This window comes from Zingiber officinale, chromosome 2A (assembly GCF_018446385.1).
Source record: "Zingiber officinale cultivar Zhangliang chromosome 2A, Zo_v1.1, whole genome shotgun sequence".
Classification (NCBI taxonomy): Eukaryota; Viridiplantae; Streptophyta; class Magnoliopsida; order Zingiberales; family Zingiberaceae; genus Zingiber; species Zingiber officinale.
The window spans coordinates 74,498,585-74,570,673 of NC_055988.1; the positions used below are offsets into that span (position 1 = coordinate 74,498,585).

General features: G+C 40.9%; 2 protein-coding genes and 1 long non-coding RNA gene across 4 annotated transcripts; 1 reads left to right on the top strand and 2 right to left on the bottom strand.

The window, feature by feature from the left end:
* Positions 1 to 7,284: 7,284 nt before the first annotated feature.
* LOC122041208 (auxin response factor 9-like) lies at positions 7,285 to 10,730 on the bottom strand. The gene is made up of 14 exons (XM_042600819.1): positions 10,463 to 10,730; positions 10,272 to 10,390; positions 10,062 to 10,157; positions 9,900 to 9,956; positions 9,628 to 9,777; positions 9,449 to 9,533; positions 9,260 to 9,350; positions 9,019 to 9,183; positions 8,784 to 8,897; positions 8,615 to 8,687; positions 8,371 to 8,536; positions 7,763 to 8,286; positions 7,475 to 7,662; positions 7,285 to 7,394 (listed from the first exon to the last, which is right to left on the bottom strand). The coding sequence occupies exons 1-14, from the start codon at positions 10,488 to 10,490 to the stop codon at positions 7,289 to 7,291; spliced, it is 1,962 nt and encodes a 653-aa protein (XP_042456753.1). The 5' UTR covers positions 10,491 to 10,730; the 3' UTR covers positions 7,285 to 7,288.
* Positions 10,731 to 15,248: 4,518 nt separating this feature from the next.
* On the bottom strand, positions 15,249 to 42,555 carry LOC122041210 (protein TSS-like). Its single transcript, XM_042600820.1, has 24 exons — positions 42,228 to 42,555; positions 42,050 to 42,111; positions 41,710 to 41,802; positions 40,251 to 40,323; positions 38,300 to 38,653; positions 38,139 to 38,206; positions 37,930 to 38,061; positions 37,666 to 37,707; positions 36,610 to 37,134; positions 36,345 to 36,502; positions 35,708 to 36,248; positions 31,557 to 31,619; positions 31,353 to 31,454; positions 30,929 to 31,246; positions 30,759 to 30,851; positions 30,578 to 30,679; positions 30,380 to 30,484; positions 29,074 to 29,207; positions 27,477 to 27,660; positions 21,424 to 21,555; positions 21,206 to 21,318; positions 20,377 to 20,467; positions 17,003 to 19,498; positions 15,249 to 15,472 (listed from the first exon to the last, which is right to left on the bottom strand). The coding sequence occupies exons 1-23, from the start codon at positions 42,286 to 42,288 to the stop codon at positions 17,204 to 17,206; spliced, it is 5,841 nt and encodes a 1,946-aa protein (XP_042456754.1). The 5' UTR covers positions 42,289 to 42,555; the 3' UTR covers positions 15,249 to 15,472; positions 17,003 to 17,203.
* A 15,197-nt stretch (positions 42,556 to 57,752) lies between these two features.
* Positions 57,753 to 61,085, top strand: LOC122041211. 2 transcript variants are annotated; one of them, XR_006128897.1, is made up of 4 exons: positions 57,753 to 60,218; positions 60,322 to 60,422; positions 60,786 to 60,862; positions 60,956 to 61,085. It is a non-coding gene; the product is annotated as an uncharacterized LOC122041211 (long non-coding RNA). The 2 variants fall into 2 exon arrangements; XR_006128896.1 differs by having other exon boundaries at positions 57,753 to 60,422.
* The last annotated feature ends 11,004 nt before the right edge of the window (positions 61,086 to 72,089 follow it).

The window sequence follows — 72,089 nt, forward strand, 5'->3', positions numbered from 1 at the left end:
TATCACAATTTTCTCAGGTATATATACATCTTAGAACTATAATTAGTTTGGTCTGATAGTTAAATATCTAGTTGGGTTGAACCCTATCCAATTAAAAATTTGATAAACGGTTGTTCAAGTTACCTCTGAAGTTGCAATCTATCCTTTCAGTCTTTTTCATTTTGCTCAGAAGTTTTTGGACTGATGTTTCTCTGCCAAAAATATCCATAATAATGATTTATGTTCAGTCACAATGTTATCGAAGATTGATACTGTCACATGCTATCAACCACTTGTATTTCATATTTGTTTTTAGGGTTTCAAAACTGAATTTAGCAATCCAAACAAATTAGATTCTAGTAGTGTTATGTCGATGAAATTTGTTACTGAGTTCAATTGCTATTTTGTTGTCTTTGGTACTATTTGTTTGTGCTTGTTTGGTGCTTCATATTTGATTTTAGCTTTTAATTGTTTACTTTGAAGGGTTTTCTACCAGTGTTTTGGTTTGTTGCTTTTCACCTATTAAAATTCCAACAATGATTCAGTTTTTGTACAGTTTTATCCAGTATTTCAGGATATTGATCTGTAACTATAGTGTTTGGTTGCATAATATATTTTGTTACTTCTCATCTAAAATTACCAAATAACATCAAGATGTTTGTTCATACGTTAAGGATAAAAAAATGAATCCATAGGGGGAAACTAATATATTGCACCAGTCAATACTTTTAATTCTAAAAAATGCATATGTTGAAATAGTTGTGCATGCCAATTTTTAGTTGTAACACATGTTGAGCAGCTAAGACAATTCAAGATATATTGAAAACTGGTAATGTAAGTGCAACTGTATATAATACGAAACCTGAGAATGTAACTAAATTCATTCATTGGATTTTGTTGTTGAACTTTTCTGCTTCATCTTTAATGCTTTCTCCCTACAACAAAAGTATAGTTCATATTCCAGTAGTTGTTTTAAGAAAGGTTTGTTATTATAACAATTTCTTGTGAACGATTTATCCAAAATATGACATTCCCAATGTGCTGGGTTTGTTTTTGTAAATATGATATCAGTATCATTATAGTAATAGACTTAAATGGTTAATGTTGCTTGTGAAGTAGTGTATTTATGGAGTTCCCAAACTGAATTCATTCTTTGTTAAACTACATGTAAATTCTTTGTTCCCAAACTGAATTCATTAATAGTTTACAGTTGTTTACTGTGATAGGTGCAATTCCTATTTGTACAATTTGCTGGACCACCTCCTGCGGTCTCCTCCCCTTAGACATCAACGATCTCGTATTTGTCTATCTATTTATATGTGCACTTGAAATGTTAGGTAATCTATTGATATGATTTCCTTTTTTGACAGGTTCCAAATGTTTTGGGAGTCATTTTGGTTTTTGCCCAACGGGTCCTCATGCTTGTTAATATAGATCCAGACCGAAAAAGGAAGACAACGATGAGATTGAATCTATTTAACATTTTAAGCTTTCACAAATTTTCTGAAAACTCTTACATAACTTTATAAATTGTTGCATCCCTCCTTTGGTAATGGAGATGTGTTTACTATTAATTTGAAAAATGTTGTTAGTTTGTGAAGATTGAAAAATGTTGTTTGTTTGAAAAATTTTGTTAATTTTCTGAAGATTGAAAAATTGTTGCTTGTCGAATTCATAGTTTCTGGTAATCTTCTATCGTATAGGATTATTCTGCTGGAGAATTGATGAGAGAAGATTTAGCATGCAATGACTTAACAACTTAACGAACAAATACAAACATAGAGTGATACATAGAGAATACTTGTTGAACACATTTCTTGCTCCTGTAAATGCCTTAGAGTGCATGTTTAAGGTAATAAAACAACTCGACTACACCATTGGGATATCTTTGGTATAGTTTAAGCTTGCATGTCATTTAGATCAATTGTAGCATGATACTTGTAGCCAAATTCCAATCCGCCAAATTATAGTTATCGAACTGTTTGGTGAAAACACAATCCAGAAAATTCAAAACCATGTCAAAATCAACTAGGAAAATGAATATCAAACTTTTTTAAATAAATAGTATATCGCATCCTAAGACTTTAACAAGAACACACTAGGCAGAACAATAGAAGTCAAAAGGAAGCTATAACACACTAAAGAAACTCAATAAATTCATAAAGAAGAACAAAAGAGACATATGACCAACCTCATTGACACCTCAAATTTGTTAACATAGCACACATTCCTTTCAATATAAGTCCCGAAAGAAGAATAACACAGAATAAATCATTACAAAATTTTCAAACCATTATATAACATATTCCGCAACATCCATCTTAACAAAAAAATTAATTATCCTATCATAACATCCATTATATAACATGTTCCACAACACCAACATTAGTCAACACTAATTAACCACCTAAACTAACAAAGTAATAAGGTATACGGCTAAAAGAGTCAGATTCACTATAACTAATATCCAGACTACTGATGGTACATCTGATTTTCCTAGATTATGTCAACGAGAAGTAATGAGTTCACTTCCTAACCTTGACTCTATCCTTCCTAATCTTCCACTACTGTCTTCATCAGACAAAGTATCGGCTACCACCCACTTTTGTCAGCCATGTTGCCCACATCGATAATACCTCCTTCTGGGATTTTTGGTTGATCTAGAAACGCATACGAATGTTCTTCGTCCACGGTCTCTGCATGGTACATCTTCAAATTTCGTATTGTCGATGGAGCTGTAACTTGATGATACAATGAAATACCAACCTATTAATTAAACGAGAATTACTTAGATTCAAATATTTTTTAATGTTCATAGATTGTATGCTAAATAAAAACAAAAATAGAAAATAAGCAATAAGTATCACATAACTTATCTCATTTTGGTAATAAGCAACAAATAAAACATAAACTTAGTGCTTTAAGCTATCTCACGACTTAATTAATTTTGCTTTTGAATCATCCTCTACCAAGAAAAATAATTGGAGGAGTTTGAAATGAAATTGTCTGATGAAGAGCAATACATAAAGGTTTTTCTAAAGGTTTTACAATAAGTACATTTGATAGCAAACCTAAACTATACAAATTCTTAAACTCAGTTAGCAACTTACAAATGAAACAAAATCGACAAAAATATACTTTTAAACAGATATTGTAAAGATCCTCATGCTGTTGTAAATCTGGAAATCATACTTTTAAATAGGAAGAAACTGGTCAGAAAACTCAAACTTGCTAGAACCAACAGTGGAGGGCAGGGCTGGGCGTCGCCGGAGGTCAAGGGCAGGGCTAGGCGTCGACAGAGGTCGAGGGCAGGGCTGGGTGTCGTCGGAGGTCAGAGGGGTGAAGCTCGGAGTTATAATAATCTGCCTTTTAGTTTCAGTTTAAGAGGAACAAGAGGGAGAGTTTCAGTTTTAGGAGAAATCGGACTTAAAGGAAAGCTCAAAGTTGAATGAAACCAAAAGTTGAACTCACGCAGAAACGGTGGCAGAGCTTGGGCCGTCACCGGTCGCGGGCAAGGTTGGGCCTCGGAGGAGAAATTTGTCGACGAGGTGGAAGACGACGCCGACGGACAGCGGAGGTGGAAGATGGCGAGAGGTTAAGGCTTGGGCGAGGTGGAAGATGGCACCGGTGTGGAAGATGGCGAGAGGTTAGGGCTTGGGCGGATCGCGGAGGTGACCGAAGGTTAGAGGTTAGGGCTTCGCATGAGATTGGCTTCTGCGTGAGTTGTGTTTCCACGTACACATGCAATGCACATGCTAATCTTTTAAATAGTTGTTTGTGGTCCAGGGATGGTCCAGAAGAAATTGGTCCAGAGGATCCGAACTAGGGGGAAATGATGGCAGCCGCCCTTTCTTAATTTGTAAGTATAAAAAATTAAAAAACATAAGAATAGATAATCGTCTTTCTTCAATATAAATATATATATTTTGCTCCCTAATATAAAATTTATAACTCCGTCCCTACTCCGGTGGACGAATCATATAGAAGGCCGTTCATGACTAAAGGCGAAACGATCCTAAGATTTCGTATGAAGCTTCAGTTCTTAATTAAGCGGTGGTAGTGGCAGTGGTGGCCTCTTCCCACTAAAACAAACCCACTAAAGGGCTGTTCATACACGCTTTAAAAAGTCAACAAACTACGACCATCAACCTGTGACCGGCGATAACATCCAAGTTTGAAATCCCATTTTGAGTTGGACTATTGATCCTTTATCGAAATAAGAGTTATATTTTAAGGAGCCGAAAAGAAAAAAGAAAAAAGAAAAAAGAAAAAAGAAAATCTCGACCAATATGATACTTAACGCTGATTGTATTCACATACGAGTTTATTAAGTGGAGTATAATCTGAGCCTTAATTTTACACTTTTTTTGTTAGTGAGCTTCTCATCTATATAATAACAACAATAAAATTTTATCATATTAAGTAGAATGGATTATATAAATCTTTCTACGAATTATCCTTTATTATATTATTATTCATTGACCTCTCATTTATACATATTTAAATATTTATAATTGTAATTCAATATAAATTAGTAGTGTTTGTCTTAAAACTCCTAATATTAGATTATTCTCCTAATCAATTTCATTCATTATTCCTTTTAATATAGGACTATTCTTACATGAAAATTAATTTCCATTCATTTTTTTCATTCACTTTTTGAATAATCTCCCACATTAGTGAAAATGAGAATGTAGGTGATAGTATTCTATAGTTGAATCATGTATAATGTATTCAATTGTTGAATCAAGTATATAATAGATAGGTCCCCATGAACTGGCAGTACTTGCTTGTGATAGGTTAGAGGATTGATTCTCAATATATGTAAAATATATCGTGGGTCATCTAATCCATTTTACCTCCTCATGCAAAATGTCTCTATGCTAAACGAAGTACCTTTACGATTTACATCTCTTTCATATTGCATGAAATAGTCCTGGAGTAGTCCCGGGATGAGGATTACTATATTTTATATATATGTGATAGGTAAGTTTTACCTAATTTTTTCTTGTGAAGATATGCTTACTTTATTGACCATCCAATAAATATAATGTTTTTGAACTATTTTACTTACCTTGAGTAATTATGATTGTCTTTGTTTGTACCATGAACCCTCGCCTAGTTAGAAGTTTTAAAAATTACATATGATAATTTTCTTAAAAGAGGTTTTATTTTTCTCTCACATAGGTGATGTCTTAATTAAAAGTAAACTTGTATTAATCTACTCGAAAGCATAAGGATTATTAAAAGTCACGTGTTTTACCTTAATTTTTGATAGGTACCACTGGTTTATTGGGTCGTGCCTCAAATCTAAGCAGACATATTAATATTAATGACCGTGACTTGCAACCACCGACCAATATATCTTGGAAAAGAGATGTCTCTGAGCCTTAGCACCGGATTGACATTCAATGTATGTAGATCACATAAGTTAATTGAGTTAGTGTAATTTAGGTATTAGATTTACACCCTCTACCTGATAATAATTGACTGCAATCTCCCCAATATGTCCGTTTGGGAGTTCAAACTTGTGATTTGCTCCCAACTTTAATACTTCACAACTGCTTTCAGGATCATCCTCTGTTAAATGTGAACTCGATAAATAGTGGATGATAGAAATCATCTTTGACTTTGGGATGGCACGCCTAATTCCCATGTCAACAACCCATACCTTTACTCCAAAAGTCAACGAATCGTTTCTCGGAAAACCCAGACGCCGAATTCCAAAGCACATCCACATTTATGTTCACGGAAGTAAGAGCATGCATTCGTTCTCCCCTTAGCCTTCATGTTTAAGATTAGAATCAGAATGCAAAACGAGACATAATATTTCTGTAAAAAGTTGAACCACAGTTGACTTTGTACACTTGAGGAGGGTTGATGGGTATCAGTTGACCTTCCAAGTTTGCCATATGCTCCTCTATATATAAAAGAAGAGCTCTTCACCTTCCTTCCTCTCATCAAATCCACTGAACAAATACTCAAGTCTTGACAAAATCCACAATGGCGAAAGCATCCTCATGCCTCCTCCTCCTCCTCCTCCTCATCTTCATCAGTGCTCCATCCAATGCCATTCGAGATGAGAACGAACACAGAGATTTAGCAAAGAAGGTGAAGCCAATGCTACTTAGCTTGGTTACTGATCCAAACTAGTTATTCGATTATAAGTAGGGGAGCCAGAAATTTTATAGCCTTCGGACTTATCCCGGGCTACCTTCCTCTCTCTCTCTCACACACTCTTCCCGGACTACCTTCCTCTCTCTCACACACACTCTTTCACACATTTCCCGAGCTATCTTCCTCTCTCTCTCTCGCAGTTCTTCCTTTCTCCCGTGGCAAATCTGAGTTGCAGCTCCTCCTCAATGTCATTAAGCCCCCGAGCTAAAACCTGAGGAAGCTAACATGTGGCTTCATCCTTGTGTAATTAGTCCTTATATCTTATCAGCCTCTTACAAAATATAAAATAAAGTTACATACATAGGTCCAATATGATACAATCATCTTTCTTCGAGATCTTGTACTAGTGAAACTAAGGTTTATGTATCGGACTGTCTTTTATTGATGCATCGGAATTTTCACATTTCTATTAGGAATTTGGTGTTTTTGTTTAACTATGATGTATATTTTTTTTCTAATTGATCAATAAAAGATTTATTCTTAGTTAAGGGTCGCGCAGTCAATTTAATTGGTTTTTCATTTCAAACTGGTGTTTAGGTGCAACCGAGGAAGCTGATGGTGGACACACAGGATTACGAGACAGGGCCCAACCCTAGGCATGACCCAAGGAAAGGGAAGCCTGGAAATGGAGGAAGGAAGACTTGATTCACTGAGACTTTTTGCTCATGATCACTTTTAATTAGTTGAATATTTACTACTTCACTATGTACATACTTAGTATGTTTAACTGCATTCATCCACTTTAGAACGTAGATTGAAGTTCAAATTTTGATAGAAAAATCATTCATGAATGACTCAGCATTCGATGAATCTGTTTCGGTCATGCCTCGAAAGCTGACTGAGCTTCAAAGAACAGCACTAGCTACAAATGCTAACTGAGAAAAAATTCATACCATATTTTTACAAGCCAAATGCATCAAGCTCAATACAAAGCACTCAACTACTTCAGCAAAACAAGCAACACAAACTATAGATTATATACACAGATACATATATATATATGATACTAAGCGGTAGTGATCAACATTGATGGCAATGTTCGTGCAACTGTCGTGATTTCGATGTCAACTGCATTGTTGAGTAAACAAATGAGGTTAGCACTCATCCTTCAGTTCAGGATCCTCTTTCGCCGTCATCCACTGTTTAAGTAAGATTGCCTAAGACTGCCCATAGGCTTCATTTTCTTCACCTCTTCAGTAGGGTAGATGTAAATCTTCCTAACCATGTTGCAGAATTCCCTGTTTCATTCACATAATGCGATTTTAGATAACAGTGACAAATTATACATGTTAACTATAACAAGATTTGAGGGAAATACATCCAAGGGTCATCTCCGACTAGCATCATGTCACCCTCATCGTCAGCGAAGACGATTTCCCATTTATTCTGGTGATGAAGTTCTCCTTTGATATCGAACATCTCTTCCAGTTCTGTTATCAGTTGATCGTATCCTTCTAACATGGTGAGATCCACAGCTCGGCCTACTGCAGTGCCTTGCATGTGAACCTATTCACGATACTAAATTGTTTTAGCAACTTAACAATAGTGTGTTTAAACAAAGCTAATTCTGAATAAATTAGATAGCATCAACCGAAGAAGTATTCACCTTGATGCGGCTTCTGGCTAGACAATTCAGTTGACCATGAATTTCCTTTGGACCATCTTGGGGGAATTGTTTTTGTTCTTTTGGAGTTTTGGAAAGTCCCAACTTCTGTTCGGAGTCTTCCGAAGGAGTAGATAGCTTCGAGTGATTGGATAGATCAATGCCAAATAGGCGGTAATTAGCAGCACTACTTTCAGGTTTCTTCGAGTCCTCTATGGCATTACCTAACTTAAGGGCAGTCATACTGCAAATAGTGTACTTGGTCTCTTCACTTGCTTCTTGGGATAGTTTCAGTGAAGTTAGTGAGGAAGCTGAGCTCTTCACTGGAGATCGGGCTTCCTTCAACCAGCCATCAAACATTAAAGGATCCTGTGGACTTGTCATGCGTAAGAGACTGTTTCTCTGGTGTTCTTTTTGTATCAATAGCCATGTATCTCCTGTTTCGTCAATTTCTGCATTTCTACCAATTAATGCCGCTAAATCTTGTGGCTCAGACACTTCGGAGTACCAGAATGAAGCATTAGATTCTGCAATAATAAACAACTGAAAATATAAGATAGAGTAACAGACGGAAGAAATAAGTTGATAAAAGTGAACTAATCTTTCTCTACCATAGACTGAGATATCATCAATATCACTGGGCTGCCTCGATCTTTTGCTCTTGGCAATCACCGGTATTGGGACATTTTCAGCGGGAACATTGGCATTGAAAGGTTCAATCTCCCAAGGAGAGACTCTCTTCGGTCGCTCAATATTAGTTGCCTCGTCCCATTGAACCTGAAAAATATGTACATTATAGATGAAAATTCAAATCATGAGAAACAACTTATTACGGTAAGATTAAATCAAATCAACCTTCAAGGATCTCCATTTAGAATCTTTCCACTGAGAAGAAAGATCTTCAATCCCAACAATGGTCCCCAAAAACCTTAAGGTTAAACATTATATCCATCAGAGTGATGACAAACGACTAGCAAATACATCGGAGGATGCAAAATGAGATATATTTTCTGTTCCGAATCACCTTTTTTCAGGAACATCTTCACCCTCAAATCTCATCTTAAATCTAGTCCCTACCATGTATCCAACTTTCAAAGATTCCAAGTACTTGTTGACATTTATGATATACTGGCACATCCTGTTGTATGGACCACAAACCGCAATCATAAGAATACAACAACCAAAGTAATAGAAGAAAAGAGTTTCTCCATTCATCAGTGCAACCTAAAATGGAAAAGAAAAGAAAACACCGTGCTTACCTTGGCTTGTAGTAAACGGTAAAGAGAGTATGAGTTGTGAAAGCATGCGAGGCAGTCGCAAGCACACCAAGGTGCATACTCTGGCTGGATATGACTGATGCTGGAATTGTCGTCGGTTGCCTAGCAAGGCGTCTTACCCCAACATGTAGCTCTCCATCCTCCCCTCTGATGAATAAAAAACCTCAATACTCGAGACCCTTGCAATTCCTCAAACTCTTGTTTTTGGAAGTACATGTAATACCTTGAGAAAATAAATGCATCTCCGGCAACTAATCTCTTACTTGTGACGAAGGTACTCCACCCAGTGGTGAGCAAGTGCCTCCGCGGTTGACCTGTATAGCTCAAGTGAAGATGGCCACAAAAGAATTGAAGGAAACTAGTGATTTCAATGAGAAATAGAGTGCTTGAGAAGAAGTGGAATGCTTTTTACCTCTGAAGATGTGCTTGAATCTCCATTCAAAGTTGTGGAGATCCTTAGCCACAAGTTCCTGAGTCGGAATTTGTTGTGACATGTCCTGCAGTAGTAAGAGTATCTCGCGATCGACAAAATGATCTTTAAAAGCCCCTAAACAGGCTAAATAGAGAAGGCATAAAAGAAATGGAACTCACAAGCGGAGGAAGACATTCAGTAGCATGCCTTCTAAGAACAGAGAATCCGCCATGAGTGCTTGTGTCTGAGGCTGTCAAAATCTTACAGAAAGAGTGCACTTTAGGTCTGGCCTCCACGGGACATTCATTAGGACTTGGAACTTCATGTTGCTATCAGAGCCCCATCCAAAAAAAAATGAGTACTCATTAAAATTGTATGGATAGAGTAACTTTTGCTTAATAATCAATCTCAAAAACTCAAAGTGAGAACAAGAACTAATTCGAGTCCTTACATCAACTTCCGGAAGAAGAACTATTTGAGCAAACACTTCATCTGTTTCAGTATCAGCCTAACATGTATGGTAATCGAAGAGTAGCAAGAGCAGAAACTTGATGAGTTCAAGGAAAAAAATTCATTGTAACTAAAACAATAGACAAAAAATATATGAACTCGCTTTCAGTCGAACATCCACAACGCTGCAGAGAATCTTGGGAGGGAGATTGAAGAGAGGAATCTGCTGATTTAGCTCCTGATTCATCGATGCTTCCAACTATAATTACATCCAGACACCACACCATCAAGAATAACAACCATAAACAAAAGAACTCTATTTCTTTTTTGCTTTTGTAGCTTTTTTTTTTTTTTGGTGAGTTCGTGCGTTCACCTGTTCCATATGGCCCTGTGGGAAGTAGAAGACCTTCTCCTTGGCCCTCGGTACTTCCACCAGAGGACCAGCGCAAGCCCTCCACAGCTCCTCGTAGAGCGGATCCCCTGCATATAGACCTTAACAAGAGCGCTCCACGGTTAGAAACAATCGAGAGAGAGAGAGACCCAAACAAGCCCCAAAGGAAGCACCTTTCTTGCTCTCGCGCCCTTCCGCCATCGCCGTCAGCAGCAGAAGAAGAAGCTAATAACCAGCCGATGGGATCCCAATTTCCTCCTCCTCCTCCTCCTCCCTTCTCCTACGCGAGGTCCTATTGCACGAGCAGCAGCAACGGCAGTTATCTTATTATTACTCCATTAAAGCAGCGGCGCTACCATATTCGCCAAAACAACGCCTCCTTTATTAAGCATAAAAAAACTCATTTTTTTAACTCCTCCGTCATCACTCTCCCTCCCTCCCACCCACCATTGCTCTTCCTATCTTCTTCCCTCTAGAGTCTAGACTCTAGTTCAGTAGTTTGGTCCCCCGCTGGACATGCTTTCGGGGTCAGTTTTGTCCTGGCCAGTGACGCTGCAGAACTGTGAGCTCAATAAAGCGAGCAGCTTGCGCCTCCTTCTCACTCTCGTCGCCTTTCGCCCGCCACGCACTACAATGTTTGGTTTAGATTATCGATTATAGATTACTCTACCAAAACACCATTCTTATCCGTACGCGTACGCAGCTACGCAATGGGTTCGCTGTGCCACCCAATAACAAACAGGTGGTGGGCGGCCAGGCGGATGGATTGTTAAGGCAAGGTCTTGGTTGGACAAGCCGACGCGAGGGAGAAAAGGAAGAAGGTAGAGAGGGAAGCATAGTCGAGGAACTAAATTACTTGGAGCGGAACGGAAAAGGGGAACGCCGTCGCCGGACCGCCCCCATTTCCTTCTTCGGCTCCCCCTCTCTCACGTCGCCTCCGATGACGGGCGGGGTCGCCCGGACAGCATCTGACGGCGTCAGTCATCCCATTCCATCTCATCGCCACCGTCCATCTTCCCATCTGCGAGCGCACTTCGCCCTCAGAAGAAGGCCATAATGACGGTCTTGCCACTGACTCCCTGGTTTCAGGAATTGGACCGTGGATACTGATCCGACGGCCTTCGCTTCACCACGTGTCAGATTTGCATTTCCACGAATCTTGATGCTTGATTTTTAGGCTATTGTTTTTATAATTTTAAAAATATATTTATAAAAAAAACTAAGACAAAATAGAAAGGCATTGTTTTTCCAAGCCCATTTTCCTTTTAGCCATTCTCACGGTCAGTTCAGTCGTATATATTTACCCCATATCCTTAGTACTATTTTTATTATCGCCTAAATTTTTTATTTAAATTCTGAATGGATCGAACAATTTATAATAATTATAATTTTGTAGTGATTATAAAATAAATATTATATGAGCAAATTATATGTATATTATAGTAACTACTAAACTGTAGTTGATAATAGGACGGTACTTGAATCAAGTGTTTATAGATAAGTTTAGTATTCGGTTTAATAAGAATTTATTTATATTCATTCAATATACACAAAATTAATTAAGCAAACAAATTTGAACAACTCGTTAAGCTAAACAAAAAAATTTGAACACATATATGTTCAACTTGTTAATATTCATAGGGTTGTAAATGAACCAAGTGTTCGTGAACAAACTTAGTGTTCGGCTTGGTAAGAATTTGTTTATGTTCGTTCAATATACATAAGATTAATTAAACAAACAAGCTTGAACAGCTCGTTAAGCTAAACAAACAAACTTGAACACATATGTGTTCAGTTTGTTAACGTTCGTAACAATGTTCACGAACCATATTTATTAATAAAACTCTTTTCAATATGCTAAATAAACAATAAAATAAATAAATAAATTTAAATTATCAAACTTAATAACCAATCAAACAATTAAAAGTTTCAAACAATCAAACAAGCTTGAATTGAGAGCTTGATAACATCTAAACGAATCAAGCTCAAACCAAGCTCAAGCAAAGCTCGAACCAAACTCAAGCCAAGCTTGAATTGAGAGTTTAATAACATCTAAATGAACCAAGCTCAAGCCAAGCTTCAAACAAACTTAAGCTCATAAAAAATAAACCAAACCAAGCTTGAACACTCATTTCAAAAGCTTGGTTCATTTTAAGCTCGGCTCGGCTCGGTTATCTTATCAAACAAGCTTGAACACCCCAAAGTTCGGTTCGGCTCGGCTCGTTAACAGCATGAACAACGTTCATAAACAATGTTCACAAATCATATTCATTAATAAAATTCTTTTTAATATGCTAAATAAATAATAAAATAAAATAAATTTAAATTATCAAGCTCAATAACTAATCAAATAATTAAAAGTTCTAAACAATCAAAAAGCTTGAATTGAGAACTTAATAATATCTAAACAAACCAAGCTCGAACCAAGCTCAAGTCAAGCTTGTTGAGAGTTCGATAACATTTAAACAAACCAAGCTTAAGCCAAGTTTCAAACAAGCTCAAACTCATCAAAAATAAACCAAGTAAAGCTTGAACAATTATTTCAAAAGTTTGATTCATTTTAAATTCGGCTTGGCTCGGCTTGTTTACAGTCGTCCTAGATGTTATAACGTGAATGATAGATAAATAGAGTTGAATCCGCATTATAGCAAATATACAATTAAAGCTACTATAGCATAAATATTTTTAAACAATTAAGTATGTGTTGCAGTAGCTATAAAATTGTAATTATTATAATATATATAACAATTAAAAAATTGTAGCTACTATACTAACTCAAAATTTAGATTAAGAAGAAGAAGAAGAAGAAGGAGGAGGAGGAGGAGGAGGAGTGACATGGGGTAAATGATAATGAGAACATTACTAAGGCTAGGGGGTAAACGTACGACTAAAAAGTGACATGAGGCATTTTTTTTATTAAAAAGTAAAATAGCACACCCATTTAAATAATGATTCGAAAAAAATTAGGAGGCGTTTTAATTTTTGTCAAAAATCTATACCTTTCATTAACTCAAATGAGCTCATACTCTAAAATATGTATGATTTAGCATGAGAATTGTGTTGCTAAAACCTCAAATTATCATTATTGCTGTTTTAAAAATTCACATTATCATTGTGTCAATTTTTATTTATTTTTATTTTTTTGATGAATTAAGTGATCTCCATCTTTAATGTTGGATGAGCTCCGCACATTTATATCACTCTTATATTATCAAAGTGACTTGGATTGTGATTGCAAAGTCAACATTCACTTGCTCGCCAACGAGACATTATTATAGTAGATTCATCGTCCATGAAGCTCGACTTGCAAATGTAATTTTATGTGTTCAACCTTCACCGACTAATTTTAGAAATAGGCGATCTTCCTCATTGATTCACATATCAAATAAATTCAGAACATAATTTATCACCTCAATGGGAGAAAGTAAGCTCTTTTAAAAATTTTAAAATTAGTTATGTCAATTAAAATAATTATCAACTTTAGAGTGCTCTTTCAGAAAATTTAACTTATGGGTCACTAGATACCTAATTGACATAGGTTGGACATCTAATGGCACTCTCATGCAACTAACCGTATACGACAAGCGCTAATCATATTCTAATTATTTGTTTAACAAAGGCATGTGCGCTCAACGAAGACATCTTGCACTTAGTCGCTTCGATTCCTTGTAGGGCCCAAGAATCTCGTCTAAAATATTCGATATGGACTTAACTTGGCCTGTATATGAATATATATATTATGGTAATTAATTTTGGCACACTCATAATGTTGGCCAGTGAGTCATTCTTATCGAGTAGTATATTTGTACAAGCACGCGCATTAGGCTTTAATTGGATGGCATCTATATCTATCTTGAATAAAGTTACAAGATATTGAAATCAAATCCTTCTACGATCAAGGTTGAAGAGATAAATTAATAACACTTTGTGATTAAGAGGGAATAAAATATTATGCCTTAATGATTTGTTCTTTGGTTAATTATCTTTGGAAACTAAAAGTTGCTATATATAATTCTTCTATGGATGTCATAATCTAAATGGCATTGAATGTCTAATAATTAGCATTTAGAATTTTATGATGTAATAATAAAAGACGATATCACACGACATTCATTTGTTTCATACTTTCATATTACGACTAGTGACCTTCTTCCTCAATCTCACCACCAAAGCTCTATATCGACTACCATCATATGTCGTACTTTATCTCACTTGCTCTCTCGTGATCATAACTTGTAGTTCCTCGTAGAAAGATATAACATGCATGAAAGCGATATAGTTGAGAGCTTGATCATGATTAGGAGAAATCAAATAAGTAGTTGCGATAAGAGTCAACTTGATTGAAGCATGCACTTTGCTTTCTTAGAGTTGGACCAAAGAAATTAGGAGGCCACATTGAGAGGCTCTTAATCTTCTCAAACCTACATTAGGGCAGCCTTTCCACATGTAACTCACTATCTAGTCTAGTGCACCAATATGCTCCTCTTTTCGACATGTTTAATTATTGAGTCTTCTATGAGAAGGGTTGTGAGATAATGATGGAATCGAGCATATATTTGGGGGCATATCTAGACCTAATCCTAACTATGTTTTTATTATTTCTTGTCGAACGAATATATGGTCCGTTGTTCATCTTTTTCTTTCACGAGTAAATTATGTTGAGAGGCATATATATCACATATAGCATGATATTTAATTCCACTTCTTTTTGACCTAGACTTAAGTCTTAACATAAGCTCAAGATGCTAACCTTGTTAGGGTTAAGCAGGCTAGTCGGGTGGGTGAGATAGTCGAGCTAAGTAGGGCGATCAAGCCAAGTGAGTCGGTTGGGTCGAGCTAATCAAATAATTCAATCTAGTTGAATTGGTCGATCTAAACAAGTCTATCAGTTCTACTTAGAAAGACAAATTCAATTTAAAATCAAAATCAAATTATTTATCATTACATTGACTAATGAAATAAAAACATTAAAGGAACATTTTATTGTGATGTGAAAAAATCAGTTTAACAAAATACTCTAATTTAAAAAATAAGTTCCAGAGTGATATGAAGTTCTACCTAACAATAAACAGCAGATCTTCAATAGAATTAGTGCATGAATGGAAACTCAAGTAACTTTTGCCACATCTCGTCATTGTCTTGTTCGCTTTGTTGCCAGTGTACGAGGAAATTTTCAGCATCCCCTGTAGATTTTCATGAAAATAAAACTTCAGCATTTTTTTTTTCGGTTCGGATTAGAATCTCCAGAATGCCCTAAATGTTGTTCAGTGCTAAGTAATCAAAGAAGAGATTCCAAAAACTTGCAAATAAAAAAACACAATGTTGTAGTGAGTAGTTCCCTGTGAAGTTTGCTGGAATTCTAGTCTGGCAGGAAACCAAACAAGCATAATGAAGGAAGAAACAAAACAACACGAGTACTTAGGTGGTTTTGAGCAATTAGAGTAAAACCATATTTTCAGATCAGTGTTTCAGAACTCCCATAGGGATCGACTATAAGTGTTCTATCTTTCGTTTAATTAACTTCCTAACCATTGTGCTTTTGCTAATGTACATAATTGTTCATCTCTGATACTGCTACTATCCCACCTAATATTTCTTAGGTAAGCTTTTAGCTTTCCATTCTCACTAGAACAATTTAAACGCAACCAGAAAGGAATGCAAAATCTTCTGACCTTAAAACAAATGATGAAAACTTTTCCCTTAATCAGTATGATTCCTTTACTAACTTGGCACTAAAATCTTGGACAATTTTGCAAATACATGAAAATGATAATTTATAGGAGGTTACAATGAACTACCCTTGGAGCAGTGCAGAAGCAAAGCGTATTTGGAAGTGTGACAAGAAGTCATGTGTTCCTAGAGTTTGAAAATGAAGTCGAGTTTCTAGATCTAACTCTGGAATATAACTTAGCCACAGGTATTACAAAACTTTGAAGAATACAAAATATTTGAAAAAGGAAAAGTTGAAACATCATGCACGTACCATTATATGGACAGAAACCTAAATAGAAGATGTAGATTAATCAAATGGAAATTACTATAATTTTGATCCGAGTTTACAGAAACTTGACTTGGATATTACAAGAACAGAATTAGAGTTGATATCTTCACTGAGACAATTAGGAGAGAAAATAACCAGAATTAGAATACAAAATGGTAACATTACAGAAATCAGTCATTTGCAACAGGAAAGTTTGTGAATTAATCCTACATGTCAGACAACCAGACAATTGTTTAATAACCACAAGCCAAGAAGGAAAAAAGAAGAATCTGAAACATGAGGCAACCATAAAAATGTGGTAATTTCATTCAGTGAAATAAGGTGAAAGTGCCATTTCATGATGAATTGACTAAGAAAATTTGTCCTAAATAATGAAATAATTTTCACTAATAATAGCCAAATAATCAAGTCTATTGATGCTTTCAACTATTTGCCAAGTTGGCTGAACATTGGACAACTTACAATATACAGAACCAAGGTGTATGCATCTCCTGAAAAAATGAGCAGGCTACTCTTAGTTTAAGATAAATTTTAAATTTTTAAATCTTAGTCTCATGTCCTAATAGAATAGTGAACCAGGGTATAATAACCATTGGTTAATATCAAAGAGACTTCTAGGTTTCTGATTTAAGTTAATGCAATGAAACAAAAAGCGCATTATTGCTTTATGCACGATTATGAAGATAAGTAACATCATTAACAGATAAATTACCTGCCTCAGACAATGAGATGATACAACCCTTCTTATCTCAATATCTCATCTACCAAAATTGGTCCAACTTCTTTATCAAAAGCAGTGACAGAAGAATTCCAATAAACTGTAAGATAACATATTCCTTTTGTTGATTGAAGAATAAGAAAATCTTTTGAGCCAGTTAGCATATGAAGTCATGATGGATTTTCTTTCGTGTGACTAACTGGCATTAGTATTTTCGCTGGAAGACATAATTTCTGGCCTTGCCACATCACTTACTCTTACTACTCTGCTACAAATAACTTTGAAGGACTGAGATTCATAAGGCCTATTGAGCAAACTTATGGGAAGCCTTAATGTCAGTTTACGTCGACGTCGACCCTTGATGTATAAGCTAAACCTCCCCTGGTTCTCATTCTTTCTGCTACTTCCATTGACACTTGTTGTGCTGTCATCCTGTGTGTCTTCTCTTAAAACAGTCTCAGAATTCAGTTGACCAGCCTTTATGTTACTTTGGGACTCTTCTGATTCTTGTTTCTCTATCCAGCTTACGTCCAGTGATTTGCTAGCATTTATTAACTCAGTAATTCCATCATTCTCTTCAGTCCTTTTTCCTTCTTCATTATTGTTATCCGACTGAGACCTTGTGCTGATGCCAGTCCTTATTTCAGATCCTATCGCTGGTGCCAATATAGATTCAGCAATAGAACTTACAACAGGTGGCCAAATATCCACTGGATGGATTCCAGACCATGATCCTGGTACAAAATCAGGTACATTTTGACCAGCATTGCACTGCCATGGATAACAGTCTCCATGAAACATATTGCTATTCATACCAAAAGTGGAATTGGGAATGACTGGAGGTTGGGTGTATGGTGGATACATTATTGGGAAGGTATGAAGAATGTTAAGAGGCCTAGGAGAAGGAGGATAAGGAAGATGAGGTGAGCTACATATGGGAGACCTTGATGAGATCACAGTTGTCTGTGTAGCATGAAGGCTAGTACTCAAAGGCCACGAGGCAACTGCAGGAATTGTACCACTAGGAGGAAGACCAATACTTACAGGAATGGGACCAAGTACTGGGGCAGGAGATGGATTAAATGGCATAGCAAAGGCAGACAGCTTTTTGGAGGGGATTTCTCTCCCGTCGGTGATACTAATTTGTGATTGTATTATTGAATCAGTGGCACAAACTTTGTCAGAGGTGTCATTGTCAACCTTTTTGAAATCTTGCTGGACACTAGAGTATGAAGTGGTTTGAGCAATGCTACATGAGGCTTCCTCATTATTTCCCTCACTTTCAGCAGCGATAAAACACTGTAATGCTTCCGCAGATATATTTCTAGGTGAATTCAGGCTGCAATCGACATTTTCTTGAACTTCTTGAATCTCATGATCAAGCACATTAGTCACAGCGTTATTATTGGTAGGCAAGCTCCCACTAGAGGCCACCTCCAAAACAGAAGATAAAAGTTCTAGAGGACTATAAATTTCACAATCTTGCTTTCTTCCTTCTTCCTTCTCAATTTCAGCATTTCCAACTGTGTCTAAAACCTCTTCCATTTTAGCCAAGTCCTCCTTAGCGACGCTAGATATCTCAGGTAGCGTAGTAGAATTTTCATGTTCCACAAATGGAAGTGAGTCCTTTACTTCTGGTACATTGCTTCCAACAAATTCCTCTTGTTTTGATGACATATCCTCCAGGGATTTCCTATTCTGTATCTTGGCAATGGTTCCTGGAGGCGCCAATGCTACATCTTTGTATGATGGAGAGTTACATAGACCAAGAAGCAATTGATTGTGAGGCTCAGAGATACTATTTTCCTGGTTATCATTGTGAACAGAGAATGACTGTGAATCTATGACTGCCATGCTTTCAGAAGCATTCCCAGGTTTACTCGAGTTCTCCTGGTTGGTGGATGAAGGCAATGACTTGACCCTGTAAGTGACAGCCCTGTATACCTTCTGACTAAACTTGGTTCCAGGTGACTGAACTTTCATGTTAACATCCTCATTGACGTTTCCAGGAACCACAGTTCTTTTTCTCAGCAAGTAATACCCTTTGCTCAAATAAGAAGATTGCATCTGTGATTGCACCATCTCGTTAGGAACATTATTCATCTGGTAATTGTAGGATTTCCTAATATTTGTATATTGATGTTTGATTCGGTGGAATGACCCTCCAGTGGACCTTGGCCTTTGAACAGATTGCCAACCATTTTCTACCTCTGTATTTGCCTCCCTTACACCTTCACTAAATAAATTGAGATTCTGTTCTCTCTCCATAAATTGTTGAGGACCTGCTAATGATTTTCTGCTAACTTCTTCATATTTAGCCTGTTGAGAAACTGCTTCAATGACAGCTTGTTCACTACCTGCATTGACGATTTCATTATCGACAATGCGAATGCCATCTTTCACCAGTTTCACATCATATGCAAGATTTTGTTTTTGTTGTTGGCATGACGAATCAGCGACATTCAAGTTTTGAGAAGATAGCACTTTGACCTGAATAGTAGGAAATTGAATTGCTAGAATTGAAACAAATTACAAACAAGGTAAAGTCAAATTTCATGAAATATAAATTCCAGGGTAAATTGGCCGTTTACCATAAAATTTGAGAATATTCATCACAGTATTTATCCAAGATTATTTACAAAAAAATTGAGGATATTCTGGAATAAAGAACTAAAATAAGCATCGACCTAAATGAATGATGTATTTATCATATATTATTCAAAGAACACTCGCAAGTCAAAATTTTGTAGGTCTGAAGGTTACTTTCATTGAACATTTATCCAAACTTTTTTATAAGAGTTTATTCTGGAACAAAGAAATAAAATAAGTATCTGACCAAAATTAATAAATAATAATGATACTTTCATCTACGAACACTTATTAAGTCGTAATTTTGTAGTATTTTAAGGTCATTTTCATTGAATATGGCTGAATATATGTTGTTTCTCAAGAATTATTTTTGGAAAACTGTAATATTACTTTATAGGTACAACACTAGGGATCTAGGTTATTGAAAGTTCAAACACAGGAAAATCCAACTGTCATGAGCCAATTATACTCCTATGTTGGACTGTCATTGTTATGGATAAAATGTTGCAAAGAACCATGCTGCTATGCGACAAGCTTATCTTCTTGATGCTCATCAGAAAGGCAGGCATGGTAAAGAAGATGCATGTTCATGTTATCAATAACTAGATGAGTGTGAATACCAAACAAATATCCATTATTTTACAAAAGCATATTGAAACCAGTACTAAAACAAACCAACACAGTTTTGGCAAGCCATCGTTTGAATTATGCAGAGATTAAGCATTATAATAATAACCATTCTTCATTGAAGAATGAAAACAAGATGACTTTCAACAGACCTTCAAACCCACGTTTTTCCTCTTCAATAATTCAGCCTCCTTTGCTCTATCATCTTGATTGGGATCAATATAATCAAGAAGATCAGACACACTGCCCAACAGAATACATAACCAGTCAAGTTTTCTGAGATAAACAAAAATTGAAGGAATTTTTTGTTGCATATCTCTCGAATTAAAAAAAGTACATTTGTCTCAGGAGCGCTCTCTATTTTATCTGAGACATATTGGGGGCACCCCCTTCTTATTTCTTTAATAAAAAATGTGCATCTCTTGATTATCCCTCTTATGTAGAATTAGATTTCTTTTTCCAAAAAAATATAATTGTTTAACAAAACATCCAAACCAGCTTTATATAATCAAATTCATCAAAATATTTCATCGAAATTAGTTTAATCTTGGTTTAATTTTTTAGCTTAACCTGGCAAATTAAATAGTTTTTCATAAAACCACTAATTTGCCTTCGTTCAAAATGTAAAATGAACCATTTTTATGGATCGATGGATAATGAACGTGAGTTCTACAGAATTTTTGTCAAGTTTCAAGATGAGTTAGAACTTGAAAGAAATTAGATAATTTCTGATAAAAATAAAATAAAATTTTGGCATAAAAGAAATAAGGTAAAAAGCAGGGAGCGATTTTAATTTTTTTTAAAAGAAACATAGGTGACCCCCCTTCAGGAAAGCCTAGAGATAAATGCCCAAATATTAAATCAGGATAAGCAAATGCTACAAGACAGGACCTACGATTGGCAGTGCATTCTTATATCTGAGAATATTCGTGTTCAATGACTACAATAGAGTTGGAACAATTATTCCATCTGTTGTAGTACCTTAGGTGGCCTTTGCTGGCAATAGATGCATCCGGCTTTCGCATACCATTCCGAGAAGCTTCTTGCTGCTCAATAGCCTTTGATTCAAAGTACTCAAGCCAGGCAGCAGCATCCTGCAAAACCAAACAACAGTTTCCACAAAGCAGACATCGATGATGTACACGATCCTAAAGAAAATAAGCTTTACAACATATCACCTCATAAAGACACCTAATTACCTGAGTACGCAAGTCATCTGGACCAAGCTTTGCTCTAAGTATTTGAAGTGTTGTTTGCTCATGTTGAACGCTCAAAGGATATGCTTCCATTAAGGATAGTGCAATAGCTATGGCATGGTAGCTTGCTGCAGTCTGATGATAATTAATGCAATAGCAAAACTTGTTATACGGAATAATGATGATAGCATTTAAATTTATCAAGCTTTCAGGTGAAAGGGAGCAGCAGAATCTAACTGTTTTTTTATGGCAAACTAAATCTACTTTTGTTACAACAGATGGACTGGAAAGTGATTTTGGTTAGTAAGAGTTCATTTGAAAGATCTTCATAGTAGATCAAACAAAAGTACAATAACAATGGAGACCCCAAAAAACCCACTTAATTTAGGCTATCATGCTTTACCATATCCACATTCAGGACGGCAATGTAAAGGACAAGTAGAAAAAGCAACCAAGGAGAGGTGAGAGGAAGATATGAGATGGGTTGAGGATTTTACATCCCATCTCACCCACACAATTTTTGCCCAATACTTCTATGTTCTGCCACCATCAAACTGATAACCACACACCCAAATAGAGTGCCTTAAAAAGAGGAATGCCTAAGCAGGCTCTTATATTCTAAAATGCCCAAATACAGCCCTTCTCATTTCATTATACCAAAAGACCCTCTACTTTTGAAAATAATTTGACTTCTTTGAATCAAGCTATTTTAGTGAAATAGCTTGAGTAAATAGAAAGAAAAAAATAAAATAAAATAAAATAAAAAAGAGGTAAATGTCTATTCAACTTTTATAAGTAAATATATTTTTTAATTTAAAATATTAATTAATTAATTAATGAGTTGACTTGTTGAATGCTAAAAAGACAAACTGTTTAAAAAATTATTTTAAAAAAATGAAAGTAAATATTGATTTAATTATATAGGCAAATCTATTTTGAAAATTTCTAAAAATGCAAAATAAATTAATTCAAATGATCAAATAGTTTGATGGAACAACTTGAGTAACTGAAATCAATTTTTTTTTAAAAAAAAAAAATTACATTTAAATTAAATTTATCCTTTCTTGATATTTTTAAAAAAACTATTTTAATTAGATGACACATCCTTTTTTCGAAAAAAAATATATATAATTTTTCAAAATTCAGTCCAGCAACTTTTTTAATCAAGAGCTTGATAAAATAAATGTGATTAAGTTTAATCATGTTTAATTTAAACAATAGAAATAGATTTCCTTATAGAATTAGATAAACAATTATTTTAAACAAATGAATTATTTTAGCCCAGCAATTTTATAGATTTCCTTATAGAATTAGATAAACAATTATTTTAAACAAATGAATTATTTTAGCCTAGCAATTTTATAAAATGTGTCAACTTTCACAGCTTGTACAGAAATAGATAGTTGTGTTGAACATCTATGAACAATTTTCCCAGCTTGTACAGAAATAAACAGTGTGAACACGGTAGGAAATCAAGGGATTTAGTTAGAAAGATAGCTTTAGGAATAATTAGTTTTCTATTCTCTATTAGTTTCCTATTCTCTCTTCTATTGTAATTTTTGTATACAATAATGGGTATTTCCATTTTGAATGGGATAGAATTTTCTACATCAATTCTTTCCGCATGGTATCAGAGCTTTAGCCTTCATTGCTAATTCTCTCTTCTTTTTTCTACTTATGCATTTCTTCATCATGACCAATTCTCAAATAACCATCTTCAACAATCCTAGCCAATCCATTGTGTATTCGGGCTTCCAATTGACTCAACGGGAAGAACTACTTGCAATGATCTCAGGTTGTTCGTACATACCTCAAGGACAAAGGAAAATTTAGCCATATCCTTGGGACAAGACCGGCCACAACTAATCCAATTTTTTAGGCATGAGATGAAGAAGACTCTATGATTATGTCTTGGTTATGGGATTTGATAGAACCAAATACATGTATGTTTCTCTCTACTGCTAATGAAATTTGGGACTACATTATCCGCACTTACTCAAAAGCCCGTAATGCTGCCCAAGCTTATGAACTCAAAGTCAAAGCCGGTGCTACTAAGCAGGGAGATAAATCAGTCACTAAATATGCCATATTTTAATAAAATATGTGGCAAGAACTTAATTACTACCAAGTAATTGAAATGCAATGTATTGCAGATGCTACTGTTTTAAAGAATTTTATTGAAAAGGTGTGTGTATATAATTTTCTGGTCGGCTTAAATCCGGGTCCGGATCCAAATCATTGTCAAAGACTACATATTGTCCCTAGACCCTAGTAGAGGCGACTTCTCTACTTCGGAAAGTCATGAAGTGTGATGCTTGAGACCCAACCCATGGCTGGACCAACCCTTGCTGCCAAAACGGATTCGCAGGAGAAAGATAAGTGTGGTGTGATTCCGATTAAAGATAATAAAGCTCATCTTTAGTGCAACTACAATAAGAAATCGTGCCACACCAAAGAGACATGTTGGAACTACTTGGTAAACCACCAAGTCGAGAATGGGGAAGTCGTGATGGGCAACACAAACCTTAAGTACACCTAATCAAGCAATCCCATACTAAAGACAGCTCAATCCTGGGCGGATTCAACAATGTAGAAGTTGAGAAACTTTGAGGATTATTGGGTTCTCTTGATAAACCATCTGGCGTGTGCTCTTTGACTCTCTTAGGTATCCCCTCACTCCCTTTTTATATGAATACCTCAAGCAATTTTTTTTTATAACTCGGATAATATACTCCAATGCCACAGACCACAAGACTCTCAATTCTCAAATTTTCCACACTTATAACCTCAGCCGAAGTAATAGAAAAATTATAATAGCTAATGGATCTTCAGCTACTATTGCTGGTTTTGGAAATGTTCACCTTATCTGTAGCCTTATCTTTAAAATCGTCCTCCATGTGCCAAAACTATTTGCCAACCTTGTTTCCGTTCAAAAATTAACTACTCACTGTCATGTCATTTTTTCCCCCTTCTTATTGTGCTTTTCAGGATCAGGACTTGAGGAGGAGGATTGAACTTGCTAAAGAACATAGTGGTCTTTACTACCTTGAATCCCCTGAGAAGAATAATTTGTCTTTGTCCTTTCACAATTCTTTCAATAAAGATAACATTTGGTTGTATCATAAACATCTTGATCATCCCTCTTTTAGAGTTTTAAAAGTCATGTTTCCTCATCTTTTTCAAGAATTGGATGTTTCTAAATTTCAATGTGATGTTTGCGAATTGGCAAAACATTCTATGTACCCTTTCCTATTAGCAATAAAAGAAATTCTACACTCTTTCATTTAATTCATAGTGACATATGAGGTCCTTCTAATATTCCCAATGTTTTTGGGGCTCGATGGTTTGTCTCCTTAATTGATGATTGCACTCGGGTTACATGGGTGTTTCTCCTCAAACAAAAAATATGATGTCAGTATTATTATTCCTAATTTCTACTCAATGATTCAAAATCAATTTGGAGTGAAAATCAAAAACATTAAACTGATAATGCTAGAATTACTTTAACCAAACATTGCCCTTCTATTTCCAATGCTAGGGGATTATTCATGATTTGTCTTGTGTTTATACACCCCAACAAAATGGAATAATAGAAAGGAAAATTGGGCATTTACTCAACACTACTCGTGCTATTCTTTTCCACGACAATGTCCCTAAATCATATTAGGGAGAGGTTATCCTTAATACTACATACATGAAAAACAGACTTCCCTCACGTGTCCTAGATAACAAGAGTCTCATGCAACTCCTCAACGGTTTTTATCCTCATTTCCAAACCACAAATGGACTTACTCCTAGGATTTTTAGGTGCACTGATTTTGTCCATATCCACGATCCACTTCGAGGTAAACTAAACCCTTGTGTCATCAAATGTGTCTTCCTTGGTTACGCATCCACTCAAAAAGGGTACAAGTGTTACCACCCTTCATCTCAAAAATTTTACATCTCAGTTGATGTTACCTTCTTTGAACATACCCCATTCTTTTTCAAGTCCTATCCTAGGGGGAGATTTTAGTGACAAAAGATAGCACTTGTGAGTCATTTGAACCCATTAACTACTCAAGTTCGTACCAAATCACTTTCTATTCCTATTTAATCTAGTGAGTCTCCTCCAAGTGTTTCTTGTGATACTCCAAGTATCCCTCAAGTGTATTCAAGGAGAAAGACCGCTCCAGAAGTGATACAAGTCCAAGAACCTCAACCACATACCTCCGACCTTGATGCTGGGATCATGGTAAGATATGACCCACCTTTACAACCTACTGAATCATCAACTGACCTAACAGATAGCCTTGACCTTCCCATTGCTATAAGAAAAGGTACCAGAGAATGCACCAAATACCCTCTCTACCCTCTATCTCATAATGTTTCTCTTAAACATCTATCACAAGCTCACAAAAGATTCATTATGAGTCTAAATACCATGACTAGGCATTGTCAAAAAGCGAATGGAGGGATGCCATGAGGGATGAAAATGCATTAGAAAAGAATAAGACATGGGAGGTTGTTGAGAAGCCAAAGGGGAAGAACATTATTGATTGTAAGTGGATTTTCACACTAAAATATAAAGCAGATGACTCTCTTGAGAGATATAAAGCTAGGTTGGTGACAAAAGATTATACGCAGACTTATGGGGTAGATTATGAGGAGACCTTTGCTCTAGTTGCAAAAATGAATACTATCAAAGTTCTACTATCTTTGGTTGGACACTTCAACTAACAACTTCTACAGTATGATGTGAAGAATGCAGTTCTCCATAGAGATTTAGATGAAGAAATTTATATGAACCTCCCACCAAGATTTGTAGGGGATACTGGTAACAGAGTATGTAAACCGAGGAAGGCTCTTTATGGTTAAAAGAATCTCCGAGGGCATGATTTGGAAGATTTACAAAAGTTATGAAGAAGTCTGGGTGTAACCAAAGCCAAGGGGACTTTACTCTCTTAGTGTGTGTCATATGTCCCTTCAAAATTACAACTGGCTGATGTATTAACAAAGGGACTTAACAGTTCTAAATTTCATGATCTTATAGTCAGATGGGAATGGAAAACATCTATTCTTAGCTTGAGGGGGAGTGTTGAACAACTGTGAATTTCACAGTTGTACAAAAATAAATAGCTATGTCGAACAGCTGTGACCAATTTTCCAACTTGTACAAAATTAAACAACTATGAGCATAGGAAATCAGGGGATTTAGTTAGAAAGATATCTTTAGGAAGAATTAGTTTCCTATTCTCTATTAGTTTCCTATTCTCTCTTCTATTGTAATTTTTGTATATAATAATGGGTATTCCCATTCTGAATGAGATAGAATTTTCCACATCAATTCTTTCCGCAAAATGCGAACCCTCTCATTTTTTTGAAATAATTCTAATTTAAAACATTTAAATCGATAGGCATTTATTACTAAAGAAAAAAATATATAACCAATTTCAATTAATCAAGCTATTTCACTTGCACAACTTGACTAATTGGAGTTAACTAATTTTATATTTCTTAAAAACTAAACACTTAATTTACCTATTAAATGGGCATTTGCTTCCGATTATTATTTTTTTTCTAAATCCTCTTTAGCCACTCAAGTTGTTTCACCAAATAGCTTAGTTCAAATAAATTGTCATCCTCAAAAGTGAAGGGTATTTTAGCCCAAATAAATGAAAGGGGCCTTATTTTGGCATTTTGAAACCTATGGGTCATGTTTGGTCATTCCACATTATGAGCAGCAGTATTTGGGTAGCTCAAAGTCAATATAGTCTTCATCCCTCATGAATAAAGGAAAAGGAAGAGAATTTTCTACCTTAACATGAATTTACCCTACTAGTATTGACGGAGATCAAGTTTCTGATTTAAGTTCCATTCTTGATACCACCTAAACCTATGAACCATGCTCTATTAACACCAAATGAAAAGTAAGTACCAACTGAACCAGAAAGAAGTAATTACTAATTATTTGTGGGATTTATTACATCAACCAAATGTTTTAAAACCATTAAAAGTGCACACGGATTATTCAAAAAACATGAGACAAAAGAGAAAAATGAAAAATAAGAACAAACCTGAATATGGTCAGGGCCAAGTAACTTCTGATTGCATTTCAAAGCTTTATGAAGATATCTAAGTGCCACATGGACATTTCCCAGGCCTTCCTCCATCATAGCCACATTAATATATGTAGCAGCTGTGTTTGGATGAGATGGTCCACAAGTGAGATGTAAAAGATACAACGCACGCTTCACATACCTGATTACAATTAAACAAAATAATTTATGGAAGATAGTAAGCAACATGTTCTGGAGCATGGTCACCCTATATCATTCTTAGTAAACCTATTGAAATCTATTAGTCGGTACAAGTTATAACATATTTTAAAAACTGATGACCTTTTTGTGCATCAATCTTAACACTTGCATTGACATTGACCTAACTAAAAGGAGAATATTCATTTAGCAACTATGTCTAGATACTTGAAGTAGATAAATAACAACTTTCACTGGATGCATAACACCACCATACATCATCAATGAACAGAATGACGAAAGTACTGAGTATTCAAGCCAGATCATAATGACAAACATCAAGAATAGACAATGTACTTATTAATATCCTTTATCAACATATGTAGACAATTTTCCTTTCATGAATAAAGGGAAAACAAGAAATTCAATTTATCTAGCAATCTGACAACCATGGCAGACCACAGATTTATGACAAAGGACCAACTTTGCAACCATCGGAGAATAAGTGCTAACTTTTAAGTTTCCTTTTCTCATGATGGTTGTTAAACTTCATAATAGCTTGTCATTTGATCTGAATAAAGCTATCTACTTTCTCAAAGAAAAAGCCAAAATTCGGATACATTTAATTTTCTTTTATAATGCCCCAAAATAAATGAAAGAATCTATGACATCAACATGTTCAATGAACCCTCTGACACTCGCAAAGCTTTAAATGAAGTAAGCAGAACTTGACTCGAACATTCAAGGCAAAGACTTCATCCTCCTTGTAGCCAGGATACAGTTTTGTTCTGTTCTTTCATAATAAGTCCAAACTATTGGGATCTACATTCTTCTAGGTTCTTTTTGGCAATATGTTTAGTTAAAAAAATGTACATGTATAGCTCTGATCTTTGTTCAAACCAAGCAGATTTTGTACCATAAATCATTGTTTGCCATAGTAGAAATCTTATATCTTAAGTTCAATAGCTTCTGATGAACTTACACTCTTCAATATTCTGTTTGCTAGTGTACTTCTTTCCAACACATTACAAAGAAAGACTTCTTCCTTGCAGTGCCCTATATCAAGAATATTTTACCAATGCACTATCCTAGTTTACTGAAATTAAGGTTTCTACTCCTGTGTTATAACTCGGGAAGTATTATTTCATGCAGATAACCTAGTTCAAAAGTTTTAACAAACACTACTGAAATTCTGTCTCCCTCTATTCAGAACATGAACCAAGGCTAAGAAGTATTTTGTCAAGTCTGATTGACAACACAGATATGATGTGTCATGAGATATGATACCCAGCATTTAAAGCCATGTATTTGTAAGAAAGGATACAAATGTCCACTATACTTCCAGAGAGAGAAGCTTTGGCACTAGGAAGAATGCAAATAATCCATGAAGTATAAAAGAGATAAAATTGGATCTTACTTTAGTGCCAATTCAGTGTGTTGAAGTCTGTAATAAAATACAGCTAGATCACCATAGCTCTTCATTGTGTCTGGATGATCCAAACCAAGCTCCCTCTCATTTATATCCAATGCCTTCTGCTGATAAGTTGTAGCCTAAATGTTGCAAAAAAACTCAGTGGACTCCCAATTAAAAATGTGAGAACAAGTTGTGATGTGTCAAAACAGAATCATAGATGATTACCATGTTGTATATTTTAGTGATACACAAATAATAACAATGATGGATAAAAAAACAGAGCCATTATTATTCAGGTTTGAAGAGGAAATTTTGATGGAACATTTTGTGTTTATCTCTTAATCGAGATATGTAAAGTTGTACACAACACACACTTGACCATTCTATATCACATGTGCTACGCTCTCTCATATAAGTGGTCCATATTCAAGATACCTAAACTCAATTTTATTGATAATGCTTTAAGATATCAATAGAAAAGAAATTTCAGATCTATCACAAAGCATATCAATCAACCTAGTGAATCCATATAGGAGCAAATCCTGCTCTCCTGGATGGAAAATGAGGTGCAAACTCTTGCACTTCGACCACCCTCCTCAAGTGGACAGGAGCAATAACCTGATCACTCAATCCACATGCCATAGGTCAATAGTGTAGGTGGCACTGATACCATGTTAAGGCACAAGATGGAAGTCCAATCCAACCAAAAATGTCAATGCACTTTGTAGGAAGCCTTCTGGCACTCATGAATCACCAAGTGGAGTGCAGTTAACCACATGGGACTGAAAATGGATGCAGATATACTATCCAAGAGGGTGAAGCAAGCTGTAGACCCTATAGTCTCAATGCCAACCAAACACAAGCAGCTTCAAAGACCATAGTTGGAACTAGATGCATCAGTTATTTTGATTAAATAGAATTATATATTGTCAATACCAAATCAATGATCTAGTCTCAATTGCATAAATACAAATTCATGTTCACCATTTCTTGAAAGGTTGATACCATGGACTTGTTGTCAATATAGTAGCATTGCAGTATTTTTTTTTTATTCAGATGAATGTTCAATCTCTTTGACAGAATACAATAGACACATGCATTCATCATGATATCTGGCTCCTCGTGCATAGCGAGAATGAAGGATTAACGCAGGTAAAGAAAAGTATAGATCACATGCATATACATGTGTTAGATTGATTGTAGGTTGAAAATCTTAATAAATAGTCACAAGTATGAAGTACAAAACAAATTAGATACTCAAATTCCATGAAACATAACATTAAGTTGCACAAATAAAGTAAAAATGCACCTGATTAAAATCACCAGTATGGTATAGGACTACAGCTAAAAGACTGTATGCTCCAGCAGTCATCCGATGATAGGGACCACAAACTGCAATCAGTTTTGCCAGAGCCTGCATCCATATACACTTTAAGGCACGAGAAAATGATAAACCAAGGCTTGGTTTAGAAGGAAATACATAAATGTATGTCACAAAAAAAATGACCTTTGTCCCATAGTTGACTGCATCTTCAAGTTTTCCCTTGTCAAGGGCTGTTTTTGAAGATTCCAATAGTTGTCGACCATCTGCAGATGAGCATGCAACTTGCTGCAGAAGATTTGAAAGAAATTAAGGCCTTCCATTGCATGGAACATTTTTAGCTGATAATCAGTTTTTGTTGTTTTACCTTGTGAACAGGAACAAGGCTGATGATGTCCAATTTATCAAACGGAGAAGCTGAATCCATATCAAAATCTCTGGGTGCCAGTTCAATCCCCACCTAGGAAGAGTGAAGGTAATATAAAAAAGAAAACAATATGTCATGCAAAACTTTTCCAAAGGTGAAATCATAATTACCTTATGGCATAACCCTCTCAAGAGGGCATACTTTCGTATGTCCTGATAGTTTGAGATTGTAAGTTCCCAATCATATCGCTTCTTCAAGAATAGTGTAAGCCATGTCCAGACCAGGGAATGCACATGAACAGAACAATGTGAAAGTCCAGCATCAGGGATCCCAAGGAGCAAGTTAAGAGTTGCAGCTATTGATGCAGACAAATCACTGGTTTCATTAACAGCAGCAATCACAGCCCGTACAATATGCTTAAAAGATCTTACTATCATCTCATGAATGCAGAGTGATTGCACATGAGATAGCTTCTCTGAAAGATTGACCTGAACAATGAACATAATAAAAAATGTATTTTAACAATTTTAGCAGTGAAATACATCTGGAAAATGTAAGTATAGTGAATCTCTTCAAGCTAAATGGGTAACTTACAACTTGACCTAGTGAACGCATTCGTAGACCTCTTGTATGCATGAAATCAGTCAGAGTTCGACCATCAACAGGGGAAAGCTCTAACGATCCAAAGTCTGAAACCTTTAGCACATATCAAGGAACAATTCATACTAGTTAAAATCATCAACAAAAGAAAAAAAGAAGCATGCAACAGATGTGAAATAAACAATCCTATGAACATACCAACTTCGGGAGAGCAACTTCATTGTAATATCTTGTTGCCATCTCAGTTAATTCCTGTGGAGACTGATGATGAAAAAATGAATAAGTTAGTTAAAAGACTATGCAAAATTGGTAATTCTCAAATGATTGAAACAAAACAAAATTCATGATGTATGATAGATGGAGAAAGGTAATGATGTTGGATTTTTTTTTTCCTTTTTCGTCCCTAGGACATTCTGTCTACAAAATTTATGCTAGAACATAGGAGAAAGGTGCACAGATATCTTCAATTGTGATGCAGGAGCATCCAGTGACACAATCATCTCGTACCATCCAACATGGCTATGTTCCCCTTGGATTTGTTACGAGAAGAAAATAAAGCTACCAACTTTCCTTTTGAATCTAGAAGAAGGACGATCGAGGCTACTTACAAGGAAGATGATGAGTTCGTAGTCTTCTGATGTGGTTGCACTCTATTCGGATTCTGGACGAGATGGAATCCCTTCATATTTGGTAACTAATAACTCTACACTACTTTCTATGTCCAGATTTTTGAACAAGATGAAGCACGAAAACATGGTCTATACTTTGCTTCCTTACAAAAGCGATAAAATAGACCTAAACTTGGTGTAACAACTCCTATCCGACTTTGCTAATTTGATGGCTGAAAACCTTCCTCCGGGACTTTCCTCTAGGAGAGACATTCAACACCAGATTGACCTCGTTCCGGAGTCAATCTTACCTAACTAGCCGGCATACCGTGTTAGCCCTAAGGATGCTAAAAAACTACAACGACAAGTTGTGGAGCTATTGAGACAAGGTTATACTCGTGAGAGTATGCGCCCTTGTGCAGTCTCTTCCCTACTTACTACCATGAGTATTAAGGTTACCGGCTTTGGATCTTTCTCAGATATGTATGTTGGTGATCCCTCCTTTAGCAAGATATTTCAGGAGGTAACTAATGGACTTCACAACGACTTTATTTTGCACAATGGTTATCTATTTCGTGGACTACGATTGTGCATTCCAAACTGTTCCTTAAGGTAGCACATTATCAGTGAATTGCATAACGAAGGACACTTTGGCCGAGACAAGACATAAGCCCTCATCTCTTTCGACTTCTATTGGACCAAGCTAACCAGTGATGTAGCTCATTTCGTGGACCGTTGTTTTGTTTGTCAGCAATCTAAGGGAACCCTCACCAATGCTGATTCTATTCTAGTTGCGGTGGACAGATTCTCCAAGATGGCTCACTTTGTGGTGTGCAGAAAACCATAGATATTGTTCGGATTGCCACCCTCTTCTTTAAAGAGATTGCACATTTACACGATATTCCTCAAACTATTACTTCGGATCATGATACTAAATTTGTCAGTCAATTTTGGAAGGCTTTATGGGAAAAGTTAGGGACAAAGCTAAACTTCAGCAACGCCTATCACCCTCAGACAGATGGTCAGACCAAGGTAGTAAATTGGAGCTTAGGAAATCTTTTGAGATGTCTCACAGAAACCAAACCGAAGCAATGGGATCTAGTTTTACCTCAAGCAGAATTCGCAAACAATAGATCAAAGAACAGGACCATTGGTTTAAGTCCTTTCGAAGTTGTTTATGGACAAAACTCATCTGGGGTACTGGATTTAGTCCCTATTTCGCGTCCCGGACAAACTAGCCCCAAGGCTAAGGAGATGGCCAAGCATCTTCGAGTTATTCATGAGCAGGTTAAGCAAGCTATTCAAGATAGCAACACCGAATACAAGATCAGGACAGATCAGCATCGACGTCAGGTTCTTTTTGACATTGGTGATATGGTTTGGGTTGTATTAACTCGTGACCGTTTCCTTGTTGGTGAATACAACAAGCTCGAAGAACGAAAGATTGGACCTTGCGAGATACTAGAAAAGATTAATGACAATGCCTACAGGTTGGACTTCCTAACCATTTAAAAACTTCCGATGTTTTTAATGTAAAACACCTAAGTCATTGTGCTCTAGAGTCAGATACAACCACCCTAAACTCGAGGACGAGTTCTCTTCAACTCCAAGCAACTGATGCAGGAGAGAATCCAAAATTGGGTTTTTTTAAGTAGTTATCCGTTAATTAAGTTTAGTTTATTTTTTATATTTAATTTTGTCCTAAATCTTAGGAACCGAGTCTTGATAGTTAATTTATCCTAAATCTTAGGGAATAAGTCTAGTTGATTATTTTTCTGTTTAGATTTTTTTGAGGGTTTTAAGAGCTATATAGACCTATGCTTAGATGATATTTGGGGGCAAGTTATTTTGATATTGAATCAATTGGTTTCGCTTAAGCCACGTTACGGCTACATCTCTTTTGTTCTTTATTTCCCACTCTTATTTTCTCAAGAAGGTTTTTTTTAAAAACCTATCTTGAGCTACTTCTTATTTCGTTATTTCTCTCTTGTTTCTTTTTAATCCCTCTGTAACTTCACGCCCCAGAATAATCTATATTTTGCTCGGCGTTAAATTGTTAATAGAGACAAACTCAAGGCACCCAAGTTATCTATTCCTCTATGGATTTGCTGTCATACTTCAAATTGTTCTCTTGTGATCTGAAGGACACAAGATAGGAAAATATTCTTTACCCTAACTTGAATTCTAAATCATTGAGAAAGAGAATATGTAAAGATTGAACACATTCAAGAAATAAAACATCACCATAATGCCTGACCTTACATATGTTTATACCAGAATTGGGAATATCCTAACCTTATCAGTAGTAAATTAAAACTGACTTAGCTGATTAGTTTACTACATCAGGATAACAAGGGGCATGCTCTGCACTTCCTATGAGTTATACTTTTAGATACAGTAAGCAACACAAGTTCTCTCAAAGTAGCAACCTGATTGAGGCTAACCAATTTGTAATTGTGAATGAAAGACTAGTTATCAAGTAGGAAGTCACAAAAGTTCTATTACATGGTAGTGAGATAGGTTAACAAAACAATGCACATGATAGTATAACTTGTTGCTTGTTGCAGGCTTGCAGCCAATAAGACTCTAATTTCCAATCAGTTAAAGGATAAACCACTACCTAAAATCAAAACCTCAAAATGTTATACCATTGAAGCTGACCTTTCATCTAAATGTTAGATAAGTAGTCAGTTTGACTGGATAATGTTTTCTTTGAACTTCCACATAAATTGAATTTAAGATAAAAAAAATACAATTCATTCATGTATAATCAAATAAAATCTAAATAGAGATACTTTATTCATATCTGTTGCTCCCAGAACAGCATAATCAGACTGAACTTGCATGTGATGCATGCTCATTGAAATGTGAAAAAAAAAACATACTTGTAAAATAAAATCAAAGGCCAGAATAGGAGTACAGAAATCTAATGGCACACAAATTCTGCTATACTGAAAATTGATTCCAGAAGTCTTGCTGATCTTAAATATTTTGAGTAAGAGCATCCGCAACGCCACGTTAAAGCGGCGTTATAACGCCACTGTAGCTTTAACGCGGCGTTGCAGAACGCCGCGTTAGCCAGGGCTGGCCCACCCCATGTTATAAATATAATTTTAAAATTTTATTTATTAAATAATTTATAAATTATAAAATTAAAAAAGGTAATAATGAGTATGAAATAATTTATAAATTATAAAATTAAAATAATAATTTAAATATTTTAAAACATATTTAAAATATATTTATTTAATATGATATAATTTTAAGATGGTTGAGTGCATTGTGGGACCCATAAATAATTAGTGTTAATGTTAATAGGGATGTGGGTGAAAGAAGGAGATTGTTATAATGAGTATGTGGCAGTGGGCCCCATACTTTTTGATGAGGTGGTGAGTGTTATAACATTGTAGCATTGTGGATGCCCTAAAGGAATACATCATAGAGATTAACATTGATTGGTAAACAAGAATTTGAATTTTGCATGAATGTCAAACTTCCAGTTAAAGTTATTTTCACTTATCTTCTGCTTGAGAATTGAGCAGAAAGAACATTTCATTGACAATAAAAACTCAAAAATCATAATTAATGATGTAAAGAAGCATTATTGTCTCAATATTGCAGAAATTTTCTCAAAATTCTGTTGCAACTCTAATGTCTAGGGTTGATAATTTCAGGAATTCTTAGCTAAATGAAAAAGTTGACATAAAAAAAGCCACCCTAAATCCTCTATCCCATAAATACCTTCATATCAAGTCTAACATTAGATTCTTTTAACCGTGTATATGCTGGTTCAGGTAGCAAATCTTTGAGCATGGAAGCTTTCTCAGCTTCTCTGCTTTCCTTCTGAGGTTCACTGAATGGCAAGCTCACGTTTTGCTTCCCGTCAAGGGTCTTAGTTGTTAAATTCTTGTCAACAATTGAACTTTTCTCTTCATCAGGATGTGGTTGCTTTGAAGGGGTTTTGAGGATTTTAAAAGGTTTCCCAAGGCCTTCCACTTTTATCTCATTTTTGGTCGTTTCTCCTGTTTGTTTTTCACTTTTTCCACTTGCTTGTTTCTTGTCCTCCTCGCCATTATTTTGATCCTGCAAATGTTGAATCCAACAAGCCCCCAGTTCCCATCTCATGAAGGCATTGCTTCCAGCTTTCTCTTCCTCAAGCTTAACCAAACTCTCCTTCAGCAATTTCTCCACAAACATTTGTGCTGCAGAGAGTTCCTCCTGTTTTGAGCTTTGATCCCTTTTCTCTCGTGATGTATGGCTCTTATGAAGAAGCATTCTGAGACTGAAACAACAGATAATAGATTCAACATATTAGGCATGTAGACATATAAAATGGGTTCAGACAAAGAAACAAATACATCTATATACCGACAAGAACCTGTTAATATTCAAAGCATTTGCACCACCGTTAGGTTGATCCTTGATTTCAACACCTTGGAAAGGTAAATTTACTTCACTTTCCTCATTGTAATTGACTTTCACAACAGCTATGTAACCACAGTAATGCACAGTAACGACCCCTAAAGTGGCAATATCCTGCAGTCAAAACCCACAATTTTGTTGATTGACAACAAACATTAAAAACCAAAATAGATAATTGCATAGTTTCATAAGCTTTACTAACAATATACAAGTTCTCTTACATGAGCTGATGTATTCTCATCAGCAGTAATTCCTTTTAGCAAGTTCCTCTGGATAAGATTCTGGAAATCAATTCCAGTAGTTTTGCTCCCATCAATCTTTGTGTCTATCTTACAGCTTGCATCTGAAGCATCTTTGGTGACAGTGATGCTAAAATCTCCCACTGTCTCAAAGTGCAGTATTTCATCTTCCCCTAGTGAAAGTTTGTCGTGACTTTTCTCCATAAGTTGCTTCATTGTCGCAGTAGCTCTTAATATTGCAACATCAACAAATAAGCTATGAAGAAGGAAGGCTCTTCTGTCACGTATTTGTCTCTCTTCTGCTGTCTTACAAGGCATGGACTTAAGAAAAAGGAACTCCTTTACCCAAGGCATAGTTTCCCCTTCGCCATCCCTTGCACATCCACCTCCATTCCCTCCCCAGGTTTCATCCTCAGCGGGTAGGGAAGGAAATATAGATGGCAATTGAGAAGCAACTGGAGGTACAAGCCATGTGTTTGCACGAAATCCATATGGAAGATTTCCAAACTGAAATGAGATGATAGAGTAGCTAAAGAATGACAATACTATATCCATGGCTAAAATAAAGCATCGTAAATTGTAAGATTGACACATAATAAAAAAATGTACATAAGCTACAGTCTAAACGTTGCAAGCATAATTCAAAATGAGAGTCAGCTAAATTTTAAGAGGTCCCGAACAGTAATCAGGCACATTATAGTAACAGGGAAATAAAGTTGATATAGCTACGGATCAAACTCAGGGATTCTCAAACATAATTATGTATGAAAACCTGATGATTTGCTTATTTTTGGTCAAGATTCACATTGAAAAATATTTTGGATCATAAATGAAGAGGACACCACAATCAAACTGTGAGTCACAAATTTAATCATACAACAAATTGATATGAAAAGAAGTAATAGTGTATCATTTCAGAAAAAGGAAAGGGAACTAGAACAATGAAGTACCAAAACGTACAAAAAGAAACAATAAAAACATTTCCTTGGAACTTTTTAGGGAAAAACTTGAATCTACCAAGATAGAAAATAAACCAACCTTATTACGTTTTATGAAGGCTCTCATGAGATCCCCGTAAGCCTGCAAAGAACACACCATTGGGATGATGACTATGTTAGAAGTAACACTAACGCATAAGAAATAACTCACAATATGTTCAAAATTGTCAAAATCAACTGTTCTAGCATTATTTTGGGAGAAAAATCTCCAGCATTGTTATTTCAGCTAATTGCCAGGAATGAATAAAGTAGAAGAAAAATTATTGAAGATCAAATATAATCTGGTAAGGGATGAAAGCCTGACACTGTCAAATGCTCTACTGAGATGTCTCAAGAGATCGACAAGATTGTGGCAAAGGACGCGATGCTTCCCGAGACTGTAAAATCCCCTAGCACAAGCCTCGATGATCACAAGCTTCCCGTTACATAGCTTCACCTAGCCCAATAACGAAATGAACATGGATCAAATCATTCGAAACAGAGAAGCATGTTAGGGGGAAAAAAGATACGTACTTCGAGGAAGAAGAGATGGTCGTAGGATGGGCATTCATCCTTCCGAAGACTTGTCGTCCGTCTTATAACTGCAAAATAGTAATCGACCATAGAAAGGCCGAAGAAAACAAAAAAGGAAGCAGTTTGATTCTAAATTCAAGTAGGGAAGAGATTAAACTCACACTGGATGGGAGGGGTGAGATCGGCAAGCGAGAAGAACTCGTAGAAGGCTCCCAGCCGAGGGCAAGCGCCACTCATCTCGGCCTCCATATCATCCGACGAATCCTTGGCAAGCGGCGAGGATGAGGGAGAGTTTGGTGACCCTTGGCATTGATGTTCCGAAGAGGTCTTCCGGGTTCCCGCAGCGTCAGGGCCTCTGAGGCTCTTCTTCCCATCCTTTTCAGTAGCGGAGGCGGCATCACTCGGAGACAGCGACGGCGACGTCGACGGCGGAGGCGGGCCAAAGCAGGTGGTGGGGGAGACAAGGTCCAAAAGGCGCCGCACGTGCTCGATGGCACGCTCCTCGTCGTAGTCCTCTGCCCATTTTATTAAAAAGTCCCCTCAAAATTTTAAATCGCCATTATATATTGAGTGTTTAAAATTTTTTATCCTGGATCTCCTAATTATTCACATTGTTAAAATTATTAATAAAATATAACATAATAATTTTTAACTCATAAAATAATATGGCATGTTTACTATAAATAGTTTACTAGGATAATGGTTGAAAAAAAAATGATAGGTGTTTAGACACATAACACATAAAAACACAGTCAAAAATAATTGTAAAAAAAAAGTAAAAATAAACTATAAATCTTACAATATTTGCATAGGTAAGATCTTGCTAAATTTAAATCAACAGCATTACTATAATAGTTACAGTTGATAACTGCTATAATATATGATTACTTAGACCGATCAAATTTAAGGGGAGATGTTATTTTGATGATTAATGAAAAATGATGTTCTTTTTATGATTCAGACAGAGCATTTATTGTATACATATACAATTAATTTTGTTGATTATTCGACTAGAGGTTGGTATAATTGATTAGAGACGTGCAAAACAGAATCATTACCGGGCTCTTTATAAAAGCTTTCGGGAGCTTTGAGCTGGTACAAATCTATAGAAACACTTTTGGAATCTCTATACATAAGTTAACTTAATACATTAATGGCATTGACAAGGTTAAAGGTTGGAGCTCGAAAGAACTATTGTATTGTAAATATCCTTATGAAGGGACGTATAGAAGTGGAATGGAGTCTTTAAACATGTTAATGAAGTGTGTTAGCATTTTTTTATGTTATTATTTATCTTCATGGTATTTCTTCTTCTTATTATTAATTTTAATTATCTTAATTTTAGTGTAACAATATATTTAATTTCCTAAGGTACGGTTGAGACAAGGGAAAAGCCGACTCTCACACCCATCAATGTAACAGTGGCAAAGGAGAGGGAACTACTTCTTGAGTGAAGAAGTCCGCGAGAAGTAGTTAATTGACTTCATTCTTAGATAGTATTCCTTGCCTCCCACTTTAGTTCAAAATTAACAATAATTAGAAACTTGCATATTTAATGGATGGCCGAGAGGTATCGCCAAACTAGAACGCATTTGGCATTATACATCTCAAGAGCATTTTGTGTGCCTACAAATAGAGCTTCATATGGAGTATGGGACGGGACGGGATGGAACGGTCCGTCAAAAATTCATCATTTGATGAACTAGGGTGGGTCGGCCCGTCGATTTAGCTTGGAAATTTTTAATCCAACCCAAGATAAATCAAGGGTTAGGTATGTTAATTCACAAGTCTACTAAAAAAAATATAGAAAATATTAGAATTTTTAAGTTTAAGTTATAGATTAGGCAAGCATGAGTCCATTAAAATTTTCATTTTAATATTAAATTTTAGATTTTTTTTAAACCAACTCAAGTCCACTACAGATGGGTCTGTCTAGATCCGTAATCCGCATGCTGATCCATTTATATATATTATTATATGAATTGATAAAATTTAAATTCAATATATTTAAATTATTTAACATAAAGGGCTAAATGATGAACCCAACTAAATTGACAACTCTACGTCTCTAACTATAGATAATCATTACTCAAATGTTCATATTTGAATTACCTTCGACCAATGTGAGAGTGCATGGTTTAAGAGCTACGACATCCACGGACTCATTCAGGTCTGATCCTTTCACCTGAAAAAGAAAAACAGCACGGTATATAAGAAATTCAATTACTCCAAGTTTAGGGTACGACAAATTACACGTGCATGGGCAAAGTTCCAATTTTATATAAATAAAATCCAAACATTTTGTCTGCTGACATCAGAAAACATTCCATTCTGATTCTGATTAATTTAATTTAATCTGATTCTTCGATGAACTATTTTATTTTTTTTCTGTCAAATTATCTCTGATCGAACAGTAAAATACAACTAAAAAGCGTGGTGTGACTAAGAAGTGAAATATAATAATATTATTTTACTCATGTGTTATTTCTATAATTATCATAAATGCTACCCGAACATAAAATATAAAAGAAAAATTGTCAATCTTGATTAAAAAGAAAACTCCCCTTTATTCATTAATTTCGATAGTACTATTTTGTTAAATTAAGAAAGACTATAAAAGACTTTGAAAAAGTTTCATGCCATTATCGAGTTGGTAGATTTGTAAAAATTAAGAAGAATCGATTCTCAATAAAATTGATGAAAATACCCTTTCATATGTATGATTTACTTGATTTTTCTGATTTACATCTCTACGTACTGTGAGGTGACTGTGTAGATCATGAAGGGGACCTTCTACATAAATAAAAGAAAGACTTTGAAAGAGACTATACACGACTTCATTAAACACAATTAATTCCCACAACAAACAAACGTGATGCACATCAAGAGAGCCACACGATGTGGTTCCAGACGTCGATGCTACTTGTGCTCCGTATGAATATTAGGTTTAAGAAAAAATATTTATTTAAATAGATATTTTTTCAAAAATTATTAAAAACAGTGCTTTAAAGTACTTTCTTATTTAATTTTAAAATAATTTTGCCTAATTTGATCAACATTTATTCATGTATTTTAAAGACGGATCTTCAAGTCTGACAAAAAAGAAAAATTATTACCTATGACAATTCTAATCCCCGGATCCGTCCTAGTGTATTTTCAAGGTGAAAGAATTTTGATTAAAATTGATTTAAAGTGATACAATTTTGATCAAAATTATTAAATATAAAAGGCTATTTCAGGTATAGACGAAATGTTATTTTGATAACTTTTAAAAAATATATAATCTTGCATTTGATTTGATTGGCATTGATTTTTTTTTTTTTAAACCGTAGCATATTTATGTAAAATATAAATTTTTATTACTCTTTGTTCAACAACGACATGTAATGCTTGTTCAACTAGGCCGTCTTCCGTCAAACGGATTATATCGACCGTTCAATTTCTTTTCTGATAATTTCCTAAGTGATTTTCTCAAATACGCTACCTATGTACTTCCAATTAATCTCCGACTTTTTTGAATTTCATAAGAAATAAAAAAGAGAATAAAATTAAAAAAAATGCATTTAATTACCTCATGGGACAAGGAGTAATTGGTGATACTGCAAGAGAGGGTGTTGACGCAGAGCAACCGCCGCAGATCGATGATTTTGTCAGTGGAGATTCCCTGCAAATGATTCACGCAGGAGGATTATTAAATGATTTTGTTTTTTTTTTTACAAAAGGGAAAATTAATTTTGATTTCGTTGTTCGATAGCAGAGCGCCGACATTATCGCGGAATCAAGTGTTCTTGAGAAGCATATTTTCGATCCGGTTGAGGTTCAGAAATATCTCGGTGTTTGCGTCTTTACCTTTTCAAAATTCAAATCTGAATGCGAATTAAGCAGAGAGAGGAGAAGAAGAAGAAGACGACCTTCAAAACGACATGAGACTCATCTGGAAGGTTCACCCGGACGTCCAGAGCCAGAGGAAGAACTGGGCGAGAACAACAAGAAATCGATCGACAGTTTAGGTCATCAAATCGAAATCAAACGGAAGGGGGGAGAGAGAGAGAGAGAACGAGGAGAAATAGATCGTTTGTTTGCACTAACCTTTCTCTTCCTTCTTCTTCCGCTCGCCCTTGCCCTTTCCTCGACCGCCCTTGGGCGCCATGAGGACGACCGACTCGCCGCTCCGCCCGCTCCTTCAACTTATCTAGGAATCGCAGAGTAGCCAATCTCGAATTAGCGAATGGGGGATTCGATTAGCACGCCATGAGCTGAAGAACTCGGCGACGCTCACAGCGGAAGCGAAGAGAGGACGCAGATGACGCCCGAGATGAAATCTAAGCTCGCCGGAGAGGAGAGGAAACCGCCATTGGTGGCGAGGGGAGGAAGAGGGTGAATGGATAGAAGCAGCAGAGGAAGGAGGATAGCGAGAGTGGGGTGATAAGGGAGGAAGGGCGGAGATTTAACGGTCAGATATAACGTTGGCAGCTAATGGTCTCCCAGCGTTCCTGACGTCCACGTGTCCGGGTACGGACGATGGTAACCCCCTCTGGGATGTCATGTATTTCGAATTGAATTGTAACCGTCGGATCGTTGATGGAGGGCGGAGAGCGGTAGGTGTTTCTCAATTTAATATATTAAAGAAGGGATTCGTAGTACGGCTGAACAAAAGCAGCTGATGGGCCAGTTTTGGGCTTAGTAATGGCTCAATTTGGCTTGTGAACCAAAATTTAAGTTGTTTTCCAGCTACGCTACTAAAGTTTGTGTGTCTCTAGAAGATTCTGAAGTCTTAACTTTAGAAGATGCCTGCGATGATATCAGCGCTGATCCGCTCCCTTATGGCGCAAACAAGGAACTGGACATCCACTTAGAAATGATTGTACTAACACGCGGGTGAACCGATTGTTTGTGTTAACATGTATTTGCAATGAAAATAAAGAGATAGAATGGTAACACTAGATATAACTCCTACTATATGACTATGACTAAGGATTCGTCACGTTGAAAATGCATACAATCACTCTATTTTTAAGAGGCAATAGAACAAGTCTCATACCCTCTCGATCCTTGGGAATATTATAAGTGATGGTGTCCTTCCCTCAATCCTTGGGATATTATATGTGATGGTGTCCTCCACATGCTCGGGTATTTTCTCTCCTTCCTTTGGAACTGCGGTGGTATCGATTCTTGGATGGGTCTACTCCTGATGTATTGCAAGTCAAAGCTCGTCAGTTGGGAGCCGGCGTTATCAAGGTGACCCACCCCTTTGACGATCAAGTCAGCAATGAGCTAAGATGTGAAACTCGTATGAGCAGACGAAAGAGCTCGAAGAAGATGAAGAAGATTAGTCTTTACGTGAGAGAAGAAAATATTACCTTCACGAAGCCTTATATAATCATAGAGGTGGAAGATCCATGTGGACCGCCTTAGGCAACCCATGTGGGCAACGCTAGCCAGCCGCACGAGAGGGACGTTGCATTAGGAATGACAATCGTTGGGTCATACTTCTAGCGTTGTTTGATCATTAGCTCAACATTGCTTTCAATAGCCTCACTAAGGTTGGTTTGCCATCAGGGATTGTCAGAGGTTGAGGTCAAAGATAACCTGCCCCGCTAGGATTTCTCATTGTTTAGGAATCAATGTGACCATGCGAATAGAGGAGGTCAGTGCTTGGTGGAACCCTATTGTTATGGAGAGTGTCGATTGATGTAGGGGGCCATATTGGGTGATGACCCGACTGGATTTATCCATGCTATCTCAATAAGTATAAGTCTTCACTTTGGATCACTCAAGCATTTACTACGTTTGGTTGAGTGTAATGTAATATAGCTTGTAATGTAATCAAATTTGTAATGTAATGTAATGTAATCTTGATTACATTACTACGTTTGGTAATGTAATGTATGTAATCTTTTATTACAAAGGTGATTACATTCTTTTGTTTGGTGTCTATTATTTTTTATAAGGAATGTAATTCATATTATTATAAAATGACAAAAATATCCTGTGACCTTTATCGGCGGTCGCCACACCTCTGCCGGAGTTTGCGGCAGCCATCGGCAACCAGCTGCCGCCGCCACCGTCGGACGGCGATCGACGGCAGCCGGCGGCGGCCGCGCGACCGACGACCGGCGGCGGGTGGCGGGCGACGGTCGACAACAGACTAGGGGTATATTCGGCATTTAAACTTTGGTGAAACAATGACCTCGTAATGTAATCAGATTACATAACATTTGCTTTGTAATCCAGATTACAAATCTTCACTACCTTTTGTAATCCAGATTACATTACATTACAAGTTTTAAATCAAACCAAACAAAATAATCGACTTTGTAATGTAATCTGGATTACATTACAAGGCAGATTACATGCTACCAAACGCAGCCTTAGTGTCAACAAAATTATAACTCTGTGCACCTTACCAAGTCAAACAACCATCAAAATACTTATGTAAGAGAGGTTTCAACTGTTCTATCTCCAATTGACTACCACTATAAAAAAAAAATTGGGATTACCGATGAAATATTCCATCGTAATTCCATTGGTACAATGGTTTAGTGATAGAATTACGACGAAAAATTATTTGTCAGGCGATAATTCATCGAAAATGATTTTAACAACAAAACTTAAATTCTATCGGTGTACACTGACAGAATCTAAATTCCATTGGTAAAATTTCTAACTGGAATTAAATTTTGTAGTAAGTTTTATCGATGAAAATAGTATTTCTGTCGGTAAACTATATATACTGACGGAAACACTATTTCTGTCGAAAAATTGTTTCAATAATTACTCACGGGAAACTGATTTGGTCAGTTTTCCATCGATAATGAAAAAATTCGAAAAATTATTTATATTTAGAATTTACCATGTTTACAATTTTCATATATATTTCATATGTACAAATAATCATATTCATACAATCACATTTCACAATCCACACATACAAACAAATTTCATACATCTTAACAATCTATACATACATTTCATACAATCCATAATATCACAAACACAAATAAACTAATATGCATACAAACAAACATTCATACAAACTCTTGGTCCAGAGGAGGATGGATAGTGAGGAGAGCATGCGCGGAGGCACCTATGGATGGACGCTAGATGGCACTCGGCGTGGTGCAACTAGTGGATGGATGGATGATAGAGACACTGATACAAGTAGATGCTGATGGCATAGATGGCGGAGTGACATGTGACACAATAACACCTACGAATGGAGGATGAAGACAGTGAGATTGATAGACACTAATGGCATAAATCGATGCTTGATCTCCCATTGTTTGTGCAGACGACATGTCATAGACTAGAGTACACTTGAGGAGAGAGCAATTGGTATGCATGAGATTGATGGTGCACACGTGAGCACTTGTACGCAATACCTCATATTCTTTCATAAATCTGACACTTTATCAAACATGACATGTGTGATATTTGGTTTTTGTATGTTAGTACTTTCTTTGATGATATATATTTATCTTTCATAAAAAAAAAATCTCTACAAACTAACTAATATAAAGTATTTAAATATCCAACAATCACAATCATCTAAACTATCCAAATATTAATATCTAAATACATACCATGATGGAAATTATTCTAAATAATACCTCTATATATAAGATAGTAATAAAAAAATCTTACAAAAAGTCAAATACGATAGATTTATATATGATCCTGTCCGAACGCTGAATCAAAGGACGCTGGGCACGTGGCGCTCTCCGAACTGATGACGTGGATCTGCGGCCGGTCGTAGGGATCTCCGGCGAACCTGCAAGGAAGTCGGGCCGGGAAGGGGTTCCCAGCGACGACCCTCCGACGCTCAAGTCAGGCAAAAGGAAAATACGAAGTAGCTTCAAATATCAGAGAATGCGTACCTCCGGCGAAGTGTGAAGACCCTTATAGAGAGCTGTGAAGAGGCTTATGCACACATACCGAGGTGAATACGGGTCCTCTTACCATACCTCAGTATGGGCTTGTCAGAGGAGCTTGCCTGACACCATACTGCTACAGTCTGAGCACTTCTCTGATAGGACGGCAGAACCTTCTGTAGTAAGGTTCAGCGTATGACTTGGTCGTTGGACATGCCTGTTGTCAGAAGATGTTTCCAGATGTTTCCCTTGTCCTTTTGTCTCTTCTGTTCCCGCGCCGAGCGTCCGGCCGCTCGGCGGGCACGTCGCGTCCGACCGGAGGTAGGTGATGGTTTGACCAGGAAGATTCCCGGTCATGTGCTCGGCTAACTGTTCACAGCATTGCCGCTCTAGGCCTTGGTCCGAGCAGGCTGGCCACTCGGCCTGGCTACCCTGTTCCCTATGAGCGTCGGAAACCCGAGTCCCCGTCGAGCTGTCTTTGATTCCGCTTAGACCCCGTTCGGCCGGTCGGTCCCCATTTTTCGGTCGGCCGTTTGACCTTTGACCTCCACGTGGCGTTGACTTCCCTCAAAGGGGGTCCCGCGTCCGTACCGCCGGATCACTTGCCTCCCCTTCAAGTCTAGTCGAAGGAGGCGATTAGTCCGACTGACTGGACCATCAGTCTCGCCGAGCGGTGTCTATATGCAACTATCCTCCGCTCGCCCCCCACGGGGGTAGCAATAACGCCAGTCAACGCCAACATTCCTCGGATCTCTTCGAAGTTTGCGCCAATCTCCATCATTAAGGCCGAGCACGCGCTCATTAAATGCGCTCCAATAGCTACATGCCACGTGGCGATGCTGCCGTCATCGTACGACTGCGGCGTGGTGTCCGACGGGATCGAGGCGGTTTGAAATGGATGGCCCGATGCGTGCTTCGATTCCCATGACCTGCATCCGACGGTGGAGGCCGCTCGGGCCCAACCCTATAAAGCCTTCGCTTTCTCCCCCAGCCGCATCTTTGCCTTTGCGTGCTCCCCATTTTTTCTATCGAAGCTCTCCAGCGATCCTGCTCTTCTGTTTTCAGACGATCTTCGGCGTTCTTCCCTCGATCTTCCGTTTCATTGTAAGGTTCTCCTACTTTCTCTCTTTGTTAGCCTTGTGTTTCTTGTCGACTTCTCGTCCTTTGCGCACTGTTTTGTCTATCATCTTCTTCCTTCTACCATCTACTTTTCTTCACCTTTTGTGATTTCGTCCGTTCGGACAATGGCTAGCTCCTCTCAGCCTCAAGACCAAGCCCTCGGCCCATGGTATACTACCATGGAGTCACGCTTCGATCGGCGATACGCCGACTTTCTGATGGACTCTTTTGAAATCCCTTCTGATTTTAAACTTATCTTACCCTCCCCCCCTCCGCTCGGCCGCACAAACCGCCGCGCGGAGCTTTCTGTGTTTTTCGCGACCAGTTCGTTGCCGGTCTGCGCTTTCCAATCCATCCCTTCATCATAGAAGTTTGTAATTTTTTCGGCATTCCACTCGGAAGCCTAGTCCCTAACACTTTCCGCCTTCTATGCGGCGTCGTCGTCTTGTTCAAAATCCACAACATCCCCCTCCGACCGAAGGTTTTCTATTATTTTTATTACCCTAAATAGTCTGAGCTGGGCACATACATGTTCCAGGCTCGACCCGGTTTAGTTTTCTTCAATAAACTGCCCTCTTCCAATAAACATTGGAAAGAGTTCTACTTCTACCTTCGTCTCCCCGAGCGGGCCGCTTTCCGAACCCAGTGGCAGGTCGAACCGCCAATCTCCCCAGAGCTCAAAAGGTTCAATACCCGATCGAACTATCTGCACGCTGCCAATATGCTAGCCGGTTTGAAGTTTGACATCAATAAGTTCCTGCCTGAAGGGGTGATGTACATTTTTGGCCTGAGTCCGATCAGGACCCCCCTTCCGAGCAGCTTCGGTAAGAATTTTACTTATGCATTTACTTTGATTGCTAACTGATTTTCTCCTTTTTCCTTTGCAGCGGACATCGTCATGGAGTCCGTGATGACCGACATTTTGAAAAGGAAAGCAACGGCGCTCGAGGCCACGGCTGCCAAAGAGATGGAGTCGCTTGGCATTCAGCCGGTCGGCTCTAATGAAGGGGAGAGCGACACGAACGCGGGGGAGTCGGCCGCTCAGGCTTCTCTCCCGGAACAGGCGGTTGACATAACTTCCAGCCGAGGGCCTTCCACCCAGGAGGAAGGCTCCGCTCAGGAGGAGGAGCGCCCTCTTCGACAAAAGAGGCGCCGAGCGGAGACACCCCTTCGATCGGCGACTTCTGCGGTCCAGCCTTCCGAGCGGACCACCGCTGATTCTCGCGACAAATCCCCAGCGGTGGAGGTCATTTCGTCCGATCGAACCCTGTCCCAATTGGACGCGTCCGCGGACCCCTTCGAGGTCGTTCCAGTCAGCGTCCTTCCGCCTTCTCCCCGCCGAGTCCACCGCTCGGCTATTTTGTCCCAGATGTCTGCATCGGCCTCCGATCCTTCCCCGGCTTCTATCCAGACGACTCCCAGTCGTCACCGTACCATCCGGGTCTCACTACATCTCCCCACCGAAGAGCTGATGCCTGAATCCGATCGGCCAACCGCGCCCGAGCACATGATCACAATGAAGGGGCCTCTGGCCGAAATGTGGGCTGACACTCGGGCACGCGTCGCTATGATTCCACTCAGCAATCTGGCCAACAGCCACATGCAACAGGCTACTGGGGTAAGCGTATTTTCTCAAGTCCCTTACGTATTCTTTCCGATCGGCATTAACAATCTTGCTTGTTCCAGAGATGGGTGGAGGAGATCGCTGTCTCCAATCGTCTGGCGATGGTGGACGAAGAATTAAAAATGCTAAGGAGTTTGGGCGACGCGCCTTCCCAGGGTCCATCATATGTCGAGCTGCAGAGGGAGCTCAAGAAGACCCAAAATCTGTTGGAGGTCGAGCGGAAGAAGACGGCCGACTAGGCTCACACTCTGGCCGAACTTGATCGCCAGAACAAATCACTGGATCGCAAAATAAGCCTGGCCACCGTGCGGAAGAAAACGACTATCTCTGATCAGGAGAAGAAGAATGTTGAGGCTCGGGCCTAGAGCAACGGGTTAAGGAGCTGATGGATCAGCTGGACGGCGAGAAGGCGAGTCGCTCGGCCGAGGCAATTAAGCATAAAGATGAATTGAAGACATTGCAGGAGTCCCTCGTAGCCTCCCAAGCGACATTCAAGGAATATCAAGAGGCTGAGCCTGGCCGAGTAGCAGCCCTGCAGCTGAATTACATCCGTTCGGACGAATTCTCGGAGAAAGTCTGTGAACGGATGTACACTGCCTTCGAGCTTGCTATGACTGCCACCACAACTTATTTGAAGTCCAAGGGTCTTCTTGCCGACTCCGTCCTCATCCCGACCCAAGACCAAGCGGCGCTCCTCGGCACCAACCCCCAGGACATTTATGATTTCCTTGAGTAGAAGTTTTCATGTAATTCGACCGCTCGGCCAAAAACTATCCTTGTTTTGTAATTCGGCCGCTCGGCCTTATTTTCTCTAATGATATGCTATCCTTTCACCTGCTTTTTCTTTTGCTAATCAATACGCGTGCTGTCCGCTCGGCTCACCAACCATCATTGTTCATGTTCTCGTACTTCTCCTCGTTATTCGCCTCTCATCCCACTTCTCTTGTGTTCGAAAGGGATTTTTTACAAAGTATTTTGCATAGCTAGTCCGCTCGGCTGAATATATCCTGTTTCGCAAATGGGTTTTTCGCTAGATGTTCACGAAGTACTTTTTCGCTAGTCGAATTCTTTATTGTCTTCTTCCGACCAGAGGATTTATAGTCGCCGGCGCGACTCTCAATTTTTAACGTCGGAGCTCGACGGTCTTCCGGCCGGAGGGTTTATAGTCGTCGGCGCGACTCTCGATTTTTAATGTCGGATCTCAACGGTCTTCCGGCCGGAGGGTTTATAGTCGCCGGCGCGACTCTCGATTTTTAACGTCGGAGCTCGACGGTCTTCCGGCCGGAGGGTTTATAGTCGTCGGCGCGACTCTCGATTTTTGACGTCGAAGCTCGACGGTCTTCCGGCCGGAGGATTTATAGTCGCCGGTGCGACTCTTGATTTTTAACGTCGGAGCTCGACTGTCTTCCGGCCGGAGGGTTTATAGTCGCCGGCGCGACTCTCGATTTTTAACGTCGGAGCTCGACGGTCTTCCGGTTCGGCTGACGATGCCTTATACTTGCGCTAATTTCCCGATTTTTTACTCCTGCATTTCAAATATACAGTCGAACGGAAAATATACAACATACATTACATCGGCACACCTTTCACCCCGCTCGGTACGGCTGGAGGTGGTTCGCGCTCCATGGTCGATCCAGTTGTCGTCCGTCTTCATCCTCTAGATAATAGGCACCCGAACGGAGCTTTTCGATGACTTTGAAGGGGCCCGCCCAAGGAGCCTCCAGCTTGCCAACGTCCCCGACCGGCTTTACTTTCTTCCATACTAGGTCGCCGACCTGGAACGCTCTAGGGATCACACGCCGGTTGTAGTTCTGCTTCATTCTTTGCCGGTACGCCATCAGCCGGACGGACGCTTTGACTCGCTCTTCGTCGATCAAGTCCAACTCCATGTTCCTCCGCTCGGCGTTGTCATCATCATAGTTCTGGATCCGGACGGTCTCCACGCCAACTTCAACTGGGATAACTGCTTCGCCGCTATACAACAAATGGAATGGCGTGACGCCCGTTCCCTCCTTTAGAGTCGTGCGGATAGCCCATAGGACGCCCGACAGCTCGTCCACCCAGCTTCCGCCCATATGGTCGAGCCGAGCCCGAAAAATGCGAAGAATCTCCCGGTTGGCTACTTCGGCTTGACCATTGCTCTGGGGATACGCCACGGAAGTAAAATGTTGTTCGATGCCATAACTTTTGCACCATTCTTCGAGCTGCTTCCCGACGAACTGTCGCCCGTTATCAGATATGAGCCGGCGAGGAACGTCGAACCGACAGATTATATGCTACTAGATAAACTTTTTGACCATCTGCTCGGTGATCTTGGCCAGTGGCTTGGCCTCCACCCATTTGAAAAAGTAGTCGACCGCCACCAGTAGAAACTTCCGTTGACCAGTCGTCATAGGGAACGAACCAACAATATCCATTCCCCACTGATCGAACGGACAGGATATCGTAGACGCTTTCATCTCCTCTGCCGGTCGGTGGGAGAAGTTGTGGTACTTTTGGCAGGAGAGGCACGTCGCGACGGTCCGAGCGGCGTCTTCTTGCAGTGTTGGCCAGAAGTACCCAGCTAGCAGGATCTTCCTAGACAGCGATCGTCCGCCCGGATGTCCTCTGGACGATCCTTGGTGCACTTCCTGGAGTATGTACGCCGCGTCTTCCGAGCTCACACATTTCAAAAGTGGGCGGGAGAAAGTCTTCTTGTAGAGTTGGTCTCCAACGAGTGTGAACCGACCGGCTCTCCTCCTCAATAGCTGGGCATCCTCCCGATCGAACGGTGTAGCATCCGAGCGGAGAAACTCCATGATGGTTGTCCTCCAGTCGCTTGGGAATGTGATACATTCCATCCGGTCGATGTGCGCCACCAAGGATACTTGCTCAATTGGCTGCTGGATGACGACCGGTGATATTGCACTTGCGAGTTTGGCTAACTCATCTACCGCCTGGTTCTCCGCTCGGGGTATCTTCTGGATAATAACTTCTCTGAAATGGGCCTTGAGCTTTTCGAAGGCCTCAGCGTAGAGCTTGAGCCGAGCGTTATTAATCTCAAAAGTGCCTGAGAGCTGCTGGGCGACCAGCTGAGAGTCTGAATGGAGTGTCACCCGACCAGCGCCTACATGTCGAGCTGCCTGCAAACCGGCTATGAGAGCCTCATACTCTGCTTCATTATTTGTGGCTTTGTAGTCCAGCCGGACGGATAGGTGCATCCGTTCTTCTTGGGGAGAAAGTAATAGCACACCAATCCCGCTCTTGAGCCGAGTGGACGATCCGTCTACGAATATTTTCCACACAGCTTCGGGCTCGGGCATTTGCACTTCAGTAACAAAATCTGCTAAGGATTGCGCCTTTATCGCCGAACGGGGTTGATATTGAATGTCAAATTCGCTTAACTCCGTTGTCCATTTGATGAGCCTTCCGGACGCTTCTGGGTTCAGCAGCACTCTTTCCAATGGGCTATTTGTCCGAACGATGATTGTATGTGCCAGGAAATAAGGACGAAGTCTCCGAGCGGCGAGGACCAAAGCAAAAGCCAGCTTCTCGAGCCTAGTGTAGCGAGATTCAGCATCTTTTAGAATATGACTCAAGAAGTACACGGGTTGTTCTTCTCCGCTCATCCTCACTAACGCCGAGCCTACTACCTGCTCGGTTGAAGATAAATAAATACAGAGCGGCTCACCTACAACTGGCTTGGCTAGCACGAGCAAAGAGTTCAAGTATGTCTTCAGCTCTTCAAATGCCCGATCGCATTCCTCATCCCATTGGAACTTAGTAGCTTTGCGTAGAATCTTGAAAAAAGGGAGACTCCGATCGGCGGTCTTCGAGATGAATCTTGACAACGCCGTTATCCGACCGGTCAAGCGTTGTACTTCCCTTAGATTTCTTAGAGGCGGCATATCTTGCAACGCTTTCACCTTGCTGGGATTTACCTCGATGCCCCGCTCGGTCACTATATAGTCCAAGAAACACCCGCCTTTTGCTCCGAACAAACATTTCTGAGGATTCAGCTTGACTCCATACTTCCTGAGCGTTCGGAAGGTCTCCTCCATGTCCGTAAAAAGATCAGCCGCTCGGACGGACTTGATGAGAATATCATCCACATACACTTCTAGATTGCGTCCGATCTGCTCCTTGAATACTTTGTTCATCAAGTGCTGGTAAGTTGCTCCCGCGTTCTTCAGTCCGAACGACATTACATTGTAACAGTAAGTGTCGTCGGCTGTGACGAAACTGACCTTTTCTTGATCCTCTCGGGCGAGCGGCACTTGATGGTAGCCCTAATAGGCGTCTAGTATGCATATCAGCTCGCAGCCAGCTGTGGAGTCCACCAGTTAATCAATCCGGGGCAGAGGGTAAAAATCCTTCGGGCATGCTTTATTGAGATCCCTAAAATCGATGCAAACCCTCCACTTGTTGCCCGGCTTGGAGACTAGCACGACATTTACGAGCCAGCTCGGGAACTGGACCTCCCTTATATGGCCGGCCTCCAGGAGCTTCTCGACCTCCGCTCGGATGATGGCGTTTTGTTCGGCGTTGAAGTCCCTCTTCCTTTGCTTCACCGGCCGAGCGTCCGGTCGGACATGGAGCTCATGCTGTGCGATACTTGGTGAAATTCCCGGCAACTCATGCGTCGACCAAACGAAGACATTACAGTTTCTCTGGAGACATTTGATCACCTCCTTTTTCTGGCTTGCCTCCAGATCGACCGCAATAAATGTGGTGGCCTCCGATCGGGTCGGGTGAATCTGCACTTCCTCTTTTTCTTCATAAACCAACGAGGGTAGTTTTTTGGTTATGGTGTTCACCTCGATTCGTGGCGTCTTCCGAGCGGAATTAGCTTCGGCTCGGACCATCTCGACGTAGCATCGCCGAGCCGCCAACTGGTCTCCTCGCACTTCTCCAACTTTATCTTCAACCGGGAACTTGATTTTTTGGTAGAAGGTGGAGACGACCGCTCGGAACTCACTAAGCACCGGTCGTCCCAAGATAACATTGTATGCTGAAGGAGAGTCGACCACGACGAAGTTGGCAGTCCGCGTCCTTCTGAGCGGCTCTTCTCCCAGCGAAATAGCCAGTCGGACTTGTCCGACCGGCAGAACTTCATTGCCCGTAAACCCGTAGAGGGGGGTTGTCATGGGTAGCAACTCGGCTCGATCAATTTGCAGTTGGTTGAAGGCCTTTTCGAATATAATGTTGACCGAGCTTCCTGTATCGATGAAAATGCCGTGAATAGTATAATTAGCTATTACCGTTTTGATGAGGAGGGCGTCGTCATGTGGCACTTCAACTCCCTCAAGCTCCCTGAGTCCGAAACTGATTTCGGGTTCGCTCGCCCGTTCCTGACTGCAGCCGACCGCATGGATCTGCAGCTACCTGACACTTGCCTTCCTTGCTCTGTTGGAGTCACCTCCGGTTGGTCCGCCAGCGATGATGTTGATTTCGCCGCGGGACGTGTTGCTTCTATTTTCTTCCTCCCGTGCGGACAGCGATCGACGGTGGCCACTCCGGGGAACGGGGTGGGCGATCAGGGGAAGGCTCCGGCAATCTCTTGTGTTATGCGTGTCAGTCCGGTGGAACGAGCAAAACATAGGGGTCCATACCTTCTTCTTTGGTTTGGGTCGCTCGGCAGCTACCTCTTGGACGCCATGGGACCTTGCATGGTGAGAGCGGACTGCTTCGGTCCGCGGTCCTCTGGGCGGCTCCTGTCGAGTGACAGCCTTCCGCTTGGCAAGGGCTAGCCGCTCAGTTGGAACTTCTTTTCTTCTGGCCGCCTGTGCTTCCTCCACATTAATGTATTCATTGGCCCGGTGTAACATATGATCGTAGTCTCGGGGCGACTTCCGAATGAGTGAACGGAAGAAGTCACCGTCCACGAGGCCTTGTGTGAACGCATTCATCATCATTTCTGAGGTGGCAGTTGGAATATCCATGGCCACTCGGTTGAATCGTTGGATGTATGCTCTAAGCAACTCCCTAGGCTCTTGCTTGATGGCGAATAGGCTGACACTAGTCTTCTGGTAACGCCGACTGCTTGCAAAATGATGGAGGAAGGCTGTGCGGAACTCCTTGAAACTTGTAATGGATTCATCCGGCAGTCTCCGAAACCACCGTTGCGCCGATCCCGAGAGGGTGGTAAGGAACACCCAACACTTTACTCCGTCTGTGTATTGATGTAGGGTAGCCGTGTTGTCGAACTTACCAAGATGGTCGTCCGGATCGGTGGTTCCGTTGTATTCCCCGATCGCCGGGGGCACGTAATATTTTGGCAGAGGGTCCTGTAGGATGGCTTCTGAAAATTACCGGTTGATCCGTTCGGGGGAGGCGTCCGTTCGGGGAGCCTTGCCTTTTCTGTTGTCTCGCATAAGCGCCTCGTCGGATGAAGATCCTCGGTCACGATTAACTGTTGCGGCTTCAGGAGGCGTACGAAATAGGACCCGATGAAATGGAACCGTCGCCGGTGGTGCTTCCGCTCGGCCTCCCGACGCGGACGTCGCTTGTTGCTCCATCCGCTCGGCTTGCGCCTTCTGTTTCTGTTGCTCCACAAGCTTAGCTGCTCTTGCCTCGATCAGAGCATCGAGCTCCTCCGTGGAGAGCATCACCGTATGCGGTCGTCCAGCTTCGTCCATTGCTTCCGCTCGGATGCAGGTGCGTTCCCACAGACGTCGCCAATTTGATCCTGGCCGAACGCTGAATCAAAGGACGCTGGGCACGTGGCGCTCTCCGAACTGATGACGTGGATCTGCGGTCGGTCGTAGGGATCTCCGGCGAACCTGCAAGGAAGTCGGGCCGGGAAGGGGTTCCCGGCGACGACCCTCCGACGCTCAAGTCAGGCAAGAGGAAAATACGAAGTAGCTTCGAATATCAGAGAATGCGTACCTCCGGCGAAGTGTGAGGACCCTTATATAGAGTTGTGAAGAGGCTTATGCACACATACCGAGGCGAATACGTGTCCTCTTACCATACCTCAGTATGGGCTTGTCAGAGGAGCTTGTTTGACATCATACTGCTACAGTCTGAGCACCTCTCTGATGGGACGGCAGAACCTTCTGTCGTAAGGTTCAGCGTATGACTTGGTCGTTAGACATGCCTGTTGTCAGAAGATGTTTCCCGATATTTCCCTTGTCCTTTTGTCTCTTCTGTTCCCGCGCCGAGCGTCCGGCCGCTCAGTGGGCACGTCGCGTCCGACCGGACGTAGGTGATGGTTTGACCGGGAAGATTCCCGGTCATGTGCTCGGCTAACTGTTCACAGCATTGCCGCTCTAGGCCTTGGTCCGAGCAGGCTGCCCACTCGGCCTGGCTACCCTGTTCCCTATGAGCGTCGGAAACCCGAGTCCCCGTCGGGCTGTCTTTGATTCCGCTTAGACCCCGTTTGGCCGGTCGGTCCCCCTTTTCCGGTCAGCCGTTTGACCTTTGACCTACACGTGGCGTTGACTTCCCTCAAAGGGGGTCCCGCGTCCATACCGCCGGATCAATATCAAATTTATGTATAATTAAAATTTTTACATATATATGTATAACTAATTTTAATACTTAGATAGAAATGAGCACATGATGATCATTATCAATATCAATAGGCAGGATTCCTGAAATATATAGTAATACAATAGTTAGAAATGAGTAGATTAAAATATCAAAACAGAATAAATATAGTTTACATGATTTATGTATAATAAATAAAAAATTAAGTTGTAGTTGAACAAATCTCAGAAAAAGCTAATGACCACAGTTTGATGGGTCTTGAGTCTCATGTGACTTAAAACCATATGGTGTCTGGGTATGGATGAAATTAGCCATGGTCGCTCGCATATGGGCCATGAGAGCCTCATGATTGGCTCTCCTCCGATCGTCCTCGACTTTCATTTACTCATCAACAACCCTCCTTTGCTCCTCAACGGTCATCCACTGATTCATCCTATGATCCATTGAGGTAATTTGAGTACGTATTTCTTGATTTTTCCATCTTAAAGACTGTGAGAAAAACGAACTATCACGACCCCTAGGAGTCTTCAAACAATCAAACGCAACTTTGGCCTGAAAATCAAGACTATAGAGGGTGGAGTTTTTTGTCCGTCCACCAATAATACACTACAAGAAAATTAAATTAGGATTTCACAACACTTAAAAGATAACGTTTTTTTAAAAATAGTGTTGTCTATGTTTTATATTTTTTATTAAAGACTAGTGATCGTGCACACGCGTCGCGTATGTAATATATTACATTGAAATCACATTGACACTTTATAATGAAATTATATTAATTAAAGTATTTTAGCATTAAAATATTAAAGTAGAGTCATTAAGGTAAAATACCTGACTTTTAAAAATTTGAATTATTTGGGTTTTTGAAAATCCGAATTGTTTGGATTTTCGAGTATCACCCTTACATTCAAAATCAAGAATTAATTATTTAATTTAATAATGCAAGGGTGATGCTAGAGAATCCCAACAATAAAATACTGTGACGGGCTTCCCTATGAAAAAATTAATTTAATTTAATATTATACTTATATTAGTAAAAAAAACTAAGAAAAATATATTTTTTAATATTGTCGGCCTAAAATATTTATAGAAGTTTCTTTGAACAGAGTGTTGTCAATTCTAAGATATAGGACTAAAGAGAACTATATTTTTTATATAAAACAACTAGAGAAAATTAATGATGAAAAAATTTCATAATAATACGTCGTAGAGCCTCGAACTCTAGATCACTGATTGTTTCACTTATGGAATTACTAATAAACATTGGAATTAATTTTAGTGTGAATAGAAAAAAGGATAATAACGTAAATTCATTTAGGCTTCATCAAAATTAATTAGTAAAGAATGATGATTTTTAATAAAATAATAAAATAATATTTTTTCAAATAAACATTGCATATTAGTATTTTTTTAGTCAAAGACCATACTTTTCAAAAAAAAAAAAAAAAAAAAAACATTATCTATCAGCATTTTTTTTACATCTACAACAATGATTTTTTAACATTGTATCACCTAACTTCCTCAGCCAAAACTCCCTTCGCGAAAACTCCGCAAAATTAAAACCTAGTCCAAAACTTCAAAACTCATTTTCGCTGAAACTCACCTTCACCCCCTCCGTCCGCTGACTGACTCCCACCTCTCCACCGCTGGTCGGCCGACCGCCATCCCTCACTCCATCATCTCCTATCGAGCAGACACCCAACGTCATCTTCCCGATGCCAACACAAGTCGTTGCCTTCTTCTCTATCTTCCTCCTTTCCTACATCCGGCCAACCAACTCCTCTCTATCACCGCCAGCGGAGCTACTTACTCTCATCTCTCCTATTTGGGTTAGAAGAGGAGAGGCGATAGGTTCCTTCCGGTAGCCACCTCTCTTCCATTCATCATCCGACAATTTCTCCTCGAGTTAGAGGAGGAGGAACCAAAGCCTTCCCCTTTCTCTCTTCGGGTTAGAAGAGAGGAAACTCCACTTCTACTTCCAGTAATCCCCTCTTCCACCGCCTCTCCTCTTCCTCATCAGGCTCCAGATTCACTTCCCCCTCATCACCACCTCTACTCTTCCGGGTTAGGAAGAGGAGAGCTTCATACCTACTACCGGCAACCCCCATTCCCTCTCCACTTTGGGTTAGAAGTGGAGAGTCCATTTCCTCCACTCCAGTAGCTCTTCATTGTCTCCAGTAGCCCTCCATCTTCCCTCTTTGGGTTAGAAGAGGGGAAGAGGTCACTTCCAGATAGCCGCTACATCCGAAGATCCATCCGCAACCGAAACATCATTCGCGTCTACGATATTAGATTATTTATACTTGTGTTGGATTGAGTTATGCTTGTCAGTTGTTGTTTATCTTTGTTATGTGTTGATGGTTTGATTGATTGTATTAAATTATCCTTCTATGTTATGATTGCATGTACTTTGCTTAATTTAATTCAAGCTCACCAAATGTTTGATGAAATATCCCAACCATTTGTCCTACTTTAGTTTGGCATTTTATTTAGCATAGATTCTTGCAATGCTTTATTAATTTAATGCTTCATGTTTCTCTTATGTTCATGTCGTCATTTGAATGCAATTAGGTTAGATTAGATATTTCTTTAACGCTTTGCTTACTTTATGTTACTTTTGTTTTTAATTTTTAGTTTCTATTTTTTTAATGAAATGATAACTGAATTATTTATAGAAAACATTGACTTTCATGGCATATAAAACAGTACATGTTTTCAATTGTAGACTTGTGTCGTTATTGTTAGTAAACATTGTGAAGGTTGTAAGGATAAGATCAAGAAGAATGTGCAGAAGGTTCAAGGTAAGTTGTGGGGTTTAGATATACTTTATTTGTTGTTTGACTGGGTTCATGTGGTACATGTGAGTGTCTTAATATTGGAAGTCAAAACTACCACATGCTATAATATTTAAACCCCAACAACCTTATAAATGTTTCATTAGAGAATCATTTAAAGATTTCCCTCAATCAGCTTTGCTGTTGGTTCAAACTCTTCTTGCAATAGATCCAGCTGAATGTCAAACTGCTATGACTGCTTTAAATAGTGAGGTAACATCTCTTATTTGTAATTAGCTTTTCTCTTATCACATAATCTTTGAGCTATGTATTCTTTCTGGCTTCGTAAGTACATGAATTTTTTTTATTCTTGTTTACTTTGTGCAGATTGCACAATCTTTAGTTGCAATCAAATAATGCCTATTTATGTCATGAAGTTTTAAACTTGATCTTTTGTCTTAGATTTTTTCATCATTGAAATAATGCATCATGAACAGTTTTAACATTAGCTGATTTGTGTAAATGTTACAATGTTGATTAGTTTGACATTAGAAGTGTGGTAAATGAAGCCTTTACTTGATGAGTTTTTTTATATGAATGTAAAGTAGAAATGGAACTTCAACATAAAAGTGATAATACTTCAAGCTCTCAACATAGAAGAACTAATACTTCAAGCTTTGAAGTTAGTCTCATGATATAGAAAGTCAGGTTGTATTCTAGACGAAACATCAATTTGATGAATTTAGGTACTTAACAGCTAAGCATCTGATATGTCCTTTGTTTAGTGTTTCTTAGTTTAGGAATAGAAATCAGTGTTGGTAACTGATAGAGATGGAAGTTGGTTTTATTATTATTATTATTATTATTATTATTTAGGAAAAAGAGCAATCCTTGTTGATTAGGGTTAGCATTTGCAACTTGTTTATGTTTTTGACATATGTGTTATCTAGTTTGTAGCAACAATACAATTCTGTAAATTGATGAAAGGCCAGTGTAGTTGTGCTTTATAGAGCTTTTTTTTTTGCATCTAATGATAGAACATCCTGATTAGCATCAAATAGTTGGTAATGCAAAGCTTCATTCTATCTTGATTAATTTCTTTGAAACTTTGAAATGAAAGAACTTACATTTACTAGGATTTCAGTTGTGAAGGATCAAATTGCCAAATCTAATCAGTGAATGAGACCCAACATTCAGTTTGTTGGGGCCAATGCATCCCATGGTATCTGTGCAGAATACTACATTTATGTTTCTCTGCACAACTAAAAATTCTATTGTACATTGATTGTCTATGTCACTGACTGACCTCTTCTACTTGCTTTTAGTTTTATAATACATAACCGTATACTTGTGATCCTTCGAGCCTTCCAAAATATCCTCCAAGCAAGGAGATGGATGCCAAAATGAGAGATGAAGAAGCTAGAAGGTATTTGATTGACACAAACCATCATTTTTGTGGGTTACAACATTTTAGCACAATGCATCGACCTTTCTTTAAATTATCTTATTAAATCTTCATACAACATGTCTTATTCTATTACAAGGTAATACAGGAGGTCTATGTTTGTTGTGTTTGTATTATTTTGTTTGCATGGGCTGCAAGAGCTGAATGAAGGTTCTTTAATACAAAATTAGTCTAAGTTATTAAATAACAAGTGAGATTGCTCTTGGATGATGCATAAAACTTAATGGCACCTAATTTTTGTTTTCATCATTTAGTGATGAGTTATACAGTTTGAACACAAATTTTATTTGCTAAATGATTCTCTTAACCATCATTTGCTTTTAGTGAATATGGCTAGGAATGAATATATAACACACATCCATCAAGGAATTGAATCTGACAATGATCCAAATAATACTACTGTAAGTGCTTTTGTTTTAATTAATTATCATTATTTGCAAATAATAGTAAGGTAATGTGCAACTAATCTTGACTATTACTATCTTGGCTTTCAGATGTTTATGGGTGGATTAGATTCAAATGTCATACATGACATTCTGTGGCAAACATTTAGCCTTTATGGGGAATTGGTATATGTTAAGATACCTATAAGCAAGCTAAGTCGGATTTTTTTACTTTTGTATAGATTTAACATGGATACAAAATTAATTTATGAATTATGTGTATATATTTTCTGTTTAAATTGTATGAAGTTGTATCTTTTGTTAAATAGTTGTATTTTAAAAAAAATTGTGGATACTCATATTTTATGTTGTAAATATATTTATCTTTTGCTAAAAATTAATGTTATTTTTTAAAAAGACAACGATTTTCTATCTATTAAAAAAAAATTATTTTATAAAAAATGACAATATTTTTTAAGCATTTGATCCTGTCCGAACCAGAAGTCAGCAGACGCTGGGCACGTGACGCTCCAAGGCTCGCTGATGTAGGTCTCCAACTAGTGTCGAGATGCTCCGGCTATCCTGCACAGAAGTCGAGCCGGGAAGGGGATTCCCAGCGACGACCCTCCGACGCTCAAGTCAGGTAAATCACGATGAACAAGGTGGCTCCAGAAGTCTCAGAGTACATACCAGAATCCCTTGTCGATGAGACCTGAGGTTCTTTATATAGAGCTGTGAAAGGTTTGGGCACGCGTACCAAGGTGCATAAGTGTCCCCTGTCCTATCCTAGGTATGCGGTTGTCAGAAAGCTTACCTGTCCTTTCCTAGGTACACGGCTGTCAGAAAGTTTACCTGACCCATATCGCTACAGTCAAAGCATGCCCTCGATGGGACAGCAGAATCCCCTGTCACAAGATTTGGAGCATGACACACACGTGAAACCTACAGGTTGTCAGAGAAAGAAATCCTCTGGCCCTTTCCTTTGCTCCAAACTTGTAGTCCGAGCGGAAAGATACCTAAACATCCGACCGGACATCCGCAGTGGTTTACTTGTGCTTTGTGGAGACTAACAAACAGGGGTGCTTTATGACTGTGATCGGTCAAAAGGTCAGCTCGGTCCATGACCTTTTTAACTGAGCGTCGGAACCCCGATTTGACAGGGTGCCTACCAACTATAAGTGCAAACCGGCCGGACCCTTCCGGGTACTCGATTCCATCGGCCGGCCGGCAGTCCAGTCGGACCGGCCATCTATGGCCGTCCGTCCGGTCGGACCACACTCTCCTCTGGGTGGGCGGCTGTTCCGGTGACTTCCACTTGGCGTTGACTTTGCAAGAAGGGGGGGCCCACTCTTACTGCCTCCCTTCAAGTCTAGTCGAAGGAGGCGCATAGTCCGACTGACTGGACTGTGAGTCTAGCCGAACGGCTCTTCCATGCTAATCTTCTCCGCCCGGTCAGCGGCAGAGGTATCCTTGAATGAATCAATGATGGCTTTCGCCGGATCTCCTTGCGTTCTGCGCCAATCTTCGACATCAATGTCGATCATACCTTCATTAAATGCTCCGAATGATTGACTGCCACGTGGAGCAATGCCATCAGAGTACGGAGGCGGTTGCATGATATTTTGATGTGACCGAAGCAATTCGAAATAAACGGCTAGATGTATGCATTGATTCCCGTGACCTGGATCTGACGGTGGAGGCCGACCGGCCCTCACCCTATAAATTCCGCGTTTCCTTCTCGCCTTCACACGCCTCCGTTACCTCTACTGTTGCTCTCTGCGCTGTGGAGCTCCGGCGATCTTGTTGCTGCCTTCTGACGCTCTCCGGCGCCTTTCCTCGATTCATCTCCCCTCAGTAAGGTTTTAGATCTCTCCTCCTTCCTTTCCGGTATCTAATCCGTATTTCTTCCCCTAGCTCGAGTCTTTGAAATTCCATTCCTTCGTCTTTGGAACTTCCTTTTTGATTTCTTCTGCCCTGATCATGGCCAGTTCTTCTCATCCCGAAGAACAATCCTTAGGCCCATGGTATACTACCATGCGATCTCGTTTCGAACAACGGGATTTTGACATTTTGGCTGACAATTTCGAAATCCCCGAGGATATCGAAGTTCGCCTAGCTGGTCCTGCCGCTCGGCCACACAGACCGCCGCGCGGTGGTTTCTGTGTCTTTCGCGACCAATTTACCGCCGGTCTGCGGTTCCCCGTCCATCCTTTTATAGCAGACGTCTGCAATTATTTTGGCGTGCCGCTCGGAAGTTTAGTACCAAACACCTTCCGTCTCCTCTGCGGCGTTGTCGTTTTGTTCAAGATTCACAACATTCCCCTCCGACCGGAGGTCTTCTTTTATTTCTATTATCCTAAGCAAGCCGAGCCGGGCACCTTTATGTTCCAAGCTCGGCCCGGTTTGGTCTTCTTCAATAAACTACCCACTTCCAATAAACATTGGAAGGACTATTATTTCTACCTCCGCATGCCCAGTCAGCCAAACTTTCCGACCCAGTGGCAAGTCAGTCTACCTCCCCCTCCCGAACTGAAGAAATTCAAGACCCGACCGGACTATCTTCACGCTGCAAATGTACTAGCCGGTCTACGACTTGACATCAACAAGCTTCTTCACGAGGGAGTGATGTACATTTTTGGGCTGAGTCCTATACGGACCCCACTTCCGACCGGCTTCGGTAAGAACTTTGCTTTGGCACTTGCTTTAATTGCTAACTGATTTCTTTTTCTCTTCATGCAGCTGACATCGTCATGGACTTGGATGGCCGGCTTCTAAAGAGAAAGGCGAATGGAGGTCGTGACGAAAGAAACGGGTATTCAAATGGTCGGTTCTCACGAAGGAGAAAGCGGCACCCAGTGAATCGGCCGAGCCTCTCAACAAGATGTGGACGGCGCTACCCTCCAGGAACCAACGGCCCCGAGGAAGGGTCCGTCGGGAGGAGGATCACCACGCAAAAGAGACGCCGAGTGGAGACCCCACGCTCGGCTACCTCCGCGTCCAACCCTCGACCGGCCGCCGATCAAAAGGAAGGCACCGGTGCGAGACCATTTCATCTCGACCGGACGCCTTGACGAGGATCGCTCCGGCCGAGGCCACCCGGTCCGACACTCTCCCCGCCGCTTCGCTCCCCAACGTCGACCATCCATTCGCGGTCTTCTGCGCCAGCTTCCGATCCCGGTCGGTGCCGCTGCCGTCGTCTCGATCTCTTCTTCATCTTCCGATCAAGAGTGGCGGGGACCGATTCGGACGATTTCGAAGAGGAAGAGGAACATGTGGAGATGTGGGCCGACGCTCGGGCGCGCGTAGCACTGATCCTCTCCGAACTTAGCCAATACCACATGCAAGCGGCTACGGGGTAAGTTCTTCGTTGTTTTTTTGTTTTACCTAAAATATTTCCGCTCGGCTTCTAACAACCGCGCCTTCTCGTTTCGAGGTGGGTGGAAGAGATAGCAGATTCCAACCGTCTGGCTATGGCGGACGAGGAGATAAAGCAACTGCGGCAGGTGGTCCGAGCGGCTCCCAAGGACCTTCCTACTCCGAAATGCAAAAGAGTCAAGAAAACTCAAACTCGCTAGGCGAAGAAAACAGTGATCGTGCCCACGCCTAGCCGAGTCCGAGCGATGGTCAAGTCGCTGACACAAAGATAACTCGCCACCACTCGAAGAACACACCATCTCCGATCCGGAGAAGAAAACGGGAGGCCCGGGCCTGAGTTGAAGATAAAGGAGCCGACGGAGCTCCGATCGGAGAAGGCGGGCCGCTACCGATGCGAGAAGATTGAACGTCTGAATGAGGCCCCGACAAGCTCCGTGCAACCTTCAAGGAATACCAGATGCCGAGCCGAGCCGAGTCGCCGCTCTCCGACAAAGTTACATCCGATCGCCCGAGTTCTCGGAGAAAATTTGCGAGCGGATGTACTCGGCCTTCGACTTACGGCCACTATGACCTATCTCAAGTCGAAGGGCCTTCTTCCCGAGTCCACCAATATTCCAGCCGGCGATCAAGTGGAGCTCCTGAGCAACATTCCGAGGGACCTCTACGACTACATCGAGTAATTTTTGTAATTTCGCCGCTCGGCTGAACATGAACCTTTTTGTACTTAGGCCACTCGACCTAAGGTTCTAATTTTAATGAAATGCTTTCCTTTCGTGTACTCTATCTTTTTGCACTGTTCCCTGGCTAACACTTGTACGGTCCGCTCGTCTTCTATCACATCATACCTTGGGCATTCGAGGTGCATTCTTCCAGAATGAAGTGTTTTCCCCAGCTCTTCCGTCCGGCCGAATATCAATCTGGGCTGCTAGCCAGAATCGCTCGCTATAAGCCGATCCGAACCTTTTATACCTCGAGTCCGATCGGAAAATAGCTTCGGTCTGACAATCGGCGGGGAATACGAATAATCGCAGTGTCGACGATATTCCGCTCGGATTATTTATAGACGCCGGCTCGTCTCTTGATTTTTAACGACGGTGCTCGTCGGCGCGGATATTTATAGCCGGTCGGCGCGGCTCTCGATCTTTAACGACGGAGCTCGTCGGCGCGGATATTTATAGCCGGTCGGCGCGGCTCTCGATCTTTAACGACGGAGCTCGTCGGCGCGGTATAGACGCCGGCTCGTCTCTTGATTTTTAACGACGGAGCTCGTCGGCGCGGATATTTATAGCCGGTCGGCGCGGCTCTCGATCTTTAACGACGGAGCTCGTCGGCGCGGATATTTATAGCCGGTCGGCGCGGCTCTCGATCTTTAACGACGGAGCTCGTCGGTATTCCGCTCGGAGGGTTTATAGACGCCGGCTCGTCTCTTGATTTTTAACGACGGTGCTCGTCGGTATTCCGCTCGGAGGGTTTATAGACGCCGGCTCGTCTCTTGATTTTTAACGACGGTGCTCGTCGGTATTCCGCTCGGAGGGTTTATAGACGCCGGCTCGTCTCTTGATTTTTAACGACGGTGCTCGTCGGCGCGGATATTTATAGCCGGTCGGCGCGGCTCTGCGGTTTAACGTCTGGGCTAGACGGCCGTCAAGGCTAATTTTGACACTTCCGTTCGGAGTTGCTCTTCGCCTTTCCCCCAGCTTGGATAATGCCCTCCTGGCCGCACGGCTCAGGGTCTACTTCATCGAGTATTTTGGCTCGGATAATATACCTCCGTTCGAAGGGTACGGGGCCTTCGATCTTCGAGCGTTTGGCTTGACCAATTTAATTCCGGCCGAACGGCACAGGTTATTTGCTTACAAGTCTAACCACATAAACCTCCCGGCCGATCGGCCTGGGGGCCTTCGCGCTACGATGATAATGCCTTATATTCGCTCCTTTGACTTTTCATCTCTGCATTTCAAGTATTTAGTCGAAAAATGAAATACACAGGGTGATTTACAGTGATACACCTTTCACCCTGCCCGGTAAGGCTGGAGGTGGTTCGCGCTCCACGGCCTATCTAGCTGCCGTCCGTCCTCATCCTCCAGATAATACGCGCCCGAGCGGAGCTTTTCGATGATTTTGAAAGGGCCTGCCCATGGCGCTTCAAGCTTGCCGACGTCGCCGACCGGCTTGACTTTCTTCCAGACAAGATCGCCGACTTGGAACGATCTGGGAATTACGCGCCGGTTGTAGTTTTGCTTCATCCGCTGACGGTATGCCATCAGCCGAACGGACGCCTTTGCCCTCTCCTCTTCTACCAAGTCCAGCTCCATGTTTCTGGATCCGGGCTGACTCAACGCCGACTTCGACCGGTATGACAGCCTCACCGCCATATACCAAATGGAACGGTGTGACTCCCGTCCCTTCTTTTGGCGTCGTTCGGATAGCCCACAAGACGCTCGGCACTTCATCCGGCCAACTCCCTCCCAAATGGTCGAGCCGAGCGCGCAGAATACTACTTCAGCTTGACCGTTGCTCTGAGGATAGGCCACGGACGTGAAATGTTGCTCGATGCCGTAGCTTTGGCACCAATCCTCCAACATCTTCCCTGTGAACTGCCGCCCGTTGTCGGACACCAGTCGGCGAGGGATGCCGAACCGACAAATGATGTGCTGCCAGATGAATTTTTTAACCATTTGCTCGGTGATCTTTGCCACCACTTGGAGAAATAATCTACCGCCACTAGTAAAAATTTTCTCTGCCCGGTCGCCATCGGAAATGGACCCACAATATCCATTCCCCATTGATCGAACGGACATGAGATGGTTGATGCCTTCATCTCCTCTGCCGGTCGGTGGGAGAAGTTGTGATACTTCTGGCATGAAAGGCATGTAGATACTGTCCGAGCGGCATCTGCTTGTAAAGTTGGCCAAAAGTATCCGGCCAAGAGGATCTTCTTGGCTAACGAGCGTCCGCCCGGATGACCTCCACATGATCCTTGATGTACTTCCTGGAGGATGTAAGCTGAGTCTTCACATTTTAGCAGAGGACGCGAGAAAGCTTTCTTGTAAAGCTGATCTCCGATGAGTGTAAACCGACCGGCTCTTCTTCTGAGGAGCCGGGCTGCATATTCATCGGATGGTGTGGTGCCCGAACGGAGGAATTCTATAATAGGTGTCCTCCAGTCACTTGGAAACGCGAGGCCTTGCATCCGGTCGACATGCGCCACCATCAGCGTTTTTTCAATTGGCTGCCCGGCGTTATTGAGCTCGCGAGTTTGGCCAACTCATCGGCCGCTGGTTCTCCGCTCGGGAATCTTCCGGATAAGCACTTCTCGGAAAGTAGCTTTGAGTTTTCAAAGGCCTCAGGTAAGTTTAAGCGAACACGCTTGATTTCAAAGGTCTTGAAAGTTCCGAGCGCCAACCGTGAATCCGAGAGAGTTACCCGACCGCCCCCACATGTCGTCCGCTTGTAATCCGGCTATAAGGGCCTCATACCGCCTCATTGTTGGTGGCCTTGTAGTCCGCAGGACGGATAGGTGCATCTTTTCTTCTTGTGAGATAAGTAATATCCCGATCCCGCTCCGAGTCGAGTGGAAGACCCATCCACATATATCTTCCACAGAGCTTCCGGCTCGGGCCTCTGCACTTCGGTCACAAAATCAGCCAAGGATTGGGCTTTAATCGCCGAGCGGGGCTGGCTGGATGTCAAACTCGCTTAATTCTGTCGTCCACTTGATAAGCCGTCCGGACGCTTCTGGATTCAACAGGACTCTTCCGAGTGGACTGTTCGTCAGGACAATGATTGTGTGGGCCAAGAAATACGGTCGAAGGCGCCGAGCGGCTAGAACCAATGCAAAGGCCAACTTCTCGAGCCCGGTGTAGCGAGATTCAGCATCTTTCAAAATATGGCTCAGAAAATACACCGGCTGCTCTTCGCCGTTCGCCCTCACAAGTGCTGAGCCTACAGCATGCTCAGTTGACGACAAATACATATACAGTGACTCGCCTCCGATCGGCTTGGCCAGTACAGGCAGGGAATTCAGATATGTTTTCAACTCTTCAAATGCTCGGTCACACTCTTCGTTCCACTGGAACTTAGTAGCTTTGCGTAGGATCTTGAAGAATGGCAGGCTCCGGTCGGCAGTTTTGGAGATGAATCTGGACAAAGCAGTTATCCGACCGGTCAACCGTTGCACTTCCCTTGTGTTTCTGGGAGGAAGCATGTCTTGCAGAGCTTTCACCTTGTTGGGATTTGCTTCGATCCCCCGCTCGGTCACTATATACCCCAAGAAACGCCCTCCTTTAGCTCCGAACAGGCATTTCTGGGGATTTAGCTTGACTCCATATTTGCGCAGTGTTCGGAAGGTTTCTTCCATATCCTTGAAAAGATCGGCCGCTCGGACGGATTTGATAAGAATGTCGTCCACGTAAACTTCCAGGTTCCGCCCGATCTGCTCCTTGAATACCTTGTTCATCAAGCGCTGATAGGTGGCCCCGGCATTCTTCAATCCGAACGGCATCACATTGTAGCAATATGTGTCGGCCGTTACGAAGCTCACCTTTTCTTGATCTTCGCGGGCGAGCGGTACCTGGTGATAGCCCTGGTAGGCGTCGAGCATGCAAATTAACTCACAGCCGGCCGTAGAGTCCACCAGCTGATCTATCCGGGGCAGAGGATAAAAATCTTTGGGACATGCTTTGTTTAAGTCCCGAAAGTCAATGCAAACTCGCCACTTGCCGCCCGGCTTGGAGACCAATACCACGTTGGCTAGCCAGCTCGGGAACTGCACCTCGCGTATGTGGCCTCCGGAGTTTCTACTTCCGCCGGATTATGGCATTACGCTCGCTAAAATCTCTTTTTTCTTTCGCCGAGGTCGGACATGCAACTCATGTTGCGCTAGGCTAGGCGAAATTCGCAACTCGTGTGTCGACCAAACAAAGACATCATGATTTTGCCGGAGGCATTGGATCATTCTTCTTCTGTTTTTCCTCTAGATCCGAGGCGATGAAAGTGGTGGCCTCCGATCGGGTCGGATGGATCTGAACTTTCTCCTTTTCATCATAAATTAAAGCAGGAGGTTTCTCGGTTATGGCGTGTACCTCGATTCGGGGACCTTCCGAGCGGAAGAAGCTTCGCTCGGATCATCTCTATATAGCAACGCCGAGCTGCTAGTTGATCTCCCCGCACTTCTCCAACTTTGTCCTCCACGGAAATTTTATCTTCTGGTGGAAGGTTGAGACAACCGCTCGGAATTCGCCGAGCGCCGGTCAAAATGACGTTGTAGGATGAGGGAGAGTCAACCACCACAGTTTGTTGTCCTGGTCCTCCCGAGCTCTTCTCCCAATGAGGTGGCTAACCGATTTGTCCGACCCAACAACTTCATTGCGAAACCCGTAGAGCGGGTCGTCATTGAAGGCGGCTCGATCAATTTGCGGTGATCGAACGCCTTCTTGAATAGTATGTTGACCGAGCTCCCTGTGTCAACAAATATGCGGTGAATGGTGTAATTTGCTATTACCGCTTTAATGAGCAGCGCGTCGTCGTGGGGTACTTCTACTCCTTCCAAGTCTCCGGGCCCGAAAGTGATTTCCGGTCCACTTGCCCGCTCTTGGCTACAACCGACTGCGTCCGAACGCCTGCCTTTCTTGCTCGGTTGGAGTCTCCTCCGGTCGGCCCACCAGCAATAACGTTGATTTCGCCCCGGGAAGTATTGCTCCTGTTTTCTTCCTCCCGAGTGGATGGTCGGGACCGTTCCCTGGACGTCCGGCGACTTTCCTGTCTTGGGGATCTATGCCGATCGGACGTATGGTGATGTCGCCTCTCTATGCGGGTCCGGTCGGCTTCCTGGGTCCTTTGCCTCGTGTTGAGGGAGGAGACCGCTTCGGTTCTCCGGGAATGATGGACACAAAGGGAAGGCTTCGCAATCCCTCGTTTGGCGATCCGTTTGGTGGAATTTGCGAACATTGGGGTCCACCTCTTCTTTGGCTTGGCGGCAGCCACTTCTTGCACGTGCGATCGGTGTGGGAGATCGAATTGCTTCACCTTGGTCCTCTAGGTGGTTCTTGGAGTGCCGCCCGCAGATGAACAAGTGCACGCCGTTGGAGCTTTTTTCCGAGCGGCTTGCGCTTCTTCCACGTTTATGTATTCGTTGGCCGATGTAGCATGTGATCATAGTCTCGGGCGGCTTTGACGCGACGAAGAAGTCCCCATCAACAAGGCCTTGTGTGAAGGCGTTCATCATCGTTCCGATGTGGCTGTTGGGATGTCCATCGCCACTTGGTTGAATCACCGGATGTAAGCTCAAGCGATTCTTTTGGTTCTGTTGATGGCGAACAAGCTAACGCTTGTTTTCTGATAACGCTGCTCGCGAAGTGGTGGAGGAAGGCCGTTCGGAAGTCCTGAAGCTTGTGATGGATCCGTCCGGCAATCACCACCGCTGAGCCGATCCCGAGAGCGTGGTAAGGAAGACTCGGCACTTCACTCCATCAGTGTATTGGTGGAGCGTGGCGGTATTATCAAACTTACCCAAATGATCATCCGGTCCGTTGTTCCATTATACTCGCCGATCGTAGGGGCACGTAGTGCTTGGGCGAGGATCTCGCAATGGCTTCCAAAATTGGCGGTTGGTCCGCCGGAGATGAGTCCGTCCGGGAGCTTTCCTTCCGCCATCCCGCCTTGGCATTTCATCCGAGGAAGATCCTATATCTCTTCGGTGGCGTGGCTCCGTGGGTGCGAAATAAGGCCGGTGGAATGCGACGGTGGTCGGAGGTGCTTCCGCCGCCCCGACGCGGACGTTGCTGTTGCTCCGCCCGCCGGATGCTTTTGCTTTGCTCCACGAGTTTGGCGGCCTTATCTCGACCAGGCCGAGTTCCTCCCTTGAAAGCGCCACTGCAGGCCGCCGGCCTCGCCCATTGTCTCTCGCCGATGCGGAGCTGCCCCACAGACGGCGCCATTTGATCCCGTCCGAACCGAAGTCGCAGACGCCGGGCACGTGACGCCCAAGGCTCGATGTAGGTCTCCAACTAGTGTCGAGATGCTCCGGCTATCCTGCACAGAAGGGGAAGGGATTCCCGGCACGACCCTCCGACGCTCAAGTCGTAAATCACGATGAACAAGGTGGCTCCAAGTCTCGAGTACATACCGTAATCCCTTGTCGATGAGACCCGAGGTTCTTTATATAGAGTCGTGAAAGGTTTGGGCACGCTGCACAAGGTGCATAAGTGTCCCTGTCCTATCCTAGGTATCGCGTGTCGAAGCTTACCTGTCCTTTCCTAGGTACGCGGCTGTCAGAAAGTTTACCTGACCCATATCGCTACAGTCAAAGCATGCCCTCGATGGGACAGCAGAATCCCCTGTCACAAGATTTGGAGCATGACACACACGTGAAACCTACAGGTTGTCAGAGAAAGAAATCCTCTGGCCCTTTCCTTTGCTCCAAACTTGTAGTCCGAGCGGAAAGATACCTAAACATCCGACCGGACATCCGCAGTGGTTTACTTGTGCTTTGTGGAGACTAACAAACAGGGGTGCTTTATGACTGTGATCGGTCAAAAGGTCAGCTCGGTCCATGACCTTTTTAACTGAGCGTCGGAACCCCGATTTGACAGGGTGCCTACCAACTATAAGTGCAAACCGGCCGGACCCTTCCGGGTACTCGATTCCATCGGCCGGCCGGCCGGAAGTCCAGTCGGACCGGCCATCTATGGCCGTCCGTCCGGTCGGACCACACTCTCCTCTGGGTGGGCGGCTGTTCCGGTGACTTCCACTTGGCGTTGACTTTGCAAGAGAAGGGGGGGCCCGCTCTTACTACCGGATCAGCATTGAAAAAACATTGTCTTTGTGATAAAACGACAATGTTTTTTAAATGTTGTAAAAGCGTTGTCTT

Coding starts and splice junctions, on each gene's coding strand:
- LOC122041208 (XM_042600819.1), bottom strand. CDS start 10,490: ATGGCGGAAGGGCGCGAGAGCAAGAAAG. Junction 9,184..9,259: donor GATGCATTTATTTTCTCAAG/GTATTACATGTA, acceptor TTTATTCATCAG/AGGGGAGGATGGAGAGCTAC. Junction 8,287..8,370: donor TGATGATATCTCAGTCTATG/GTAGAGAAAGAT, acceptor TTATTATTGCAG/AATCTAATGCTTCATTCTGG.
- LOC122041210 (XM_042600820.1), bottom strand. CDS start 42,288: ATGGCGCCCAAGGGCGGTCGAGGAAAGGGCAAGGGCGAGCGGAAGAAG. Junction 40,324..41,709: donor ATTACTCCTTGTCCCATGAG/GTAATTAAATGC, acceptor TTTCTTTTTCAG/GTGAAAGGATCAGACCTGAA. Junction 20,468..21,205: donor GCCAGCAAAGGCCACCTAAG/GTACTACAACAG, acceptor TCTGTTGGGCAG/TGTGTCTGATCTTCTTGATT.